At 31.2% G+C, this 70,847-nt stretch overlaps 8 protein-coding genes across 20 annotated transcripts; 6 read left to right on the top strand and 2 right to left on the bottom strand.

The window, feature by feature from the left end:
* Positions 1-7,780: 7,780 nt before the first annotated feature.
* On the top strand, positions 7,781-15,297 carry LOC112702414 (auxin transporter-like protein 1). 2 transcript variants are annotated; one of them, XM_072199963.1, is made up of 9 exons: positions 7,781-8,652; positions 8,776-8,982; positions 9,074-9,259; positions 10,179-10,291; positions 10,368-10,551; positions 11,277-11,374; positions 12,310-12,517; positions 12,698-12,955; positions 14,792-15,297. In XM_072199963.1, exons 2-9 carry the CDS (start codon positions 8,797-8,799, stop codon positions 15,014-15,016), a joined length of 1,458 nt encoding a protein of 485 aa, XP_072056064.1. In that variant the 5' UTR covers positions 7,781-8,652; positions 8,776-8,796; the 3' UTR covers positions 15,017-15,297. The 2 variants fall into 2 exon arrangements, with proteins under 2 accessions (XP_072056064.1, XP_025609215.1); XM_025753430.3 differs by having other exon boundaries at positions 7,927-8,224.
* Positions 15,298-24,300: 9,003 nt separating this feature from the next.
* On the top strand, positions 24,301-26,447 carry LOC112702413 (uncharacterized). Its single transcript, XM_025753427.3, has 5 exons — positions 24,301-24,460; positions 24,585-24,683; positions 24,808-24,891; positions 25,247-25,469; positions 25,891-26,447. Exons 1-5 carry the CDS (start codon positions 24,431-24,433, stop codon positions 26,262-26,264), a joined length of 810 nt encoding a protein of 269 aa, XP_025609212.1. The 5' UTR covers positions 24,301-24,430; the 3' UTR covers positions 26,265-26,447.
* A 757-nt stretch (positions 26,448-27,204) lies between these two features.
* Positions 27,205-32,393, top strand: LOC112702411 (probable zinc metalloprotease EGY2, chloroplastic). Of its 12 annotated transcripts, XM_072199957.1 has the most exons (15): positions 27,280-27,322; positions 27,415-27,615; positions 27,731-27,797; positions 28,038-28,107; positions 28,604-28,732; positions 29,012-29,140; positions 29,407-29,449; positions 29,553-29,663; positions 29,744-29,818; positions 29,932-30,037; positions 30,141-30,234; positions 30,745-30,898; positions 31,229-31,436; positions 31,628-31,788; positions 31,927-32,393. In XM_072199957.1, exons 6-15 carry the CDS (start codon positions 29,079-29,081, stop codon positions 32,173-32,175), a joined length of 1,263 nt encoding a protein of 420 aa, XP_072056058.1. In that variant the 5' UTR covers positions 27,280-27,322; positions 27,415-27,615; positions 27,731-27,797; positions 28,038-28,107; positions 28,604-28,732; positions 29,012-29,078; the 3' UTR covers positions 32,176-32,393. The 12 variants fall into 12 exon arrangements, with proteins under 12 accessions (XP_025609207.1, XP_072056057.1, XP_072056060.1 ...); XM_072199956.1 differs by lacking the exon at positions 28,038-28,107 and having other exon boundaries at positions 27,255-27,322; XM_072199959.1 differs by lacking the exon at positions 28,038-28,107 and having other exon boundaries at positions 27,255-27,322; positions 29,407-29,457.
* Positions 32,394-34,371: 1,978 nt separating this feature from the next.
* Positions 34,372-36,012, top strand: LOC112701120 (uncharacterized). The gene is made up of 2 exons (XM_025751915.1): positions 34,372-35,110; positions 35,189-36,012. The coding sequence occupies exons 1-2, from the start codon at positions 34,372-34,374 to the stop codon at positions 36,010-36,012; spliced, it is 1,563 nt and encodes a 520-aa protein (XP_025607700.1).
* A 102-nt stretch (positions 36,013-36,114) lies between these two features.
* Positions 36,115-38,452, bottom strand: LOC140174279 (serine/threonine-protein phosphatase 7 long form homolog). The gene is made up of 4 exons (XM_072198683.1): positions 38,378-38,452; positions 36,819-37,543; positions 36,627-36,714; positions 36,115-36,546 (listed from the first exon to the last, which is right to left on the bottom strand). The coding sequence occupies exons 1-4, from the start codon at positions 38,450-38,452 to the stop codon at positions 36,115-36,117; spliced, it is 1,320 nt and encodes a 439-aa protein (XP_072054784.1).
* Positions 38,453-43,133: 4,681 nt separating this feature from the next.
* Positions 43,134-45,684, bottom strand: LOC112702410 (photosystem I reaction center subunit IV A, chloroplastic). The gene is made up of 3 exons (XM_025753420.2): positions 44,445-45,684; positions 43,645-43,710; positions 43,134-43,397 (listed from the first exon to the last, which is right to left on the bottom strand). The coding sequence occupies exons 1-3, from the start codon at positions 44,727-44,729 to the stop codon at positions 43,293-43,295; spliced, it is 456 nt and encodes a 151-aa protein (XP_025609205.1). The 5' UTR covers positions 44,730-45,684; the 3' UTR covers positions 43,134-43,292.
* Positions 45,685-56,931: 11,247 nt separating this feature from the next.
* Positions 56,932-57,904, top strand: LOC112702409 (small ribosomal subunit protein bTHXc). Its single transcript, XM_025753419.3, has 3 exons — positions 56,932-57,270; positions 57,361-57,425; positions 57,549-57,904. The coding sequence occupies exons 1-3, from the start codon at positions 57,141-57,143 to the stop codon at positions 57,684-57,686; spliced, it is 333 nt and encodes a 110-aa protein (XP_025609204.1). The 5' UTR covers positions 56,932-57,140; the 3' UTR covers positions 57,687-57,904.
* A 1,582-nt stretch (positions 57,905-59,486) lies between these two features.
* Positions 59,487-63,168, top strand: LOC112702408 (uncharacterized). The gene is made up of 2 exons (XM_025753418.3): positions 59,487-62,339; positions 62,575-63,168. The coding sequence occupies exons 1-2, from the start codon at positions 59,636-59,638 to the stop codon at positions 62,928-62,930; spliced, it is 3,060 nt and encodes a 1,019-aa protein (XP_025609203.1). The 5' UTR covers positions 59,487-59,635; the 3' UTR covers positions 62,931-63,168.
* The last annotated feature ends 7,679 nt before the right edge of the window (positions 63,169-70,847 follow it).

Below are 70,847 nucleotides of genomic sequence, written 5' to 3'. Positions count from 1 at the left end.
TAGGCAATAATGGAAATAAAATAATTAAGTAGCAAAGATTATAATCTTTTAAAATATATAGAGAACAAAAGACTATAATCTTTATAGGAAAAGTATATGGAACCAACTAATAATCAGCCAAGAATAGAACAACATAATTAATTATAATTAGTTTTATTAATTTATAATTTAATTTGTTTTTTAAATTATTGTTGACTACGTTCAAAACATGAGAGAAGATACGCTAGTGATAGGAGAGAATCACGGAACAGATGCTTTTGATAATTCATTAGTAATTAATTATGTTTTATTAATGCGTAACACATGAAACATAGAAATCATATCCAAAACCATCCAATTTACAAGAAAAAGAAACATCCGTATGTCTATCAGTAACAACATCCGGTTAAAGTTACCGGTGCCTCTGGTTTACCAGTTGGCTAATTCTTGATTTATATAGAGTTGTTTTTCTAGCATTGTTGATCTTTATTTTATTCACTACTTTTATACAAAACTTAACAAACAATAATAAATACCTTAATCACTTGTGAATAATTGGACACATCTACTGTGTTCAAGTGAAAACTTAGAACTTTCAATGTTCCAAGTTGCTATTAGTTTAAATATTCATATAAATTTTTTAATATATTTTAAATCTATATAACTAATTAATATATTGAAGTTAATTGTGTGTGCATTGTTAGGTACCAGACAAATGACACAGCAAAATATAGAGATGAAAAATTAGAAATTTGTATAAAATATGGAAATAATTGAATAATTTTCTTTGAGAATTACAACTTCTCTCTATCACAAGGAGACTACAATAACACTCTCTCTTGACAAAAGGAGAACATACTTCTCTCTATCAAATATAGGAGAAAACTACTCAAAGAAATCTTATGTTATTCTATCTGGATGACTTGATTGAAATGAATTAAAGAAAAACTCAATTTATAGGTGAGTCTCTTCAATATGAACCATCCATCAATTAGAGGTATATAATTCTTTTCTTTTTCAACCATTAAAATCCTAAGGTTATAAACTAGGATTGTTTATTACCTTTCATTTTATTTAGTTATTATTTATTTATTTATTTATTTTCTAAAATTAGCTTTACTAATTTTCACAATCTCCCACTTAAAGCTAATTTTGATAAATTTTCAAAATTCATGTTGCTTATGTATTCCATAGGCCGTATGAGGACCTACACCATTCAAACTTTTCTGTGTTGATTGGTTTTGTCATGGCATCTGCTAGGTTGTCTTTAGTGTGAATCTTCTGCATATCAACACTTCCTTCTTCTACTACTTCCCGAACAAAGTGATATTGTACTCCAATGTGTTTTGTTCTTGAATGAAAGGCAGGATTCCTTGCAATGTGCAAGGCACTCTGACTGTCACAATACACAGAAATCTTCTGTTGTTTGTGCCCGAGTTCTTCTATCAACCTTTGGATCCAAATAGCTTCCTTGCATGCTTGTGTAGCTGCCATATATTCAGCTTCTGTAGTAGATAAAGCCACAACAGTCTGTAATTTAGATAGCCAGCTTACAGCTCCTCCTGCAAGTGTAAACACATAGCCTGTAGTAGATTTTCGTTTATCAAGATCACCTGCAAAGTCTGAATCGACATATCCATTGACAATGAATTCTGATCCTCCAAAACATAATGCAACATTCGAGGTTCCTTTGATGTATCTCAAGATCCTCTTAACAACATTCCAATGCTCTTTACCTGGATCTGCCATAAATCGACTTACTACCGCAACTGCTTGAGCAATATCTGGTCTTGTACAGATCATGGCATACATAAGGCTTCCCACCGCTGATGCATACGGTACTCGAGACATTTCCATCCTCTCTGCTTCACTACTAGGGCACATACTTGAGGATAATTTGAAATTCATAGGAAGTGGGGTTGAAATTGGCTTACATTCTTGCATATTGAAGCGTTGCAAGATCTTCTTCAAATAATTCTTTTGCGATAGCCAAATCTTCCTATCTTTTTTGTCTCGGTGAATTTGCATCCCTAAAATCTTGTTTGCTGGTCCCAAGTCTTTCATATCAAACTCCCTAGCCAACTGTGCCTTCAATTCTTGGATTTGATCTTTGTTGGGACCTACCACCAACATGTCATCCACATACAACAGCAGAATGATGAAATCATTATCACCAGACCTCTTGTAATAAGTACAATGATCTGAACTAAGTCTGTTGTATCCAAGGCTAATAATGAAAGAATCAAATCTCTTGTACCAACACCTTGGCGCCTGCTTTAGACCGTACAGAGATTTAGTTAACCTGCAAACCAAGTTTTCTTTTCCTTTTTCTTCAAAACCTTCTGGTTGGAGCATATATATCTCTTCTTCAAGTTCTCCATGAAGAAAAGCAGTCTTTACGTCTAATTGCTCTAGATGTAAATCAAATGCAGCACATATAGCCAAAACTACTCTAATAGTAGTTAGTCTCACCACTGGAGAAAATATTTCATTGAAGTCAATACCTTCTTTCTGAGCATATCCCTTGACAACCAATCTTGCACGATATCGTTCCACCTGATCATTACTATCTCGTTTGATCTTGTAAACCCATTTGTTACCAATGGCTTTCCGACCTGCTGGAAGTTCAACAAGTTTCCAGGTATGGTTCCTATGTAATGCCTTAATTTCTTCTTGCATTGCTGTCATCCACATAGAAGCATCTGGATTGCGCATAGCCTCCATAAAAGTTGTTGGTTCTCCATCTTCTGTCAAAAGACAATATGCATCATGGTTTGTCAAAACATAATTTGAGTGCCATGATGGTGTTCTTCTTTGTCGAGTGGATCGACGAACTTCTATGTCATTGGCCTCTGCTTCTTGTTCTTCGTGCTGTGGTTCTACTTCAGAAAGATCACCTTCTCTACATTTTTCATCTATTTGAACAGTGGTTATATCTTTAACAGTGCTGTCATTTTCTTGTTCCTTTTGCAATTCATCTTCTGCAAATATCACATCTCTACTGACAACTACCTTGCGAGCAGTGGGATCCCACAGGCGATACCCCTTAACTCCGTCAGTATAACCCAAGAATATACATTTTCTAGACTTTGGGTCCAGCTTTGTTCTTTCCTGGGAATTGTACATTACGTACACAGGACAACCAAATATATGTAAAGAAGAATAATTAGGTGGCTTACCTTGCCACATCTCCATTGGTGTCTTCAACCCAATTGCAGTTGATGGTGACCGATTTATCACATAACAGGCAGTTTTAACAGCTTTTGCCCAAAAAGACTTAGCTAAACCTGTAGTTTGCAACATAGCTCGTGCTCTTTCTAGGAGAGTCCGATTCATTCGCTCTGCTACACCATTTTGCTGAGGCGTATATGCAACTGTGAATTGCCGTTGAATACCTGCTTGCTTGCAAAATGTTAGAAAATCGCCATCGACATATTCTCCTCCATTATCTGTCCTTAAACACTTGATCTTCTTTCCAGATTCAAGTTCTAACTTTGCTTTAAACTCTTTGAATATCGCAAACACGTCTGACTTCTTCTTGATCGGGAACACCCATAGCCTCCTAGAGTAATCATCAATAAATGATACAAGATATTTTGCTCCTCCTAGGGACATCTCCGGCGATTCCCACACATCAGAATGAATCAACTCCAATATGTGCTTGCTCCGAGCAGTTGATCTACCAAACGTCAATCTATGTTGTTTGCTTGTAACGCAGTGCTTACAAAACGGTAAGTTTACCGATTTGAGCCCGGGAATGAGATTACGTTCTACAAGAATCTTCAAACCTCGTTCTGACATGTGGCCTAGTTTGCAATGCCATATCATCGTCATTTCTTCTTGGCTTGTTGAAGCAACTGATGCCTCTGCTTCTTGCAAAGTATCTCCCACAAGCATATATAGATTTGCTGCAATCTTTTCTGCTTTTATTACCACAAGAGCTCCTTTAACAACTTTCAAGATCCCACCTTCAATATGGGTCTTGCAGCCAAGTTCATCCAGTTGCCCAATCGACAACAAGTTCTTCTTCAAGCCCTTCACATGTCTTACCCCTTGAAGTGAACGAATAGAACCATCAAACATTTTTATTTTGACAGTACCTATTCCAACAATTTCTAAGGCATGATCATTTCCCATAAACACAGATCCTTCTAAGACAGGTTCATATGTACAAAACCAATCACGATGAGGAGTCATGTGCCATGTTGCTCCTGAATCAACAATCCAAACATCAGTGAGCTGTTTGCTGCCTTTAGAACCAATTGTTGCTTCGCCATACAGGATTTCTCCATCATCAGAGGTACTCGCAACACATCCTTGAGAACTTGATCCTTCTGTAACCTTCTCTATACTCTTCTTATTCCAACAATCTTTCTTGAAGTGCCCTCTCTTACCACAATTGTAGCATTTGATCTGCTTCTTACTTTGTGACTTTGGTCTACTTTGACTCCCACTGGAACCACGCTCCATTGATCTTCCTCTTGTCATCAACAAAGCCTCTGCTTGTTTTGAGCTCTCTAATCTATCTTCCTTATTCTTGCGCCTAGATTCTTCTTCAAGAACCGCAGCAGCCATGTCATCAAAAGAAAGATAATCAGTCAAAACATTATTAGTTAAGTTAATGATTAGCTGATCATATGAATCTGGTAGACTTTGAAGTAAGAGCTCTGCACGTTCATTTTTCGCTATGGTATATTCCAACGATGAGAGTTGGGAAAATAGCGTATTTAGATTGTTGATGTGATCCGTTGCCGATGTGGACTCACTCATTCGAAGAGTATAAAGTCTTCTCTTCAAGAATATCTTGTTGTGAAGTGACTTGACTTCATATAATTTTGTGAGAGCATCCCAAATTTCCTTTGCTATCTTTTTCTCTGCTACACTTGATAAAACTGAGTCAGCTAGTGCCAAGTGTAAGTTTGCAACAGCATTGTTGTCCATCTCCTTCCATTTTTCATCTGTAATTCCAGTGGGTCTACCTTCAATTGCTGTCACGCAATTGTCTTTTCTCATAATGGCTTTTATCTTCAATTTCCATATGGAAAAATTACTCCCACTGAATTTTGGAATTTCATACTTTGCTGCCATTTTTTTTAGACGGTAACTCGCAGCGGAAAAAAAAAATCTTAATCAGCAACCTTTGGCTCTGATACCACTGTTAGGTACCAGACAAATGACACAGCAAAATATAGAGATGAAAAATTAGAAATTTGTATAAAATATGGAAATAATTGAATAATTTTCTTTGAGAATTACAACTTCTCTCTATCACAAGGAGACTACAATAACACTCTCTCTTGACAAAAGGAGAACATACTTCTCTCTATCAAATATAGGAGAAAACTACTCAAAGAAATCTTATGTTATTCTATCTGGATGACTTGATTGAAATGAATTAAAGAAAAACTCAATTTATAGGTGAGTCTCTTCAATATGAACCATCCATCAATTAGAGGTATATAATTCTTTTCTTTTTCAACCATTAAAATCCTAAGGTTATAAACTAGGATTGTTTATTACCTTTCATTTTATTTAGTTATTATTTATTTATTTGTTTATTTTCTAAAATTAGCTTTACTAATTTTCACATGCATTATGTTAAAATTGATTACTTTTTATTATATACTTATTATATAACGGTTCGATATATAGTATTTAACATAAAAAATGTATTTTAATTAAAAATATATATTTTCGTAATTTTTAATGTGTTTCTCACATTATCTCAAACAATAAGTTTTCGGTCTTTTATATATCTCTATAATTTTATATTTTTTAAAAATATGATTACATACAACTTGAAGATTCATGGTGGTGATAAAATTTTTATTACTACATTAAAATGTTTCACTAAATTCTATCCTTTGGATTTATCAATAAAAAATATGTGTGGTTTGAATGTATCTGAAATATCGATATTTGTTTTTAGGTTTAATTATTTTATTGGTTTTTATACTTTTGTAAAATTTTTAATTAGGTCTTTGTACTTTTTTTTTAATTGAGTCTTTCCACCAAATTTTTTTAATTGGGTCCTTAATTTTTTTTATTTGGGTTTCTGTACCAATTTTTTTTAGTTAGGTCCTTATAAAATTAAACTAATTACTGTCAAGATGGGTCTAATTAAAAAAAAATTTGGTACAGAGACCCAATTAAAAGAAAAAAAATATAAAAAACTAATTAAAAATTTTACAAAACTATAAAAATCAATAGAATAATTAAACTTTGTTTTTAAACGGAAACATTTTAAACTTATCCTATATAGTGTCTAATTTACAAAAAAATTTAAAAATTAATATTTAATTTAAAATTAAAGATATAAAAACGAATAATTTTAACATATTTGATATTTATCTTAAAAGGTAAGCTCAGTAATTTTGGCATCAAAATAAAAGTCATAAAAAAATTGGCCTTTAACCTTATTTTTTTACTTGTTTTTAACATATGATTAGTTAATAATTTGTTATTTGCCTAAGTTAAAGGCATAGTTTCTCTATACTCATTTAAAAAATTGCGAGTTCGACTTCTCCTATCTTTAGTTAAAAAAAAAAGAAAGGTTAGTTGCAACTAAGCTAACGTTTTTAATTTTGTCCAAATAAAAAAATTACAACTTAGCTAACTTATTGAAATCACTGTCTTATCAACTTGTTTTTTCTAAGTTTATCAAGTTACATATGTTTGACAATTTTATTTTCTTATATTTATTATTATTTATAGACATAATTTTTTACTTCAAAATCAAAAGAAGAATTTTATTTCTTTTCACGTTAAAGAAGCTTCTAACTAATCAAAACTCAAAATTAAACCAAGGTCAATGTAAAAACAGGGAAAAGAAAAGCAAATATGAGAGAAAATAATGAAAAAAATAGCACATAATCTACGATTTTTTTTCTAATATTAGATTATTAGGAGTGAATTTTTTAAAAATATCTAAACTTTATATTATACACTGTTATAGGACTTTACAAAACGTCAATAATACTTTGTGTTTTTATAATTAAAAAATATTTTTTTACACAATATCAATAACTTTTTGTCTTTTTATAATTAAAAAATATTTTTTATAATTAATTTTTTTTTTACAAAATATCAGTAACGTTTTATGTTACTACTATAATCATATAAAATACTAAAATGAACAAATATTTTTATATTTTACATTAAAATTATTCATATATAAAAAAATTAGCCCATAATCTACATCTACATTTATATAGGTATGACCGTATGAGAATGAATTAATATTTCGTACTATATATAAGGTATGTTTCTATGAAAAATAATTAATTACTTTCTTGATATAATTGGTATTTTTAGACTAAATTGCCATTTAAGTTTTTAAAAGAATTAAAAATATTTTATTTGTGTTTTTATTTTCCGACTTTATTTTTAATATTTTTAATTTTTATGATTTTGTGAAAAAAAAGGAGATAAAAACTGTAAATACATTTTATTATTTTTCTTTTGTCTTCATAAAATGCTAAAAAAAAAACTTGAAAATAAAAGTACAACCAAACACATCCTTTAGTTTTTGAGAAAATGATCTCCAAGAAAAAGAGATGACATATTAGCTTTCCAAAGATTATTTAGCCATGACAAAGTGTATTATTATTTCATAAACGACAAACAAATTATATATTTGATTTAATTTTTTATGAATATTACAAAAAATGTATACAAAAGATCGAAATAAAATTTAGTTAATCTCTAAATATTTTTTTTGGACAATTTTACTATCATTGTTAAAAAAAATCATAGAAAGTATTCATTTGGTATAAATGCACCAAACTTAAAAAGTAAAAACATCTTATTTTTCTAAACAAAATAAAAAAAATTACATTAAAATTTGCTTTCTAAAACGATATCCATGAAGATTGAAGAGCAAGATATGATTTTTACTACTTCACTTGTGTGTAACATTATTTGTGATGAGGACCATCTCAGAGAACAGAACATAAGAGAGAAAGAAAAGAGAGACATCACAAAGTACACAACTATAAGAGAGAACCCCCCAAAGCAACATCACAACCAAACCAAACCCATTGGTTTCATTCATTAATTTTCATCTTCCAACTTCAATATATACCCAATAACAAACTGTTCTTATTCTCTCTCTCTCTCTCTCTCTCTCTCTCTCTCTGAGTTCAGGTGTACTACTACTTCCCCCCTTTTGTGTCAGATCTTGATCCTCCAAATCCAACAATCACCATCCATCAACACCCCCTTCATCAAAAACAGTAGTAACATAGTACTACTTTCTGTGCTTACTTAGCTTCCTTACAGGGTTTAATTTTCCACCACAAGATTACTTATTATTATTGTTATTGTTATTATTATTATTATCATTGATATCTTTTGCATTGAAACTACCAGCTCACTGCCAATTCCTTGTACAGAAAGAAAAAAAAAAGGGGGGGAAAATAAAAAACTGCATTTAAGAACCTTATTGACTCTTCTTACCTTAACAGCAACTCAGCTATATATCACCACAGATCACAAAAGAAGAAAAAGAACAAGTCTAATTTTTAGGATTTAAGGTCTTCACTCTATTTGGCAGTAGGATCAGAGTGGAAAAAAAGCCTATGATTTTCTCTGTCAATCAGCAGCAAGAGAGGAGAAAAAGAAAAGAAAAAACCTTTCCTTTCATCACAAAGCAACATTATTGACTAAGATTAGGTAGCTTTTACTGTTTATCATACACGGTTCGGTATCTCCTTTTTGTGTTTTGATCATGGGGTTTGGTACATGTCTTGATTTTAACACTGTTTAATGTGATCTCTTCTTCTTCTTCTTCTTCAGATCTTTATCACCATAAAAACAATGTCAAGACAGAAGCAAGGAGGTGAAGAAACCATGATGTCAAGCCTGAATGAAACAATTGAAAGAGAAGAAAGAGAAGAGTTGGAGAAAGAAGGTGGTGGTTCAGGTTCACATTCCTCCTTGAAAAGCCTTCTCTGGCATGGTGGTTCTGCTTATGATGCTTGGTTCAGCTGTGCCTCAAATCAGGTATATACACAAAACAGTTTCAATTCATTTCATAATTGTTGAAACTAACTAACTAACTGAGATTATTGTCTTTGTTTGTTATATATTGCAGGTAGCACAGGTTCTGTTAACACTGCCATACTCATTCTCACAGCTAGGGATGCTTTCAGGAATCATACTACAAATCTTCTATGGAATTCTTGGTAGTTGGACTGCTTATTTGATAAGCATTCTCTACATTGAGTACAGAACCCGCAAGGAGAAAGAGAATGTCAGCTTCAAAAACCATGTCATTCAGGTTTGAGTTTTTTCTTTCTCAGCTTTGAGTTTAGTTTACTGTACAAACAAGGAAAAACCACCATTAAATTGTTTTAAGGCTGTGATTACAAGTTTGCCTTTTTGAGTGAAAAAGGATTGGGTTTCAATTCTACTTTATTCACTAACTCTTTTTTTCCCCTCCCTTCTCCTTCAAGCTCTTCATTTACCAGACACATCTTTATATTGTTGTCTTTGCCTCTTTGATGAGTACAGTGTCTCATAATAGAAAGATAAAGAGATATTAAGGTTGTGCTTAGTAGAACCAAGGATATGACTGACACTAATACATAAATAATAAACAAAAAGACATTAATGCCCTTTTTATTGTACATTGAAAAAGTAAGCATACTAGCTGAAATTGGCTATAAAAATAGCTTCTTAATTGAACTTTTCTTTTATAACAATAATTAGGAATTTTAACTTATTTTTAATTATTTTTAATGTTTAAATGAATAAAAATATAAATATATATTCTTTTTTAAAATATAAAAATCTTTATTTTTATTTAATAATTAAAAAATATAGGACTTCTAATTAACCAAATTTATCCTAAAATAAACACAATTCAACAAAAAAAATTATGTATTTATTCTTGTTTACTGAAATTAATTTCAAGTAAATTAAAAACTAACAATTTTTATCCAAAATTAAAATATTTTTAACATATATTTTATAGAAAAAACTCAAGTACAGTTAATTTCATGTGAAGTTGATAGCTAAGAGCCATTAGAAGACAATTTAGTCAAATTATCAAATCATTTAACGATTTTCAGACATCAACTTCACATAAATTTTTAATATATTTTATTTTATTTTATTTTAAATTTTTGTCCCAAAACAATTATCAAGGCGTCAAAACTGCGAATATGATTGATAATTTGATATGATGGATGATGCAGTGGTTTGAGGTGTTGGATGGACTCCTGGGACCTTACTGGAAAGCCGTTGGATTGGCATTCAACTGCACTTTTCTACTCTTTGGATCTGTTATCCAGCTCATAGCCTGTGCAAGGTTTCATATAGTAATTTCCAATTTTATATTAGATTAGAAGATGCTTAGTGACTAACTAATGTTATGCATTATGCAGTAACATATACTACATAAACGATCACTTGGATAAGAGAACTTGGACATACATATTCGGAGCATGCTGTGCCACCACAGTCTTCATACCATCATTTCATAACTACAGGATTTGGTCCTTCCTTGGCCTTGCCATGACCACCTACACTGCTTGGTATTTAACCATTGCTGCCCTTCTTCATGGCCAGGTAATTGTCTAATTATTCTTCTCATTTTTAAATAAAAAATTATTTTTTTATATTTTTAAAAAGTAATATATATTTAAATGTTTACTCTTTTAAATACAAAAAAAAAATAATTAACAGAATGATTTTAAATCTTTAATTTTTCTTCTGTTTTTTTTTTTAAAACAAAAAGCCCAACATAACAAAGTGGAGTAGTTACTAAGTAACAAAACAAAAAAATTAAACTACAGTCATGTCTGACATTGTCATCAACAACTAGAATAATCAAAAACAACCTATTCTTTATAATTCTTAATCGACTTGTTGATAACTTTCGTAACACCTACTTCTTGATTATTGAATATCCTGTTATTTTTTTTCTGCCAAATACTCTAAATAATAGTACAAAATCCATCAATAGACAATAATCTGATAAACTTCTCTATTCACTTTAAGTCGGTCTCAGAAAATTCTTCTGGATCTTGTTATATTTACGTTAACATTTAAAGTTTAACTAAAAAATCAATTATTTTTTTTCTAAATTCTAAATTCTCTAAAAAATAATTTTAGGATAAAATTTAATCCATATTAACTAATTAAAAATTAAAATTTTTATATTTATTTTAATATTTAATACCAAGGACATGACATTTCTATTGCGGGGTCCATCTGCTTGTACGAAAAATTAAAAAAAAAATCAGCTATTAATTATTATTTTATTCCTTTTAGAATTGTATAAAATTTTGCAGGTTGAAAATGTAAGTCACACGGGCCCAAACAAGTTGGTTTTGTATTTCACAGGCGCCACCAACATACTCTACACTTTCGGCGGCCATGCCGTCACAGTGTAAGCACCTTTAATCATTTGCATTTATATATCATTTAATTTAATTAATCATATTTAATCATGTATTATCATATTAATAAAATAATATTTTTTAAATGAAATATAATTTTAATTAAATAATAATATAAAATATGTACATGGTCAATGTATTAAAAATTTAAAACAATTTTCCCCCCTCTAATCTTTTGCTTGTTAAGTAGACAGAACAATGATGATAGTTTTCTTTATTGTCTAGGACAATGAAACATTAAAGATAGTTATATAGTGGTAAGTTTATTGCATTTGCACGGCCACTTTTTTTTTTTTCCTCAATAGCAGCTTTTGCCCCCATTCTAAATTGAGACTTTGGAAATAAGACAAACAGTAAATCTTGCACTTTTTGAACAACCGTCACACACTAACTAGTGTCGTCTGTCTTGGATTACAATTATACTCTGCCATTAATCAATTAAAAAAATTAATGACCCATGTAGTTGAACTTTATTCTTTTAATTACTATTAGTATTATTATTTATGTAGAGCAGTAGATATATTTAATGTGAAACTCTGTTCAGATGTTGGCATTTTGCTTTTCCTCCAAGATACCATCAATGTATCATATTTTTATGACATTTTACCTCATGGTATGTGCTAGTTTACTTTTCTCACGACAAAAGGAATGGAATTAAATGAAGTGCAGTTGTAAACTACTGGAATGGGTAACTTCAGAGATCAGACATATAAATACAAAATATTTTGGATTGTGAAAAAGAAAATGAATGTAGACTTTTATGATAGTTTGTCTCTCAAGAATCTAAATTTAGGTAAAGTTAACGTTAATTATTGGAATAAAACCATTTTTTTTTTTACTAACAATAATGACAAAATTGAATTTGATTTTCAATTTGGAGCAACATTGGTTCTTTTTCTAATATGGAAGTATGTGGCTATGGCAGGGAAATCATGCATGCAATGTGGAAACCTCAAAAGTTCAAGTATATCTATCTTTTTGCCACTCTCTATGTGTTCACCCTCACTCTTCCATCTGCTATTGCTGTCTATTGGGCCTTTGGTGACCAACTCTTAGACCATTCCAATGCCTTCTCCCTTCTTCCCCGCTCCGGCTGGCGCGACGCCGGCGTAATCTTAATGCTCATTCATCAGGTCCGTATATATATTGGACTTAAGTAGTTTGTATACAATATATGTTAATTAAAATCAACGATTAAAATGACTGGAACACTAATATTCTAAACATTTTTTAAAATTTTTTAATAGTATATAAAACTCTTTAAACTGTGAGTGCATAATTGGTGTTGATGAGTTTGTATTTGAAATGGGCAGTTCATAACATTTGGATTTGCATGCACACCATTGTACTTTGTGTGGGAGAAAGTGATAGGAATGCATGACACAAAAAGCATATGTTTAAGGGCATTAGCAAGGTTACCAGTGGTGATACCAATATGGTTTTTGGCCATAATTTTCCCATTCTTTGGACCCATAAATTCAGCTGTTGGGGCACTTTTGGTTAGCTTCACAGTCTATATCATCCCTGCTTCTGCTCATATGCTTACTTACAAGTCTGCCTCTGCTAGACAGGTAAATGTTCCAAGCTATCTATATACATCATAAATGATATCAAAATTTTCAAATATTTTTAAAATACTAGTTCTTCAGTGATTTTAGTTATTATTGATTTTAATTATATATATATATATAATTAAAACTAATGAAATATATTCTTATAATACTTATAACGCTTCATAAATGATATAATGTCTTTAATTTGTTTCTAGTTATATCTTTCTACCTAATGCATAATCTATCTGGATTTCCTCTCTATTATTTTGATTTCTTCTTTTGTTTCATTCATATTTTGTCGTTTTAAATTTTATTATTAAAAATTCAGGTAATTCAATTTGAGAAATTATGACGGTATTTTCTATCACAATTTTTATCTTTTAAAAATAAATTGTGGCTATTAAAAAGAAATGAATTTACCTGTTATTCAACAACTTAATATTATAAAAAAATTAAAAATTTTAAAAATATTAATAATTTAATAATTTTAGTTATTGATATCTATCATGTATATATTTTATGATCAAAATTAATGACTAAAATTATTGAAACACGGTATTTATAAAATATTTGAAATGCATCTAATATTATATATTTATTTATAATATTTTTTACAGATATTCATTTATAACATTGCTAACAATTAACATCATTACTGAGAGGATTTTAATAAAAAGTCTAGACATAACTTTATGTATAGCTTGTAGGTTGTAGCTACCTATATAATAGTACAAGGAAATTTAATTGGCGATGTGCTTTCTGCCCTACACAAAAAGCAAATACCTTTTAAACATAAAGTTTTTGAGTAAAGATGGTGCATTAGGATTTTACAGAGGTCCAAGTTTAAGATTAGATCTTATCATAGAAATAACTTTTTGTATTTATCAATTTTTTTTGGGGGGTACATCAAGCAAACTCAATCTTTTAGATGGAATATAGAATCCATATTAATTGAGTTCCATACTTTATCTAACAGTGAGAGTGATGTATACGACTAAAATTATATGATAAGCCACCATAAAGAAATGAAACTAATTAAACCCTTACTAACAATTATTAAGTTTGAAGATAGTGATAAGAGCTTGATTTTAGAAAGCACCCACCTATGTAGATGATGGATTCTTGAAACTCTTTGTGAGGTGGTGAACATGTGTTTAGAGGATATGATTCCAGCTTAGCTTAATGATTTAACTTTGGAAGTGACTTCCTATGTCACTGGCAGTATAAGTCCTAGTCCCACTCACTAGTTGTATTTAATTATTCGAAATTGATATTATAATTTTAGGGTTGGTGTCATTTCTTTGTCACTCATGAGTTTATATGCTATAGTCATATTACCATTCATAACTATACAAAACCACATTTTAAGTTTTTAACAATGATATGGGCCATGCCCAACCTAATGTTGACCCTTCTACTCAACTCTCCCTCTTCCTATTCAGGTTCTTATAAAATATCTTGCACAAGGAACTAATGGTGCATGTAGATCCCATAACCACAGCATAGATGTCATAAAAAAACACTATATATTTTTAGAAGATCCTGTATCAAACTCAAAATTTTAAAATGTTAAATTGACGAGTTTCTGATCTTATAATTTTTTTTTTTATGTGAAACTAATTTCATACACAAATGTACTCTTCATACTTGTAATATTAATAGGATGCAAGAATTTTTCATTTACTCTAACAATCATACTAATAATTAGTTCAATAAAACAAGAAATTATTCGATGTACGATACGAAAATAAGAAATAATAACCCTAATTTGACGAAAAATTCAAAATCTCTTTTTTTTTTTAATTGATTGTTAATTAGTCATTTACTTTTTTTTTCCGTTGTTGTTTGGACCAGAATGCAGCAGAGAAATTGCCGGTGTTCATTCCAAATTGGACAGTAATGTTTGTTGTGAATGCATTTGTGGTGGTGTGGGTATTTGTGGTAGGGTTTGGATTTGGAGGGTGGGCAAGCATGACTAACTTCATCAAACAAGTTGACACATTTGGATTATTTGCTAAGTGCTACCAATGCCCACCAAAAATCTCTGCTTCCAATCACACAGCAACACTTCATCATTGAACATTTTATTTTATATATGTTTCTTTTTCCTTATTATTATTACTTTTTTTTTAATCATAGTCATTTAGCTAGTATTTCTCCCCCTTTTGTGTGTGGTGTGAGCTATATGAATTTTCTCTATAGTGTTCTTCCACTTTTTTCTTTTTTTAATCTCCAAGTAGAGACACATTATTATTGTTAATGGTGGTGTTCTCCTTGTTTAGTAGTAAAGGCAATATTGTTGATTTCATTCTGAATTAATCATTTTGTGGTTAATCAAAAACATGCCTTTGTTAACGTAAGGATGATGTTTTGCATTTGACTGGCAGTCTCAATTGAAGTCTGCATGTTTCTAATAATGCCTCCACTCAAATAAAGACTAAAATATTATATAATAAATATTAATAAAGAGCACCTACCTCCTAGTTTTTTTTTTTGCCAAAAATAAAATAAAAACTAAAAATATATTTTTTCATATATAATTCATTAAAAAATATAAGATAAAGCATTTTTTTTCTAAAACTTGACAAAAATTTAAAAAATATATCTAAATTTTATTTTATTTTAATTTTATTCTAAAAATTTTTTATTTGCATCAAATTTACTCGAACAGCTAAATTTTTAAAAAATTTAAAACAAATTCAACAATATATGATAATTATATTTAATTTGTTTGTATTAAAGGCTATTCTTATGTAATTATTATTAAATTTATTCTAAATTTTTTTAAAAAATTAATTATTAAGAGTATATTTTACGCGAATAAAATTATTTTGAAATAAAACTAAAATAAAATAAAATTTAAAAATATTTTAAAATTTTTACTAAATTTTAAAGATAAAAATATACTTAAACTTTTGCAATATCTAAGATTTGAATCCAAAATTTTTTAATTTAGGTCTAATATTTACCATTTTAACTAATATCACATTTAGTTAATAAAAAAAGTCGATAAATAGACCCTCATTGAAAAAGCAATGAAATGAGATGGGATGGGAGTGGATCCTCTCCAATAAACAAAAAAATTAGATAGTATTTAATGGAAGATCTCATCCTTTATTACATTCTTTTTCTCGTTTATTTTTTATTATACTTATAGAGTTAAAGGTGAGAGATTACACTTTATTCAACCTAATAACAGAAAAAAATGGAGAGATCAATTTCCGAGATGGGACATATATTTAATTACCTACCCACCCTGAATATCCACGTGTCGCGCCACTTTCTTCCTATTACCTACGAATATTTTAATTTTTATCTCATACTCATACCCAAATTCCAAGTATATATCTATCCAGTCTTGTTTGGTCTCGAACAAAAAATATGGTTAATTTCTAAATTTTTTTAAAAAAAATTATAATATGAAGATAAACAAATTGAATTGAGTAAATCAATAAAATTGTAGACGTGATTAAGTTCTTCACAAACATAATTAAACAAAAAAATAATCCTAAATTATTTATTCATCGCCACAACACACACCATACAAATAGTCTTAAAACATCAAAATAGTCATAAATTAAAGAAAAACTAAACTCATCACAACACAAAAAACCAAACAAATTTTATCTAAATTCGTTTTACATCCGGTCAACTGTTGAAAAATCTGCTATTTAAGACAATGTGAGATCGAGTCAATTTAGATCCGTCTAAATTGTCATTCCTATATATTAGTATAGTACATATATATAACAAATTCCTTCTTTGTTAGAGATCAAGATTAGGAATTTACTTGATTTATATTAAAGATATTATGATATATAGAAAACCTACTTTATATGTTGTTTCCCGTCTTTGAAACCTATTCATGTGAAACATGAATTCATGACGAAATTTGTCATGATTAGATGCTGAACTGAGACTCTTGGCTATAGCTACCACTTTTTTTATACTCTTAATTGATCATTCCCTTAGGTTGTTCACTTAAGGCCATGATCATTATGTCCTTGGTTATTAGGTTCAGTCCTATATTACATATAATATTTGGCTATTCAAAATATAAATATAGAATTTTAGTATTTTACCAAAGAATGAAGAGGCATCTTGGTGTGTATGACATGGAAAGTCTATAGAGTTTGGTATGCAATAATTGAGGGATTTTTGTAAGGCTCATTTGAGTTTGGTGTTTGTACCTTTCAACTTTAATATATCTCTATTCTCTGAATCTTAGCCTTTGCAATACATAACACGACTTGCTTAGTTGTTACCTTTTTCTCTAATATGAGTCTTGTATTGAAATATATATAGAATCCTACGGTGTACCTTATATTAAGGAGAAAATCATAAAGATGCTCCAATCCTATGGCAATGATAGATACATATACTATTTTGTTTTGTTCCCATCATTGATTGAAAATTCCATAAGTAAAATGAACTGTCCATATGTTTCTTATTCTGTTAGATATTATTTGGATGGAAAGCTCCCTTTCATGATAAATAGAAATATTGTATATTATATGTGAAACAATCCAAAAGAAAAGGAGTGTTGCACAGCCTAAGGAAGAAAATTATACAAAAAACAATATCTAACTAGGAATATCAGACATTTGCTTTAATAATAATAAATAGAATAATGATTTATTTAATAACTGTTAAGTATGATTTTGGTCTTTAAAGTATAGGTTGAATTTTTTTTCATCCCCAATTTTTTTTTTTTGTATACAAAATCGTTCATAAAGTTTAAAACCAAATTTTAAAATCATTCTTTTTACTTAAATATGAAAATTTTGGATCAAATTATCCATAGCAAAAAAAATTATAAAATAAAAAAAAAAGAGAAAGAGAGTGTTTCTACTCCTGGGAAGGGAGAAGAGAACAAGAAAAAACTGTTCATGATTCACATCTGCCGTTTTTGGCGCCACCTCCTTATGATTTTGGTCTTTAAAGTAAAGACAATTTTAGAACCAAGTTAAACGAGATGATTTTATATGCGAAAAAAGGTCGAGAATGAAAAAAAATTTCTAACCTATACCTTATAGACCAAAATCATACTTAATTCTTTTTTTATTGTTCTAGAAATTAATTTTTGCCCAATTTGCAAGGACCAGTATTGAGTTGGCTTTGGGAGTGTATGTAAAACTCGGCTAATTCCTTTTTTTGGGTCCTGAATTTAAGAGATCATCACAAAGTTGGAGCCAAATCAGTTGTTCCTTGATAATAAATTAGGATACTTGTGAAAATAATGTGTTTAACTTTCCAATTTGCTTTACTATTTTTTACAACTTCGGGTGAGTCACGGGAAAACTTCTTCTGTGGGTCAAATTTTGGTCAACATTTTGTTTATTGGGTGACATGCTCAAACAGCCCTTGAGATATCTGTGCCTACAAGGCTTCAAAATTGCTGATTTGGGCTTGAGGATTTTTCTGTAATATTGGAGGAAGAAAGCCCTAAGTAGGAATATATTCTATTATAATGAATATAAGCCCAATACAACAGAAAAGCCCAATATATGTAGACCCAATAAAACCCTATATGGCTATATTCAAACACTTACTCTCTTCTTAGTTCTTAGTTCTTACCAAAAATAATTAACCCTGTTTATCTTTTTGTGTTTAGTTAATATATGTCAAAACTCATAAGTACACATTTTTAAAAATGAAGTTTTATAGAAAACATATAAAATTTAAGTTTTTAATATATTTATTATATATTTTCTAAAATTAAAAATTTAAAAATATTTAGTAATGATAATCTGTTAGCTAATTCCTTATTTTTTAATTTAAAAGTGTTACGGAGGTGCCAATTTATATCATTAGCTAAGTCAGCTTTCAGGCCATAAAAGATGAACTTTAAATTGAAAAATGATCCAAGTAAATGATGGTGGGATACCTTAAAAGACTTCAATGATTAAATTGGTAGAAGTTCAAGAGTTGAAGATTAGGATTTGGATGCATATTTAGAACATATTTCTTGCTCCTTATTTATACTTTATAGTATATCATGGAAAATCAAAAGAGAATTTGGCTTGATTCATACTCGGGTTAGGCCAAATTTTATAGAAATTTGGTCCAGATTTTGTTTCATAGATGGACATGTCTCTAGAAGGTAGCGTTTGTTTTGTTTTGAGACGTTGAAATAGAGACTGAAATATTGAAACTCAATATTATGTTTGTTGATTTAGAAATTAATATTAAAATTTTTATTTTTATTTTTAAAAGTTCAGTATTTTAATACTTTCAAAAAGTGGAGACACAGAAGACTAAAATTTTTAGAGATAGAAACTGAAATTTTAATAATATTTTATACCTAAAATACTCTCATTTCAATTAATTAATTTTAATTTTATTTTTTGTGTAAATTAAATTAGAGTTTCATTTTGTTTCCCATTTTGCATCAAACAGAATACTAAGATTTATTTCAATCTTTGTCTCTTAGTCTCTGTCTTTCGGTCTCAATCTTTTTGTTTCTGTCTCTCCACCAAACGCTACCTTAAGAAATTTATGGGTCAAGGTCAATTGTTATTTTTTTTTGAGACATTTAAAAATTAAATCGTATAAAAAGCATTATCAATAAATAATAATATTATCTAATTTTAATAAAATAATTTGTGATAAGTTAAATTAGTTCTTAATAATTTTTTTATTTAGAGCTAGTGGTTAAATTAATTTTTAAAAAAATGATTTTTTTAAAATTCGTCTTTAAAATATTTTATCAATTAAATTAATTATTTAAATATTATAAATTAATGACGTTTCTTCTTCCGTGTTAATTACTTTTATATAATTAATATCTTGGCAAACAAACCCGAAAAAATATCTTGGCAAAGAGCAATATGTTTGTTATTGGTAGATTATTATTCTAAAGATTTACTAATAGAAAGAAGATGATTAAGCAAAAAATTCTACGCAAATGAGGAATTGCTGGGAAGGAGAGCAAAACATGTAGTGATGGAGAAAAATGTGACCGTACCATGGGGAATGGAAGCTCAAAAGTCTCTTTGATTTAGACATGGGGTCTTGAGTGTTGAAAAATGCAATACGGCAATAACTCGTTATTACAAAATTATGTAGCAATAACCACTGAATATGTCGATCAGGCGTCAACTCTATCTATACTATTTTCACCATTTTCAGAAACAAAAGCCATCCATCACCATCGGATATGTTTAAATGTTGGAAGAATCTCACCTCAATACTCTCATCTAGTATATTTATTTAGGCCAATTCTATGGTACTTATGAGTTTTTATTTAACTTATCTTTTATAATAAGTTTTGATTTTTTAAAAATTATTTATTTTTATATCTTTTAAATTAAATAATAATTTTTAACCTTTTTTAATAAATAAATACCACTTTTTAGACACCATAGTATTCACCATTTATTTATATCCATTGTGACTACTTTAAAAGTAGAGTTACTATATTATAGAGTTATAGTTTTCCTTAAAATACCAAGAGAGAATCAAATAGACTATACAACCAATTAAACAATGTCTTTGTCTTGGTTGATGATAGCAATATTACATAGTAAAAATTTTGAATCTGTCACGTACAACATGGTGTATTTTCTCTTTGATTTTGATTTCTACACCCACTATCTCAAATCTGGCATAAAAATTTTGATATGAAAATATTATTGGAGATGTATTCTAAAATGAGATTGAGTGACGTTATTCTCCATCTCAGGAATGGTAAATCCTTTTTGTACAGTCCGAGAAAATTTAATAATTTAAAAGAAAATATAAAAAGCTAATGAATTTAGTATTCAATGTATTCAATGAGAGTAAAATTGAAATTAACATCAAATGATAATTAAGTTAATTAATTTTTAATACTTTTCAATTTAAAATTCAAAATAAATAAAAATGTATAACAGTTTACACGCAAAATTGGCCTCCCTCTCCCCCAAGTGATGTGACTTCTTTCTCGCATAGTCTCCTCTTGTCTCACCGGTGCCACGCCGCCACCGACAGCAGCCGCCATTGTCCATAGCTCTGGCTGACGCTGCGGTGCGCACCGCGAACACTGAGCAGCACCGTTGTGTAGTTTGCATTCGTGCAGCTCTTCAACACGCCAGTCGTGCAGCCCTTCCCCCGCAGTTGATCCGACACCGCCCAGCCGACGCCGCTAATAAATGGTGCGGAGAATGAAGAGTTTTTCTTCAAAGTAGCAGCGCACAAACTCACGATGGTTGAGGCTAATGCTACATACATAAAACCATTCAATACAAATATCATTGTCATAGCACCCGATCAGACCACAAATGTTCTTCTAAAAGCCAACTTCAAGACCGGCAAATTCTAACTTGCAGCCTCTTCTTCTATGGACGCCCCCATCCCTGGTTGACAACAAAACCGCCATTGTCACGTTACATTTCTAAGGTATTTTAGTTTTTAACTTTGATTAATACTACGGAGCAGATTTGCAACCTCGTCTAGTCAAAGTTGTCGTTGCATGACTGCTCCGTCGCCGAATATCCTCTCCTATCTCCATGTGTCACCGTTGACTCTTTTCACCCTGCAAATGTGCTAGATGTTCAATTCATTAGGTATGTAGATGGTTATTTTAATTCTTAATTGAATAGTTATTTTGTTTGATTCAGTTTAAGTATATACAATTAACAAACGCTGGATGGTCATTTTTGGATGATTATTTTAATAACTACGTGGATGATTGTTTGATGACGATTCTGCAACGGTGATGGAAGAGGGGGCTACAGGGGTAGACACTGATGGCCAATGAAGAAGCTTCTAACATCGGAGAGGTGGGATGATTGATGAGGGTGGGGTGGCATACAATTTGGGGGAAATAGAGTGTTTGGATGAATTCTTTTGGTAAATTATGATTGGGATAGTTAATTTTTTGAAATAACTGTTTGTGTTTTTTTTCTTTATATTGGATCAAATTTAAAACCTATTGTACATATTGTCAAAATTTCTCATTATCTCCCTAACGGAGTTGAAAAAATTTTTATTTGTATCTCGCACAATGAAAAAAAGCATCTTAAAAATTTTTGAAAGAATGCATCTCGCTTAGTGCAAAAAAGCTTTCCTTTTTTTAAATAAAAAATTAAACCGCTGCGAAATGCATCAACGACATCAAATACGACATCGCTATAGTGAAATGTGGCCTCTCCTTCAACATCATCAAATCCACTATTGAGTGCACGTACTCCTTTGTCACATTTTTCTTTATCTTTTTCCCTAGCATTAGAATATATCCTCATATAAGACCTTCAAATGATGTAATCTATTTGCATGATAGGTATAATTTGTGATATTTTATCATCTAAATTTCTGTCATTGAATAAACAATGAATAGAAGACAAAAAAATACCAAAAACATAAAAAATGAGGATTATCATGTGATTTTTGCTTCTATGCAAAATTCAAAATCTCTTAGTTTCAGGGATTATTTTCACATGTTAATACACCAAAAAAAAAAAACATCCACAAAATTGTAAGTATTTAATATATTAAAAATTTAGAAAATATCTAATATGTCTTTTTTTTTTTAAGTAATTCAGATGGATAATAAAATATGACTAACTCTTAAATATTCATGACAATAAAATCATGTTTTTATTTTATAATTTTAATTTTATAGAAGTTGTTTTTAATATCTCATCAAATATTTAAATTCAATAGTTGGAACAATATCTTGCCCAATGTCCAATTCATTGTTAAAATGTTGATTTTTAGACTTTGACATCAGTGTATGTTTGAAGTTTTTTAAGTTTTTTTGATGTAAATTCCTTGCTGTATTGTCTACATATTAATACAATAGGCAATCTTCGTCTATATATCCAAAAGGATCTTTTGACATTGAAAAACAAACACATTGAAAAAATTGAAAACTCTTTATAAATTTAGTGAAAAACTTTTGCCTCTTCAAAATTTAAAAGAAAACTTGAAGGTGTGATGTGATTCTATTCATTTTTCATTCTTATTTCCAATAACACATGTTGCATCTGCAGTTTTTTGCGGTTTGCATGGTGTTAGCGTCATTACTTAAATAATTTGGGTAAACAGTTTAATTAAGCTCATTTTAAAAAAATAGTTTAAATAATAAATAACTATGTTAAAAATAGTTTATAAATAAGTTATTTTGTATTTGGATTTTTAGTTCTAAAATTATTTATTTTATAAAAATGTAATAAAAAATAGTAGTATTATGAGAGAAGTCATTTTTTAAACTTCTCTATAAATTTCTAAATAATTTTTTAAAAAATTAAAATTTAATTTTAAAAATTACACCAAACATTAATACTATTATTTTTCATAAGTTAAAAGTTTAAAAAATTACTTTTAAAACTTTCTAAACGACCCTTATTTTATGGGAAAAACTTTGACTTACTACCCACACGTTCATTATCATTTATCAACTAAGGCCGTGACCAAAATCAAGCCAATATAAAAAATAATTTCTGCTCAAGAACTTTTCACTTTTTTTTTGTTTTTGTTTTGTTTTCATTCTCTTATTTACCACAATAAACTTATTTTATTACAATTAAAAAATTTATTCATCTTCATCTTTATTTTATGCTTTTGAGCTGCTTGATAAAATGAAGTGGACTAAACACTCCGATTGATTTTAAAGAATTTTTGATAAGGTATTTTGATTTTTAACAAAGTTTTTTTTTTTATTGTTTGAAATGAAATATTGTTTTAAGAAAAAATAAGTTGTGATCTAATAATATTTTTTAATGATTTAATTATTTTATAATAAAATTCATTAAAATTTATTTATCCAACATATATATTAAAAATTTCACTTAAAAGCACTGAAAGAGTTAATCTATTTGACAGAAAAGTTATAGAACTTCTAAATTAACAAAATTTTATTGAAAAATAAATTATTTGAATTATTTTTGGATCAATTTAGCTACTTATTTAATAAAATATGAATTATATATTTATTTATTTGTTAGTAATTAATCATATAAAGCACATGTTTATATAAAAAAATTGAAGATGGTTAAAAAATTTATTTTATTTTATTAAATTTAGTCATATGTCATTTATTTTTGGATCAAAATTTTCTAAAATAAAAAAATTAATAAAATAATAAAATAAAAAATTAATTACTTTTAAATAAAGATAATAAAACTTATATTTAATAAAAACTATAAAATTATCTCAACTTTCATCCTTTCGTCCTTTCATGTTCATAGTATGAGCACAGAGCGTATAACTTCCACCGAGTTTCCTCATTTCCATTTCAAGACCATCATATTTATGCATTGCTGTCTTACTCATTCCTTAATCACAGTACTGTCACTGTCACACGGATCAAATGCACAGCATCATTGCATCACACAAATGGAAAACTTATTTGTGTCGCTTTGAATAATCCGCCACCTCCAAATATTCATTACTCACTCACTTCTTTTCCATTTCTCTCTTTCTCTCTTTCATTATTTTTCCAACACCACCAACTCAATCATACCAAGAAAACCAGGTTCAGTTGAAACAAGAAAGAAAGCTAGCTAGGGCATGGCGCCAAGAGGTAGACCACGCAAAAAGGTCCTTCATTTCACACACCCTTGATCGCTATTTCTTGGGATATCTATAAAGTTTCGATTTTTAATGCGTTTTTGATCATTTCGCATTTCCCTCTTTTCTTGATGGCATTTTTTTCTGTTTGCAGATGGTTGGAAGCTCAAGAATGGATGCTGCCCTTGATGCAATGAAGCAGTTTGGATTCGAGGAAAAACTTGTTCAAGAAACTGTTAACGAGCTTCTTGATGTTAGTCCAATATTATTATTATTTGTTAAATAAAAGATATCGATGTAAGAATGTGCTGATTTTGGTTTACGAGTAACATTTTTGTAGTCAGTCTTAATCTTCTTGTTTTACTCATAATCTACAGGTTTATCAAGGAGCATGGCCTTTTATTGAGGATGGCTCTTACAATCTCCTAATAGAAACCATACTTGCCAAACAAGAAGACAAGGTTATTTGGTTTTTAATTCTTATTTTGTTTCCATTTGCTGCTTCATTATATGTTATGAAGTGGAAATTGTTAAGGTTTAGATATGATCAAGTCTTTACCAATGAATTATGTCAATGAAGTTACATATTTTCATTTTATTTGCTTGCTAAATGCATTCCATGTCTTCTCTGGAAAATTCTGCTTTCTATAGTATTTGAACACCAACATTATACTAATCTCTTTTACTAATTAAGTAAATTGAATGAATAACATGAATAACTATGCTAGACATGAATTAAGCCTAGATTACTATACACACCACTTTTTTTTTGTGGATACAACAATTAAACTTCACATGAATCCTCCTCCAAACAAGAACAAGGAGGAAAATTTGCAGGAGAATACAAGAAGGGATGGAGTTGCTCTGACATCTTCAGCTGATGCTACTTTTGCAACTGGGATCACTGAAGTTGGATCCTCTAGCCTGGTGGTGAATCATGACCCTTCATTATTGCATGCTAGTGCTGATGGTTTGGACTCTGCATCTCGAACCAATGATCATGATCAAGATACAATTCCACCTTCTAATCAATCAACAGGTAATTGAATCCCATTCTTCATCACTTCCCTCTCATTGAAGTATATGTTTGCATTCGTATTCGATATTTGCATTCCCTGAAACAAGGTTATTATTCATTCTTTGCAACTTAGACATCATCCCTGATCCCTAAATGGTTAAATCTATATCTTTGTTCTTTGACAGTTGAAAAATCTTAGATCTATCTTAATTAAACATAAATACTGAATGAATAATGATTTATGATTGGCATTTACTCCTTCTCATCCTAAGTAGTATACTAAGCTGCAAAGAAATGATGAATAATGTAAGCTTCCAATAGAGTAAATTAAACTCAAATTGATATTCAGTTGCTTAAAAATGTTACGGTGTACACAAAAAGTCAGACACCACGTATTTGTGTATAAAGCTTTTGCTAATACCAAACATTGTGTTGTTTGCAGATGTTAAGGATTCAACTGTTCCAGCTGAAAGAAAAGAACAAAATGAGCCAAACCCTTCAGACAATGTAAATACCACTACACAAACACATATGAACAATGTTGGGACCAGTTTTGTGAAGACTAACATGACTACATCCTTGGAAGCACCTGAGAAGGTTCAGCAACGCAGGCGTAAGCCTTGCTATGGTTGGATTAGTGATGATGATAGTGATGATGGCAAAGTGGAACTCATTCACTTGCCTCTTCCTCCATTACCTGAACACATAGAGAAGTTACTTGGGCAGAGTAGTAGTGTTAGTGTAGCATCCCAAACGAAAAGTAGAATCAGAAGAGGAATGCGCAAGAGTAGATGGGATGAAAAGCCAGATGTGTGAACAATTGTACAAGCCAAATGGTGATAGTGATGATAGGGACTAACACACTTATGAATTAAATGAATACTCTTTAGTCTTTACCTTAGTATGATGTTGACCCAATTTGAGTAACTGATTTAGTTTATATCCCATTTAATATAGAAAGAAAAGGTGTGGGACGAGGTTCTGCTGTTGTTGATTAAATTGTGATTTTTACTTATGATTTTTTTGTTTACTTTTTTTTTACTGATATTATATACACATACAACCTTTTATTGATTATTTATCTTACAATTTTGTTTTGTATATACATTGAAAATTAATTATTAAATTAGTTACCTATATGACATACAGAATACATATTAAAATATTAAATATATTATGTGTGTATACAAAAAGACTATTAAATTAATTATTTTTATAAAATATATATTAAAATATAAAATATAAATATATGTAAAAAGCGTATAAATATAAAATAATATATATTTATATACAAATATATAATAATTAATTTTTTGAATACACAACAATTTTATATTTAAAATGAGTGATACGACTTTCTTCTTTGGTTTTCTATTGGAATGACGCATTCGGTCTCAATTTTATTACAAAACACTTCTTTCTTACTTACAAGCAATGGTGTTTAAACTTTAAAGTATTCAACGTTTAATAAGTGGAAAACTATAATATTGTATCGAACTTGGTGAAATTAAAATACAAGATAGTGATTGATACTGATGTAATTAGAGATCATATTTTACTTTTTTAATTGTTAAAAAAATTGAGGGAACCATGAAAGTGCAGACATAACACAAGCTAAAAGCAAGCAGCGTTAAATATTCGCACACCTTGCAAGTTACATGCCGCAATAAATAAATAAATACAATTAAAACAGAAATATGAAAAAAAAATGAAATCTCAATCCATAATCTTCTTACGTGTCAACTCCTGATTGGTTACCCAAAACTTCTCCCGCTTACCTATGTCCTCGAAGCACGAGAAAAAAAAGATCTTTTCGCGGTAACTACAAAAAAAGGGGGATAGCTTGTCTTCTCTTCTCTTCTCTGCTATTCATAGTACTAAATTCACCTATCTAATTCTAATACTTAAATTCAATCTTTCTTTTCAATTTCTCATTCTAATGAAGCTAGGTTTTCATCTTAATTAGGTAACTTCCACCTATCTCTCTGAACGAAAAAACCATGAACTTCTCGGCGGCACCTTCAGCCACTTTTCGCGGGAATCTCGTTCCCTCCTCGCGCTGCGCCACTTGCTTTGAATTCAATCTTCGTTGTCAACTTCCTTCCTCCATTGGTTTTCGCCGCTCTCTACGGCGTTGGAGTTCCTTCAAGCTGAGCTCGAGCTTCAGGTAGCGGCTTTGCTTTCCATTCTCAGTGGAATTTGCGTTTTATTTGTTTATTTGTTTATTTTTTCCGAATTGTTACTGATTCTGCTTTGCGTGGCGATGTTATTTTGGAATAAAGAGGGAAGAGAGGAATTGCTTGTAGTGTTACTGAGCCACATTCAGATCCTGAGGGTGACAATGAGGAGGTACTTCCAGTTTGCTTTGGTACTATATCTGTTGGAGAATTTGTGAGTTGGTTAATTTGTTGTAACTGTCAGGTTAGTTAGAAATCAGAAGTTAGTTATAGTTAGTTAGTTTGTTTCAAATTTTGACAATTTGCTGCACTATATCTATTAGACTAGCATCTGTTATAACAGTTATTTTAGTTTCAGAAGTTAGTGTCAATTAGTTTCAAGTTCTGATCATTGGTATCTGCTTTTTTTTAGTTTAAAGATTCTTAGTAATATTCTTTTCAACTTCCTCTACTTCACGGTTGACTTTATCTTCAGGAATCAGGTTGGTTCTCTTTAGGCTCTTCAAAATGAAGTTTGTCTTGCTATGGATTCTTTCTAGTTATGTTAGGACTTGGCTTATTTGGAATTTCGCAAAATTGCATGGATGCCTTTATGAACCAAGCCAATTGAATTTGGATAAAGTTGAAATTTTGATAATGAAATATAGGTTTTCACTTTAGTACGATATGATAATAGTAATTTTCTGTGCTAAGGTCTGAATTCTCAAATGATTTTCTGAATGATATAAAACTATAAATTAAATTTTATGCTTATCATAGCAGCGGCCAAACATGCAAAACATTTCATTTGGAATGTGAATATTTCAACAAATTAGATGTCAATCTTATTGGGTCGTTTATGTTTTTTATTTTTTATTGTTTTTTTAGTTGACCATTCACACAAAAACATTGTAGGAAGAATGGTCGTCGCTTCTTAGCTTTGCGTGCTGCCATTTACTTTTTCCTTAATAACATTTCATTTTTTTCAATTTTTCTTAGGAGAAAAAAACACATAAAACTGGAGAAACACAACCTTTGCAAGATTCCTTTGAGCAAAGTAGTCCTCAGTCTGAAGATGTAGAACAGCTAAATAGTTTTAGTGAAAATAAGGATCAAAGTGATGTGCAGGTAATTTTTGACTTATTTATTTTTTGTTGCTTTAAATTTGGCAATTTGGTCCTAAATGGTTACATTTCCATAGTTTGTGTATATTCTATTTTCTTTAGTCATTATTTTCTGTCTTTTTAAAAACTGCTCAAAGGACTGTTAGTCATGTATATAGTGTACTCAATAATCCATTTGAAAAATTGAGTTTATTATCTAGTCCACTCATGATGTATGCAACTGGCTAATTTTGTTTTAGGCACTATTAAATATAATTCTGTTCCCTCTCTGTTTCTCCAACAGTAACTGTTGAAGGAGCAGGAAAATTAATTGATCATGAAGGATTCTGGTCGCCACCTGAATGTAGAAAATGTGTATAGCTATTGTCTATGTTATCTGGTATAATTTGTGGAAACCAAAGCATTTATGGAGGTACTTACTTTTGTTAGTCTCATTATACGACTAGTTGCTTGCCGTTTAGCATTTTAAGCATCTGGCTGACAGTCTAATAATAGTTCAGGAATATAACAGTCTCCCATTCCCCAAAAATTTGAACTTCCATCATCAGATTTGGTGTTAGATGTAAAGAAAGAAATAGAAAGAGGAAAACTCTATCATTTTCATTTGGAGTGACAGGCATTGTATCCTCCAGCCCTGCTTTTGCTTATCTCTTATACTTTGGATTTGTGATGTAACAGAGTGTGGATACCATTGAAGTTGCCAGTGGATCACCACTGCCAGGTGTGAAGGTGATTACATAATATGTTTAATACTTCCTGCATTAAAAGAGGCATACTTGTTTTTTCAACCCATTTTCTGCATTTCCGTTCTTTGTTCTAAACAGCCTCAGCAACTGGATGATGCAATAAAAATTCCCAAGGAAACTATTGAAATTCTTAAGAACCAAGTATTTGGATTTGATACCTTTTTTGTGACAAGCCAAGATCCTTATGAGGTGTGCATCGATCTTTCCTCCTTTACTGTTTGCGCACGAAAATGTTCTTGTTGTTTTACGATCTTTTGTTTGTCTGCTAGGGTGGGGTGTTGTTTAAAGGAAATCTACGAGGGCAAGCTTCTAAAAGTTATGATAAGATATCAAAAAGGATGCAAGTATGTTACTTCTATATATATATATATATATATATATATATATATATATTGTTTTCTGTAATTTGGTTAAGTACCAGTTCCGTAACTACAATTCTGCATATTTTTTGTTTTAGGAAAAATTCGGAGATGAATACAAACTTTTCCTGCTGGTCAATCCTGAGGATGATAAGCCAGTTGCTGTAGTGGTTCCAAGAACAACCTTACAACCTGAGACAACTGGTACACTTATCTTGTGGCTGCAGAAAAAGTGGATTTTTTTTTTTTTGGAGAAAATGAAGTTAGAGATAATTATTTGAACTTCTGGTGTTAACTGTCTTTGCAGCGGTACCTGAATGGTTTGCTGCTGGAGCTTTTGGACTTGTTACTGTGTTTACGTTATTGCTTCGCAATGTTCCTGCTTTGCAATCTAATTTATTGTGAGCAATTTTCTTTCGCCTAAATTTGCCACATTATATTCTTTAAACTCTTTAAGTTTAAATTTAGTATACGAAAACTGTTCTCTTTGTTTCCTTTACTGACCTAGCATACTTTACTCCATCCTCAGAACAGATTTTACTAGTAAAAATGTTGGGTACAAAATTATTTATCTTTTTTGTTAGTTGTTATTTTCTTAATAGGTTGTTCTTAATAAATACCTTAGCTTTTGACGAATTCTTATTCATTTCTGATGTAATATTTCATAAACTTTTTTCAGAAATTCTCTAGTTGACTGACATCAGTTTATCACATAGATGCTTCAGTTTTTCTTGCACTTTTAATCCTATAGTGTAAATTTTGTTTTATGCATATTTTTGAGGTATTAAAACTGCCAATTGCTGCATAAATCTGGATTGGTTCATAGCCTCCAATTGCTGCATAAAGGTTTTTGTTAATTAGCTAGTTTTGCATTGCGATTTTTCACCCAAATGATGTTATTAATATTCCAGATCAACTTTTGACAATCTGAACTTGTTAAAGGATGGCTTGCCTGGGGCCGCTGTTACTGCTCTCATTCTGGGTATACATGAACTTGGTCACTTTTTAGTTGCCCACAACATTGGTGTTAAGCTTGGGGTTCCATTCTTTGTTCCTAGCTGGCAGGTTGTATGATACAAATCTGTATCTGTTAAATCTTCTTTTAAATACGTTTCTCCTTAGTTTCTTTATTTAGCTGACATTGATTTAGTCCACCATATTCTCTGCCTACTCCCTGTAATATGTATTCCTTAAATCATTCAGAGTATGCATACTTGTGTAGAGAATTGATTTACGTATTGTTAATTAAGTATCCATTTGATCATGCATCTCAACTTGAAACAATTTATCTGTGTTTATCTTGGCAAATGTTAAGTAAATGTACTGTTTATACGTACACTTTCTATGCTCTTCTATAGTATTGTACAAAAATTCTTATGAGTAATTTGGTGGCAGATAGGCTCTTTTGGTGCTATTACAAGGATAAGAAACATCGTATCCAATCGTAAAGATCTGCTAAAGCTTGCTGCTGCTGGACCAATAGCTGGCTTTTCCTTGGGTTTTCTGCTTCTGCTTTTAGGTTTTGTCTTACCTCCAAGTGATGGTCTTGGCGTTGTTGTTGATGCCTCTGTATTTCACGAGTCATTTCTTGCTGGCGGCATTGGTAAGACCATGAACTTTAGATAGGCAAGCAGAAAAAGATTTGATGAATTGTGCGTGCATTCATTTGTAGGTTGTAGCAATAATCAGATGAGCCTTTCTTTTTCTCCCTAGCCATGTCAACAAATTAAAGTTATTAGTCCCATAACTAAATAATATATCATTGACAATACTGACAATTTTTTCCCCCTTTAGCAAAGCTGCTTCTTGGTGACGTGCTCAAGGACGGCACGCCAATCTCTGTCAATCCTCTTGTGATTTGGGCATGGGCAGGGCTTCTTATTAATGCCATCAATAGCATTCCTGCCGGAGAGCTTGATGGAGGGAGAATATCTTTTGCCATATGGGGAAGAAAGGTATCAAATCACTTTTAGTAATTTCCTTTGAACTAGAAAATATTTGAGCGAAACTTGGTTTGCAAGTATCATAAAGAGTTACACGATCAATTAGATATAATTGCTCTTCAATGTTGCTAATGTAAGTGTATTTGGCAGGCGTCAGTTCGCTTGACAGGATTTTCGATTGTGCTGCTTGGACTCTCATCTCTGATTGATGATGTAGCATTCTACTGGGTAGTTCTCATATTTTTCTTGCAACGAGGTCCAATTTCTCCTCTCTCTGAAGAAATAAGTGATCCTGATCAGAAGTATGTTGCGTTTGGAATAACAGTTTTGCTCTTAGGCTTGCTGGTGTGCTTGCCTTATCCTTTTCCATTTACAGATGAAACACTAGCAAGTTTCTAGTGCAATAATGGCCACGTAACTCTAGCAGCACTGCTAGAGAGTGTTCGTGCATGAAAGTTTTGAAAAATTGAGTGTACACAATAGGATTGTCAGTGAATCGTAACCGTTAACGTCCGTTCAAACATATACTTCTCAAGATATCAAACATCATTGTTCCACACGCCCCCTTTGTAATTCATTGAATTCGTTTATACAAGGACGTTTTCTTTTTTTGTTTTTTTTTCCCTTCAATGTTTTCGACTTTTCTCCTCTGTTGACCCCTTAAGTAATTCCTGTTTTGATTTTTCAATGGTTTAAAGGTTGGCGGATTCTTCGTGTAGAAGCCACTGTCTTGCTATATGTGTAAAAATACGGTGTCTGCTTTCTTATTGTGACAAGTGTGTACGTTAGCTAGGGAACCAGAGGTAACATTTTGCAGTGGATGTTCAAATGCAACAGCTCACGTGATCGATTAGCAACATTTCCAAATTTAATTGAAGGTTTAGATGGCTTAATTAAGGTGAGATGGTAGTGTGACTGTTTTTGTTTTTTTTTTTTTGGTTAGATTTTTAACAGGAAAAAACAAGTAAACTTGGTTATAGTGGCTTCGCGACAATATGGTATAACATATTGACATGCAATCGTGGAAAATAAAAAAAGACGTTTAATTTAATTAATTTACTCAACTGAGGCTGATTAATTTTGATATGGAAAAGGGTTTAGTGATATGCATTGAAATGGGTGTTTTACCAATTTTTCCACTAGTATGGACCAGACAACAAACGCAAGTTGCGTTTTTAATTTTTTACAATTAGTTTTTTTTTTATTTTGAAGCTAAGGAATTTTTTTATTTTGAAGCTAAGGAAAAAACGCAAGTTGCGTTTTTTGCATGGAGGCACAACAAACGTATGTTGCGTTTGTCAAATTGGCATTAAAATTTTTTTTTTTAACTTAAAAGGCATGATGCGTTTGTCAAACTGATGGGCTCAGAATTTTTTTTGGGCAGAGTAAATCGCATGTTGCGTTTTATTTGGGCCGAAAATTTTTTTTGAAGTCCGTAAAACGCAGGTTGCGTTTTATATGTAAAATAATATTTTAATGAAGAGCCGTGCATATAAATTGCTAACTCAGCTATCTCTAACTCGTACCTGACTCCTAAATCCCTCACTTGTGCTCCTTTCCACCTTTCATTCATTCATGCATCCCATAATTGTGAGATTTTTTGGGTATTAGAAGGGTACAAAAAGTGAGATTATGGAAGGTATTGCAAATATACGAGTGTATTATAACGGTGAGGTTATACCGAACACACACGAAGGAGTGACTTTTGTTTGTGAATGTCCGTTTTCATTTGCTATTCCATATACCACGAGTTTTGTAGAGTTGCAAAATGGTCTTTGTGTCAACATACCAAGTCATATTTCGAAAAGGGTGAGCCATATTTTGTACAGGAGTCCTGTACAAGTATTTGGTGGGCTGATACAGTTTCAAATAATGGCCATCACTGACGATGCAAGCATGCAGCAGATGTTCTGTATTTATCAACAAACCCGATTTCAGGTGCCGCTAATAGAGCTGTACGTTGAGTTTGAACAGCATATGGGGGTGGACGAGTTTGACGAGGAGGTCAACATTAACGAGTTCGGGGATATAGGCTGGGAAGAAGATAACGACGATAGTGAAGAGGAGTTCGAAGCCAACTATGAAGTCGATGACGAAAACGATGACGGAGATCTGGCAGGCAATCCGGCGGTGCCAAATGAAGCGCATGCTGTTATAAGCCAGCAGCCGTTTGGTGTTCCGTCTTTTATGCGGACTCTTGATCTCGAAGCCATGCATGTGCCAGAATTCCTGAGTATGCGAATATGGGTATGTTATATTATGGTTATTAATTCACGTTACCACTAGTGTCCATTTTATTTGCCTTGTCTGACTGATGGTGGTGCACTTATCGTAGGTGAAGGCAATGCTGCAGCCGAAGATGGTGAATTCAGTGTCGGAATGGAATTTGGCTCTAGAGAGTCGGTGATATCTGCAATCAAAAGCTACACTATCTCTAGAGGAGTTGATTACACTGTGTATGAGTCTGAGCCGCAGACATTCTATGCGAAATGCAAGGGTTATGGTGCCGGGTGCGATTGGCTTATCCGAGCTAGCTTGATTCGAAAGAAAGCTTGTTGGGAGATCAGGAGATACAATAGCAAACACACGTGCACCATGGGAACAATCTCGCAAGATCATGCCAAGTTGGACTCAGACACAATTGCAGATGCCATTAGGCCGTTGGTCGAAGCAGATCCGTCCATAAAGGTGAAGTCTATTATTGCAGAAGTTCAGTCAAAGTTCAACTACACTATCAGTTACCGCAAGGCTTGGTTGGCAAAGCAGAAATCTGTTGCAAAAGTTTTTGGTGGTTGGGAGGTTTCTTACCAGACTCTGCCATTTTGGTTGAAAGCAATGACTGCAAAGATGCCAAGGTCTCGTGTTCAAATAAAGACGCTCCCTGTTTACCGTGAGAGTGAGGAGGTTCAAGGTGTAAGAGTTCTTCATCGCGTTTTTTGGAGCTTCTATCCGTGTATAGTAGCATTCCGACACTGCAAGCCACTGGTGCAGGTTGATGGCACACACCTGTACAGAAAATATAAAGGTGCGCTTCTAGTTGCCGTTGCACAGGATGGGAACCAGAACATTGTGCCTATTGCGTTTGCAATAGTCGAGGGTGAGACGGCAGACGCGTGGGAGTTTTTCCTAAGCAACCTGCGGAGATATGTTGTTACCATCGATGGCGTCGGCATTATTTCTGACCGCCATAACTCCATCGACGCAGCAATAGCTCGCAGCAACGGTGCATGGTCACCGCCAAGAGCGTGGCACATGTACTGCATCAGGCACATCGGTTCCAACTTCTTAAGGAGGTTCAAGGCTCCGTATTTGCATAAACTTGTGGTTAACACAGGTATTTGATTTTGTTGTTATGGTTCTGTTCCTATTAATTTCGTGCAAGCTGCTTATGATTAAATGGTTTTTCCAACAGGATATTCTACGACGAAGCAAGAGTACAACAAAAACTACCAAAGACTGAGAGAGCGGGATGAGGCGTATGCGCAATGGTGTGATGAGATCGGTGTTCAGAGATGGGTGTTGGCATTCGACGGGGGTCATCGTTGGGGACATATGACGACAAACTTGGTAGAGTGCATAAATTCTGTCCTGAAGGGTGCACGCAACCTTCCTGTGACTGCCATTGTTAGGTCTACTTTCTATCGGTTGAACGAATTGTTCACTCGGAAGAGCGCCGAGGCTCATGAGCGTGTCCGCAATGGATTCACATATTCAGAATTTGCCACCAAAAGAGTCGAAGAAAGTTTTCGACGTGCAGGCAACATTGTGGTCAATAGGTTCGACAGGCGCAACGAGATGTTTGAGGTTCACGAAATGCAAGATGGTTCCATTCACACCGTTAATCTCGCGCAACGACACTGCGATTGTGGCCATTTCCAGGTCGAGCGACTCCCATGTCGCCACGTCCTTGCATGTTGCGCCAACCAGCGTCTTGATTGGCAAATATATGTGCATGACGTGTACAAAATGTCCAAAATTTGCAAGGTCTACAGAGGTGAGTTTGTCCCGATGAGTGACCCATCTACGTGGGCTCCGTATGAAGGAGCGAAGGTGATCGCGAATTGGACATTGAGGCGCGCGACGAAAGGAAGACCTAAGTCAACCCGCTACTTGAATGAGATGGATTCGCGGGACATGCGTCGTCCTCGCCGATGTACTATATGTGGACGGGAGGGACATAGCCAGAGTCGATGTCTGCAGCGCGCAGAATCAAGCTCTGCCAGGAATCAATCGTGATTAAGACTTTTTATGTAACTTTTTATGGACCTTTATATGTAACTTTTTTTGTAAGCTTTTTTATGTCTTTGTGCGTTTTATTTATGTATGCAGTAATAATGATTACAAATAGAAACATCTAAACATACTATTCGCGTCGGCCTCTTCACCTGCAACTCTATCTGACAGTCGTAGGTGACCCCCGTATTGCTGTGTGTACCAGTCATAGTACAATGGGAGGGGATGGAAGTCGACAATCTCCTCCCCTACCTGCAGTCTATCATAGCGGCCAGAACGCCACATGTCAAGCCATTCCTTGGTCCGGTCTCTCCAGTCATGATGCTGGGCACCGCTCAAACGCCTGCAATGAGCACTACCGATCTGAAATGTCGGGTCTGGTGGAAGCTGCTGCAACCCGAATTGTCGACGAACCCGATCTGTTGGGTGCCATTCTATACATTCGAACGACACTAATGGCGACTTCGTGGAGCACATAAACAAATTTGCGCCGAGTTCGATCGGAACATCCACGTCGATATACGGCCGCCATGTAAACTGCACACCAGTAAGCACGAGACCTATTAGTAACATTATTTTTCTTAACAAAGACGCTAACCTAAATGGTTAAAACTTACATCGTTGACTCCCATGTCATCAAGTCCTCGTCTAAACTGCGCCGTAGACCTCCGTGTATATCTTGTATGCCGGCGCCAATGACTCCACCTATGCACAAGTAGGATGACCTCAACAACAACAACAACAACAATAATGATGATGATGATGATGATGATGATGATGATGATGATAATAACAGTAAAGTACAATACCGTCGCGCAAGTGGAACACCAATATCGAGAAGCTGATTGCGCGGTATAGGGGCCATGAACGGCATACGCTCCCACGCCCAAACAAAAAGCAAAATCAGTGCCTCATCCATCTCTTTACAGTTGTACCGCGATGCACGACACAACGATCTGTATAGATGTGCCAGACTAGCTGCCCTCCAACTGTATTGTGAGATCTGATGAAAATTCCGAAGTAGAGGCAAAAACTTCGAGTTCAAAGACGTGGTGGACTTATCTGGAAACACCATTGTACCAAGCACGCAGAAAATGTGAGCCCTGACATACCGCTCAATAGACTCCTGCGTGTCACACGGTTCACTGTCTCGACACCGCTGGACCCAATGGAGATTTACCTTGCCCAACACGTGATCGTCCGGATCCGGTTGCCGACCAAAACAAGCAAGGCAGTTATGCACCAAAAACTGGTAACTACTATCCGATCTACCCGTGACGGGTTCTCCGTTAACCTGGAGACCAAGTATATGTATCACGTCTTCCAGCGTCACCGTCACTTCACCAACTGGAAGGTGGAACGTATGGGTTTCTGGCCTCCATCGTTCCACCAAGGCACTTAAGAGTGCAGAATGACCTCTCATTTCACCAATTCGCAAAACGTGTTGAAACCCAGTTAATGCTAGTGCCTCTGCAGCTCTCTCATTAAAGGTATCCGACGGATCAAGTTTTCTAGACAACAAATTTCGGATCGCCTGCGAAAAAAAGATAATATTCATTGAAATTAACAACAACTAACACAATAATATTAATCCTAATTAACAACAACAACAACAACAACAACAACAACAACAACAACAACAACAACAACAACAACAACAACAATAATAATAATAATAATAATAATCCGGTTATTACTACTACTACTATATTGATAACAATAATAATCATAATAATAATAATAATAATAATAATAATAATAATAACTACTACTATTATTATAATTATTACTACTACTACTGCTAATAATAATAATAATAATAATAATAATAATAATAATAATAATAATAATAATAATAATACTTCTACTTCTACACTACGGTTATAATAATAATAATAATAATAATAATAATAATAATAATAATAATAATAATAATAATAATAATGCAACTACCAGTAATAATACTAATAATAATCATAATAATAATAATAATGCAACTAAGTAACAGTAATAATAATAATAATACCAATAATAATAATAATAATAATAATAAGAATAATGTTGTTACTAACTAATAGTAATAATAACAATAACACTGTTCAAATAAAAAAATAAATTAAAAATAAATATATTTATTTATCATAAAATTAAAAGAAAAAATATTACTCATTGAGGATGATCCAAATACTCAATAATGTGTTCTTCAGGTAACGTAAAATTACGAACTATTTTTTTTTATTCATAAACTTAAACCCAGCCTATTATTTCTTCTTCTTCCTCCCAGAAGCAACACTGCCATGCTCCTCCACCGCAACTTCAACTCTCTTTGTTACACTCTCCCTCTCTCCATCTGCGTTTGTAAATTTGCCTTTTTAAAGCCCTCTCCAAATCCATTCATCGGACTTGCGATTGTGGAGTGCAGCTTGACCAAATCCTTTTCCATGTATTGGTTTCATTTCTGTCCTAGAATAAAACGCAACTTGCGTTTTTCAGTGTGCAGCAGACACGTCCCATCCATGCATTGGCTTTATCTTTGTTCATCAATAAAACGCAACTTGCGTTTTTCAGTGTGCAGCAGACACGTCTCATCCATGCATTGGTTTCATCTTTGTTCATCAACAAAACGCAACTTACATTTTTCAGAGGCTGTTTTTGGCAGATTCACATTCCAGGATAACACACCATGTTACAATAACCTTGCATAACACCATTTTTGGTTCCATTCATAAATTATTTTCCGCTCAACTGACCTTCGAATAATATTTTTGGTAGAATGAGGCGAAGCGAAACAAAACAAATTTATATCATGGGAATCATATCCCACTTCCACAAGAGACTATGAGATTTTTTGCATTATGAAAATAATTAAAATATAAGATTTAGCTAATTTGAGTTTTAAGAACACAAGTTAAAATTATTAGGAATAAAATTTTTTAAATAATTTATTTTAATAAATACATAATAAATACATTAAAAATTTAAATTTTGCATCCTTTTTTATAAAGACTTAATTAGTAACTTTATCAACTAAACCCTAAAATATATTAGAGTTATAAAAATTAAAAATACATTTAAAAAGTTATCCAAGAGTAGCATAATATATGATACTAATAATTTTCTTCTAATTACTTTATTTATTTATTCTCCCTCATCACTTATTCCAAAGATGATTAGAGTAGTGTTAATATATATATATATATATATATATATATATATATATATATATATATATATATATATATATATATATAAAAGAATGAAAGAAAAAGTAATATATCACACTAATTTACTAAATGAAACTTATTTGCGAAAAAATAGTGTTAATAATTGATAATACTTATTTAAAAATAGAGAAAATATATTTATCGGATTTGAAATTTATTTTAATTTTTGAAAATACAAACCCTAAACAATTGTTTATTATCACAGAAAATATTAGAAATCAACATATTTAATAAAAATAAATAGAAGATTAATTAATAATAATATTAGCTCAAATACAAAATAAATATAAAGAATATCAATAATCTAAACAATATTTTTTTATTATCACAAAACAAGAATCAAATTGAGGTTCAATTCGCTTCTCACACTTGTCCGTTGTCAAGCTGCTTCACCATTTGAGTTTGCATGGAATTTCTATTACCACCGAGAAAGTACTAGGAATAAATACCCTTTCATTTTTTCACAAGAAAAAATGCCCTCACTAGCGGTATTCTTAACCAATAACAATTTAAGGAAGAGCTAAGAAGCTGAAACATTATTTTTTATATTTCATATTTGCTAAAATTTTAAACAGTTATTTCCAAGACTTAGCTATTCAAAGTATTAAATTTTCATAATTTAATAAAATTTGATTCCCATTATAAAAGCTGGAAACACCTTATATACAAAATTTCTAATATGTCATTCAATTATTGTATTTATTGTGTTCTGGAAATATCTTGCATTATTATATGAATTAATATTTTTTTTATTAAACCCAAAAGAAGATTATATCACAGAAATAACACGAAGTAAAGCAACCTTCTACAGTCATCATCTAAGATTAGTTTGAGAATATGAGATAATGATTGATCTATGAAATGGTACCCAGGCTTTGAATTCAAATTCTCCTTTGTTAGAAGATCAACTCTTCTATTCCCTTTCTTATAGGTGTGCTTTATGCTAATGTTCCAATCTCTTCTCATCAACCAAGAAATTTTCCTGACAATAGATTTGTAATTGGCTGATTTTTTTTTTTTAATTTTTGTGGAATTATAAACTGATCAAAAGAGAATTGACAAACAAATCCCAGTTTAATTATGGCAAAAGCAAAATAGTTTATTTTATTTAAAAACATTAACGACCTATATGATAAACCCATCTTTTTGTCTTAAAAAAGAGAGCCAAACTTAGAAGCCCATAATTATGTTAAATAATTACCACTAATACCCCATATTAACATATCCGTATAATACTCTCATCATGTGAAGTATACTGTAGCAAGCCTGCAGCAAACATTGAATTTGTCTCTAGTGAGACACTCATTACCCAATAAGATCATACGTACACTACATTTCTACATACGTAGAAAGATAATAATTTAGTTATCTAAGCAATTAATAATTTTTTTTAAATAATATAAATAATAAATTTTAAAATTAATTCAACTTAAATAAAATATATTATATTTTTAAAATATTTATCTAAATTTTAATATTAAAATAACTATTCGTACATTTAATAAATTAAACTTCCAATATATCTATTATTTATATTATTTAATATTTAATTTTTATTATTTGCCTATACTTTTTCTAATAATTTTTATACCTAACAAGAATTCATGTGAAATATAAGCGCTAACCCCATCATCAAATTCTTATTTTATTTGTTGATAGCAAGTTCAATAGGATATCTTGTTAGGTGACTCCTAAAGATAATTATAATAGATAATTTTTTTTATTAGATAATTTGGACAATTTTCAATCTTAGAGGTTGATATATTAAGATATTATATATTACTACTTGTTACGCTGGGTAACCGATTGATAGACTAGACTCGCGAGATTGACCCAATCGTCTTGAAAAAAAGGCCTTTAGGCTTTGTCTCGCGTCTGAGACCTTCGTCCGACTTGTGTGTATGGAAGAATGGGGGTGGTATCTGCAAAGACACTCCAATGCCTAAGTCAACAAGGGGTCTAAATAGGTTGAGAGAGTATGAGAACTTAGAGATACCTAAGAGTTGTTAGTGTACTTATAGGAGTGAACCCATAACCACCGTGGAGTGGTTCTACCTTTTAAGGAGGATAACCGTCCCTTTATCTTAGGGAGGTTGGAATTTGACTCCTGGAAGTGGGTTGAGAGATTTTAGGAGCAGTTACTTATTTGAATAAGTGTTATCTGCCAGCTAATTTGACTCCCGAGTTTAGTGGGTTTTCGTAGAATCCGACTTCTTAGAAGGAGGTCAATTGCGCGGAGAGGCTAATCTATAGATCGGGCCTCTTGTTCTTATCTGGTTTTGGGCCTTAATGTTGGGTTAGGGTATGAACACTACTCAATCAAAATTGTAACTTTAAACTTTGATCTTTTTGTGTAGGTCATGCCTGTCAAACCTATACCATGTCTAAAAAAAACATTTTTAGAATTTATAATAAATTTACTGTTAAAAAAAATTATAATGGACTTTGTTAATAAATATCCTACCAAGTATTTTAAAGATATAAAAATAGAAAGTTTTGTATATACTCCATCTTTTTCTTTTCCAAAAATAAAAATGAGAACTTCAACTAAAATTTTAATAAAGTAAATGAAAAAAATATATTAAATGATAATTTTTATTATCTATTTAAAATTTAGATAGCAATAGTTTTTAATTTATAAACGAATTATTTCAAAAATAAAAATTACACTACTAGCTATTCAAAATTAATGGAAGATATATATTACATTTATTATTTAATAGTCTTTACTTAACACAAAAGTATTATTAGTAGGTTTTTTAGTGTTTTTAGATAATAAATATAGATCAAGTACATCAATTTAGGTCACCTCAAAATCTTCTTAAATTATTTGGACCAATCTTTTGTAGGTGGAAAAAGTTCATAACTATTAAAAGTTTTCGTAATTATTAATAAAATTATTGAAAATCACAGAGAGTACGTAGTATTATTTTTATGGAGTTATTCTCTGTCAAAAATTCTTAATGTTTTAAATATGTACTCTCATGTCTCAACACATTTTATATTTCATCAAGACAAATGAAAAGATGTGTGTCATCATCATCCCACTTATTAAATCATCTATTTTATATATTTATATAAAAATTGATACATAAGACCTTTTAGCAATAGAGATCACTAGAAATTGATATTTTATCTATTACTCTATTATTACATAACCATTTTTTCTAAGTTGTAATTTTCATAGAATTTTTATTTTTTTTTAAATTATCTCTCTTTGTTTAATAATTTTAACTAACATTTTTTTAATTAATAATGAATTTAATCAATAACCTTCATTAGCATTATTTTTTAATTAATGACTTTAATACTATTATTAAGTTATTTCATAAGAAAAAACTATCTTATTAGTTTTTGTTATTAACTCTGTTTATTAAAATATTATTTTATTTTTATATGTTTTATGTTATAGGTCAAATGTTCATATATTATATATTTTTTAAGATTTTTTAATTAGAAATGAAATTAAAAGTTGTAAAATCAATTGACATTTAAAAATATTAAAAAAAAATCTTACAAAAAATTTTTGGATTTATTTTAATTTTATTCAGTCATACAAAGTATTTAGTAAAGTAAAATCTATCCAAGTCAAATTAAACTTTGTTTGAGTGTCAATAAATATATTAGTTTTGTAATTATACATTAATTTTTTTTGTGTAAATATATCTCATTTATCAAAATCAAATAAAAAATTATTCTCTTTTTTTATATTTTATCGAAAATCTACTCAAACAAATACTTTCATATATAATAGATTATTAGAATTTAATTTTCATTATACTATATTATTGTATTATACTACATAATTTATTAAAAATTGTATACTATCAGCATTGTGCGCACTACACAGATCTAAATCTAGTATGTACTAATTTAAAAATAAATTCAAATCACGAGTAATTGCACACACAATGTAATTTATAAGGATTAGAGGGTGATGGATATAAAAGAAAATATGATACAGATTTTTTTTGTTTTTTCTTTTAAGATGAAAAATTCTTAAGCTAATGGCTCCAATAGCATGATGACGATCGTCAAAATTACAAACTTAAAATGGAATCATGCAACTTCCTCGACCTCATCCAGTGCATAATTGTTTGTTGATACATTTGCATAATTAACTTTGTTGAATCGAACCACAACAGGGTAGCGAGTCTTGGGGTCCTACACAACAAACAGAAAAACAAATCAAATTAACAAACATTATTACATGACTTAGTTAAGCAATTTGCACAGATCGTTCTAAAGTAATATCCAAATCAGTCTGTAAAACATTTTAGCCAGAAACTTTAGTGGTCAACAAATTTTAATCATCATATTAGTCACTAAATTTTTATTTCGTTAGAAATACAAATCGAGCATGTGGTTAATTGTTAATTTGAGTGTAATTTGGAGTAGGAATAGTAATAACCTGATCAACAGCAACAACTGAACCATAGCCTTTGTACCAGTACGATTCTTTCCTAAGAATCTTCACCTGTTTTAATGATGAGTGCAAACAAAATTTAGACGCATGTTATTAGTCTACATTATGATCTATATATGAAAAATGAAGTCTCATATCAAATAAAGCTACAAAAATCAATAAACATCTAAGTGGATTCATAATAGATTAAATGTCTTAACTCTTAAGATTAAGTACTAAAATTGTTACATCAATCCCACCATGCTAAATATCTTATTATGTGAAGAGTTTCAAGATTTTAAAAAGATAAAAAGTTTTAACTACAGATCACTCAAGTTTCAAAAAAAAAGTTATCAAGCCAGATTATCAACTCAATTAAACTAATTATCGAATAAAATATCAACGATTTCAACACTGGCATTAATTTTCATTCACTAAAATTCTAAATTGGATTAGAATTACTAGTTAAGAGTATGTTGTCCAATAAAAACTTCACTCCGAAAAAAAAAAGTGTTCCATTTGATGAATCTATCTAATAAGTGATACATAATATTATTACCCTACGTGTATGCCAAGAATCATCCACCAAAGTATATTCCTTGAAATACAAAATATATGTTGAAAATAATAGATAATGATTGATTTGTCTACTGAATTTGGGCATAGCATATTTTATAATATATAATAGATAATGATTTGTCTACTAAATTTTATTACAATATTAACTAAGAAGTAAGAGTAACCGAAAAAAGGAAATTGAACGTTAAATTATGTGACTAACTATATCTAATTAATTAAAACCTAACCTTAGTTCCTCTCTTGGGGCCAATTGGAGGTGGCTTTGGTTTCGGAGCAGCAGCAGTTTCACCTTCAGCTGGTGGTGTTGCAGTTGCAGGTGCAGCAGAAGCAGCAGTAGCTTCGTCTTCAGCCCTCACAACAAGCCTGTTAAAAGAACCACCATTGTTGTTGTTGTTGAACCTTGAAGGGAACATCACCGTAGAAGTGACTCTCGAAGAGGAAGATGAAGAGATTACGTTGCCAGCTGACAGCACAAATCCAGATGCAACTGATGCCATGTTGCAACTAGCCATCACTATTTGAGTTCAATTGAATTGCTCTCTTTCTTTCTCTTCTTTCTATCTCTCTGATGATAATGGTTGATAAGTGTAATGACAAAGGAAGCAAAAATAATATTGAGAGACTTGGAAAGAAGGTAGATTTTCGTTGGAATCTGATCCACACAGAAGCGGAGTCAAAATCGTTTCCTCCACTAGGGTCATGCCACTTGTGTAACCATATCCAATTCCTTTGGATAACGTTTCTACAACTCATCTATTTCATCATGGTCGTCTACCCACTGAGTCAACTCACCGAGGGTATATCTAGTGCCTACTTCTACTTTGTTGGAGCGGCAATAACAAAACAATAACCAAATATTTAAGGTAGATTTTGCATTCTTAGTTCATTAATGAAGTCACAGAGTCCAAGAGTACATTGTTTTTGTGTGTTACATTCAAAATTCTTATGCAAATTCTATATTATTTATATTTTTATCTTTGTTACTTATTTTGTTTACACTGCTAAGAAACAAAAATTATGTTATTTATATAGTTAATATTAAGTTCCACCAACTTTCTATTTTTATTATTGGATATCTTTATCATGGGATGTATCTCAAAATAGGATAAATTACATTATAAAATCAATTGTTTCTCTAAATTATACCGTTACAATACTAGTATTATTTTATTTCTATCTAAACAATCGAGTCGTAAGCAGTAAGTATTGTTATTGTGCAGCTCTGTATTAGTGTATAGGTAGCTTCGATTGTTTAACTATTTCTCATTTACACAAGATTTTGCAATATGGTTGGTGGTTCAAGTGATATCGAACAACGAAGATGTGTTGGAATTCGGTAAGGAAGTTACTCTCAGCCATAAGAAGCGGTCACTTCCGATTGGCTTTTCCAAAGAGGATAAAGAAAGGAGGGACAAAGGATTCCATTTAAAATCCCCTGTTAAGGATTTTTCAAAATTCAATAGTTGCAGCGATTTATGTGTTTAGATAATTGATATAAAATGTATGAAATCAAAGAATTAATAATAGAGATCAACTTCATTCATATGAGAGGATGTGAATAAGATATGATAAACTATAGAATACTATCAAAATTCTGAAATAATTTTAGATAATAAAATTTATCAAATTAGAGTACTTTTTCAATATATAATATTTTATATACATTTTTTATTACTTATTATTTATTCAAAGATTTTTTAGTTTTTATTTACTATTTTTGTTACTGAAAATAAAAAAAATAGATATGTACTCATTAAATAAAATAATAATAATAATAATAATAATAATAATAATAATAATAATAATAATAATAATAATAATAATAATAATAATAATGATGGTGTTAACTAAAGAAGGTACGTATTATATATGATACATATTTAAGTTTACAGAAATTCATATAATTCAGCTCTTTTCGCAATACCCTGCACTATTTTAGTATTTTATCTTTAAGAGTAACTTGGCAATAATGACGGAGCTTGAAATAAAATTTTGGGGGGTCAGATAGAAGATAGTTGTCAAAATATTTTTGATATGAACCTATTTAAAATAAGTTCGTCTAACTTCATCTCTTTTATTTGGATGATATTGCCAAATTTAAAGCCGTTTTCAGTGTTTCGTTCTAAAGAATTAAGGTCAAACTCATAAGATGTAACTCTTTAAACTTTTAAAAGTTGTATCTCACTTTCTTCATGATTTATTCAAGTAGAAGAATTATCTACAGGAGTTGATATTGTAAAAATGATAGGTTCTCCTTCTTGAATATTAGCCTTCCTCTTAAAATGCATCAGTTCTTTGATTTTTCATGATTATTTTATACAAAAATTTGAATATATCTTGTAAAATATGTAAAAAAGAAATTAGAAGGATAAATACTAAAATTTATAATATTTATTGAATTTTTTATCAATTTATACAAATATAATAATATCAATACTTATTGAATATTCTAATATTTTTTAGCATATAAAAAATTAAATTAAATAAACAGTAAAATATAAAATAATATTAAATTACATAAATAAAAAATACCTAATTTTTTATATTTGAACTCAAAGATAGAGAGAGTGTTACTTATTGAACAGAGAGCTGCGAAATGCGAATACACTCGGTTGAGTCCAAATCTAACAAGGTTTGAATGTTTAAAACTAAAAACTATTGTGTAATAAAAACAAGAGATGAAAATTGAACTTTGATATTTTAAGTCATAGTAAAGTATTTGAGCCAACTGAACTATTTTTTATTTTCTGAAAAAATACTACTAATTTTTTTAACAAAAGTTTGGGGGATCGTGACCTCCATTATCTTAACTAAGCTCTGCCCCTGCTTGGCAAGCTGCAAAAAATCATTCATGTTGATCTTTCTTTACATATAAGTTGGTCCTTGAGATCTTGACTCCTTGATGGTTCTTTTGTGATTGATTCTTTTTCTTAACAGAACTTGAAAGAAAAACAAAGAAAGAGTTTTAATACCAATAACAATAATAATTAACTCAGATAAAAAAATATTAATTAGTTAAAATATAAATTTAATTTTAATTGATATAATTATTTTTTAAAAAAATTGTGGCATATATGCTTTTTAATTGATGAAGAAAATTGATAACTAATTTTATATATTATATATCAAAAAAAGTTTTTTTTGTATAATTCAAAAATTAAAAAAGAGTTATGTGATTTTCTTTAATTTATTTGTAAATTAATATTTTAATTCAACTTACTATTTTTCTATCCATGATTCTGTATCGTTTTTAATTATTTGTATATTCATTTATCCATATATATATATATATATATATATATATATATATATATATATATATATATATAAAAGAGTAAGTTACCGAAATATATAAATTGTTTAAAAATCAGTATTATCATAATACACTTTTTATACATTAAAGACGCAAATACAACTTTTATTATTCTATAGAAATCACGATAAGGATATAATGGATTAGGATTTGCACTTAAACTGCTACAGAGTCCCGCAATTTATATTGGGCTACGTGCAGAAATCGCTACAACCTGTAGCGGTTTGTGAAAGAATTGAGCTTAGAAGAAATCGCGGCACTCCTATAGCAGTTTCTTTACGATTATCACATTAAGGAAACTGCGGCACTCCTTTAGCAGTTTATGTTCGGTTAAAATTGCCTATAAATACCAAGCAGGAGGGAGTGGTGTAGTTGTAGATTGTCATTTTTACGAATTTACAAATGGATAGTGAGAAGAGTTTTGATTCTAGTCTATTGCTCTAAAAAAAATTCAAAAAAGCAAAAGGCACAGCGTTAAGTTCACTGATAGAGAATCAATGAGTATTTTTATCCGGTCAATAAATACGTTGTCAGAATTAAAAACGAGTATATTGCAGAAGGCGGGGTTGTGTGGGACTAAGTGGGTGAAAAAATTGTTCTATAAAATTCTGATTGCGATTGTGTCAATTGGGGTGAAGTATGAAACATTTGTAATAGGGTCGAAGATATGCGAGTTTTGTTTCATTGTCGGCGTAGTTTTCCGGAAGTGAGAACACAAGCTGTATGCCAAGTTGAAAGATGGCGTCGACAGTTTTGGAATATCAGCACTGAATCCTTAGTCAACTATGGTAGGGGTGCTTCGAAACTTCTAATTTTAAAATTTAAAATTTAAAATTTTAATTCTTAGTTTTCAAATACCATATTTAAAAATTAACCCTGCAAACCTTAAACACTATATTTAAAATTTGAACCCTAAATCTTAATTACTGAAAGATAAACATTCTACTTAAACTGCGACATCCCTCCAACGATTTCCTCACGAATTCCTAAATTGCATAAACCGTGGCAAATCTTAAATTCCTAGATTCCTAAATTTTAAATCTTAAATTTCAAATACTAAGCAAATCTTAAATTCTGTATTCTAATTACTACACCCTAAATACTACGTATTATGTTATAAAATTTAATAAGGGATAAGTACTATTTTGGTCCCTAAAGTTTATGATCAAAATCAAATTCGTCCCCAACGTTATTTTGGATTTAGAATCGTCCCCAATGCTTTATTTGGTATTAAAATCGTCCTATTGACTTTTTAAGGACAAAAATACCCTCCACCACCACCACCATCTTTACCACCACCACCACCTCCCTTACTCCCACCAAATACCAATAATCAGATTCAAGAACACCAACAATCACACATTATTCAAATTCAGAAATAATAACATCAAATTCAACAACAAAATCAACACACAACAACAATAAAATAAAAATAACAAATCAAAACCAGAATTAGAAGCAGAAACAGAAGTAGAAGCAGACAAAAAAGTGTAGAAGCAGAAGTTGAAGCAGAAGGCAAAGCAAGAAGTAGAAGCCGAAGTAAGAAGCAAAAGCCAAAGCAAGAATCTGAAGTAGAAGCAGAATCGGCGAGACGCAACAGAGGGTGCAGCGGCAAGAACGCGAAGTGGCGACAGTAGTGGAGCGCAACGGTAAGCTCTTTCCCTGGCTCGCGTCTCTTCTTTCCCTTGGGAGCTCTCTCTCCCTCTGGTTCTGACTCTCAACGGCAACGGCGGTGGCGGCTCCAAGCTTCTTCTTCCCCTCCCCCCTTTCCCTTCGCTTCCTCATCTTCCTTTTCCCTCTTCCTTTCTTCCCCCTCCCTCGCATTCTTTCCTTTATTTTTTTAAAAAATTATAATTTTTTATTAGAGATAATTCAATAATAAAATTAAAAATTTTATTAAAAAAGACAATTTTAATATGAAATAAAATATTGGAACGATTTTAAATTCAAAATAACGTCGGGGACGAATTTGATTTTGACCCTAAACCTTAGGGACCAAAACAATACTTATCCATTTAATAACTAAAAGAAAATAAACTTACCTCTTCATTGATGCCACTGGCAACGTGCGCAATGCTGTTGAGTCAGTACAGGCTGCCTTTGTCTGACATGGTCCAACACCTTAGAAATTTCAAGTGTCTAAATTCTCTCCAAGTCTTTTCCTCCTTCTCTCTCAATCCACAACTCTCTCTCTAAAATATTTGGTTTTCAATCGAAATGAAGAATCCGTTATTGGGTCCGACGGATTTGTAGGCAAGCATAAACCACTATACAGATACCACAGTTTATGCAATTTAAGAATTCGTAAAAAAACTGTTACAGGAATGTCGCGATTTCTTCTTTGTGTGTTTTAACGTAAATTGTTATAGGGTATAGTAGTTTACGTACAAACCCTAATTCACTATACCTGTATTGTGGTTTCTATAGAATAGTAAAAATTATATTTGTGTCTTCAAGGTATAAAAGTTGTATTTTAACAATATTAGTTTTCAAACAATTTATTTGGGTGACTTACTGTAAATATAATGCTTAAAATGGTTAATAATAATAACATTTTATTTATTTAATTATTAAGTATATTTAAAAATTGAAATACTTCTAAATTCTAATAGTATTTAATTAAATTACTAGTACATGTATTAAAATGTATAAAAAACACGAATAAAGAGAAATTTTATAAGAAGAGTCTAATTATGCAAGGTTTAGATGTAAATGGATCTTGGGTTTGACCATGGTGAAATGGAGTTGAAATTTTTTATATGTAAATAGAGAAATATTACTCTGTTACTTGTTAATCATCCTAACATATAGCGTTTTTTTTTTTTTTTTATATAAAGAGTAAAATGTTATGTTGTGGAAGGTTAGGCCGCCATAGAGTACGTATAATTAATTAATTATAGTAGAATGTTGAATTTGATTTTAGAAGCATGATTAGAAAGTTGTTATATGTAACCATGCAAAAGGGAAGGAGTGTGTGTATGATGTAATTTGGCTAAGAAAAAAAAATACTGACTAAGATTGAGGATCAAAGATTATTATTGTTATCCATAATTACAATATGATAATTACTAAAAATAAATGTAATTTGTCATTGAAAAAAGTCAGTTCGACTTAATGAATCCTAATTCAAATGTGGTGACCTACTTATTAATTAAAATTTCAATTTAGTAAAAAATTAATATTAGAAAAAAGAAGATTAATTAATATCTGTTCACTATCAATGAACATGTACATTATGATTGAAGATTGAAGATAATTTATGTTCTTAATCCAAGCCAATAATAAAAATCTAACTTATAACTAGGTCAAATATTTTATCAAATAGTTAAAATGTATACATATAAAACTTTATAAAAAATAAAAAATTATAAAATCAAAAATAATATACATTTTAAATATATAATTCTCCAATTTTGTATTTTAAATTTTTTTACTCATGTAATTATTTCACTTAATTACGAGTTAAAAAATTTTTAACTCAATCTCACCACACTTAAATCCAAGATTCATTTACATATAAACATTGCATAATTAGACCTTTTATAAATTTTCTCTTTGTTCGTGTTTTTTAACTGTTTTAATATATATACCAGTGTATAAATTAAATACTATTCGAATTTAGAAGTATTTAATAGATTAATAGAAAAATAGTTAAATAAGTATGTAAATAATTAAAAACATGCCAATTTTTAAATATACTTAATAATTGAATAAATAAAATGTTATCATTATTATTAATAATTTTAAGTATTATATATATATTTGAATAATATATATGATATAATATAAATATATGGATAAATAAATTTGCAAGTAACTAAAAGGGATATAGAATCATGGATAGAGTAATGATAAGTTGAATTAGAATATGAACATTGCTACAAAATTAACAAAAATATTATTATTTTTTATTAGTATTTGACGAACAATAATTTGCATTCATATTTATACACATTTTGTACATAAGAAACGTATAATTTATACCTATATTTATTAAAATTTTGCACACATAAATTGATATAGTTTACACTCATATTTTTTAGAATTTGCACATATAAATTAATAAAATTTATTTATTAAAAAATATTTATTATTTGTGTTGGCCAAATAATGGTCAAAACTACTAAAAATTGCTAGTTCCAAAAATTTCTCTTAAAAATATTAATTTACAAATGAATTAAAGAAAGTCACATAACTCTTTTTTCATTTTTAAATTATACAAAAAAAGCTCTCTTTAGTTACCAATTTTTTCATAAAAAGCATCAAATCCTAGCAGAGAGAGAGAGAGAGAAATTAAGAGAAGGTTTTGGATATAAAAGTATATATATTATGTTGATTAACTAATTACAGTTATAGACTTAATGTATTTATATACACACTTTACTAACTATAACTGATTATTAGCTATATCGGTTATTAGTAGCTAATTACAAGCTATATATACTTTACTCCTTTCATCCCTCAAATTTAGGGTGCTGAAATTCTACCATCTAAGTTTGTTACGAAACTCAAAAAATTTGGTGGAGGAGAAAGCTTTGGTCATAACCTGAGTATCACCAAGAATGTGAGTGACTTACAGTCTTCTTTTTGCAACATTATCTCTGAGAAAATGAAGATCAAACTCAAAGTGTTTAGATCGTGAGTGCTGCACCAGATTAGCTGCTATAAACACTGCTCCTTGATTATCATAGTATATCATAGGGACAGATAGTGTAATATGAATTTTAAATAAAAGCTTCTTGATAATAAGTAGTTCAGTGACTAAGGTGCACACCCTCTGTACTCAACCTCTGTGCTGCTGCAAGAGGCTGAGGCTTGCTTCTGGGAGGAACAAGAAATTAAGTTCGGTCCGAAGTAGACACAAAAATCAGAGGTAGACTTTCGATCTTCAATTTTCAAGGCCCGATCTGAGTCAGTGTAGCCGGCAAGCTTGAAAAAAGGTGCTGATTATTGAAGATGCAAGCCTAAAGTAATTAACCTTTGAAGGTATCGAAAAATACGCTTTACGGCTTTCTAGTGTAGCTCTCAAGGCTGCTGCATGAACAAACAGACCTTATTAACTGGATAAGCTAATTTAGGCCTGGTCACAGTAAGATACTGGAGGCTTCTCACAATATATAGAACGGTAGAGACTTGGGTTCTCAAAGAATTCACCATTAGTGGATGTTAACTTCAAATTAAATATCATAGGTGTGGGAAATGACTTGCAATTTTTTAAACCAGTCTTCTTTAGAACATCCAAAATATATTTGGATTGGGTAAGTAAAAGACTATTCCTAACTGGTCTAACTTCAACTCCTAGAAAGAAATACAAATTACCCATGTCTTTAAGAGAAAAACTAGCATTAACCTGCTGAATAAGAATAGAAATAATAGTGGCTGATGTCTCTGTGACAATAATATCATCCACATAGAGTAAAATGAAGATGGTGTCTAAGATGCAGCCCTGTAAAAAAGAGAGACATCGGATTTTGTTGTTGTAAAATCAAGCTTTTGTAATTCACCTGTCATCCTTTCAAACCAGACCCGCGACGCTTGCTTTAAACTGTAGAGAGAGCGGGTCAGCTTGCACACTAATTTAAAATCACCAACTTCATAACCATAGGGCTGCTGCATATAAACTTCTTCACAAAACTCTCCATTAAAGAAAGCATTATTAACGTCTAATTGTTTGATAGGCTAGCCATGAGTAAGTGTAATAGTGAGCAGAATCCTTATAGTGGTTGGGAGAACAACAAGGCTAAAGGTCTCTTTAAAATCAATCCCTGGTCTTTGGTGAAAAGCTTGAGCTACAAGTCGTGCCTTGTATTTGTTTATAGAGTCATTCGGGTGATACTTTGCTCGAAACATCCACTTATTACCAATGGATTTTTGATTTATAGGAAACTCAATAACATCACAAGTATGATTCCTCATTAAAGCAGCATATTCTTCATCAATCGCTTTCTTCCAATGAGGTATGAAAAAGGGCTTCTTTTGTTGTTTTTGGTGCAAGCTTCTTGAGTTCAACTAAAAATACTCTAGACATGAGTTTACCACTTTTAACTCTCGTGATCATAGAATGAGTGTTTAGGGTATGACAAGGTCAAGGTGGAGACGAGGGAGGGTTGGGTTGAGTTGAATGTGGTTCAAGTTGAGGGGGTAATAGAGGTGGGGATTGTGGAGTGATATTTGTGGGAGTGGGATAATTGAAACTGTTGGTACATTTTGAGATATGGGGACAGGTTCGGTGGTGGTGGTAAATAAGCCATAGCTGGGATCTTTGAATGGGAACACTTTCTCTTCAAATATCACATTCTGGATAATGAGTATTTTGCCAGATTTTGTGAGGCACTTGAGCCCTTTGTATTGAGGTGCCAGACTTGAATAAATACATGCCTCTGACCGAATCTACAGCTTGATTTTGTTATAGGGCCTAATGGTCAGAAAACACCAACACTCGAAGACTTTTAGCATATCTATGGACTGATTTTTGCCAAAACAATTTTGGTTTGGGGAGCTAAAATTCAAATCAGCCGTGGGTAATAAATTGATGAGGTAGATTGCAGTAGCAAAAGCTTCTTCCCTGAATTTCATTGGCAAGCCTACTTCAGCAAGAAGAGTGAGTCCCATTGTAGTGATGTGCTGATATTTTCACTCTGCACTACCATTCTGTTGGTGGACATAAGGACAAGAGAACCTGTGTTGTATATCTTCATCACTAAGAAATTTCGTTAAAGTAACAAATTCTTTAGCATTATCAAATTGAATTTGTTTAATCTTCACACTTAGTTGAACTCTACCATTTTCTTAAACTGCATACAGACATCATATATTTGAGATTTACAATGCAATAAATATATCCAAGTGAATTTAGAATAAGTATCAAGAAAATGTAGGTAATACCGAGAACCATTTATTGAAGGAATGGGGGAAGGTCCCCAAATATCAGTGTAAACAAGTTCTAATGGACTAGTAAATTTTGTACTTGAAATATTAAAAGGAAGCTGCTGGAATTTTCCAAGACAGCAAGAACTATAAATCAAATAAGGGACTTTGAAGGGAATATTGCACGACTTCAAAACTCTTACTAAAACATTAGTGGAAGGGTGACCTAATCTCAAGTGCCAAAGACGAAAATTTTCATTTTCTTGATCAGTGGTGACATTTGCAGCTGATGAAACTGAATTTTTATTGTTCGGTTCAAAGGAATAAAGGCCATGATCAACTATTTTTTAGAGAAGCATCTCCTTAGTATCCTGACGTTTCACGTAACAAGCATCAATATGAAATTTAATCCAGACTTTATTATCACAAACAAACTTGTGGACATTGAGAAAATTCTTTGTTAAATCAGATACATGTATTAATCTTTGCAATTTAGAAATTCTTAAAGCTGAAAATGGTTTAAGTAAAGAGCTTAAACCCTGAAAACACTTAACACACATATTACGGCATCGAATGGTAATAAAGGAGAATTAAAATTAGCTAATTTAAAGTCAAAGAAGCATGTTTTCAATCATAGCACAAAATTAGGAAGGAAAATGTAAAACATGCGAATTATTTGAATAAGTATGAGAATAATGGATAAAATTCACTAAATTAAGCACAAGATAAACCCTAAGAATTACTAAAATTAATAAGAGACAATAAAATCTAAGATACCCAGTTGCAAGACAACAATAACTAATGATTAAAGAAAGAAGAATAACTTAAAAATATGAATTGCATTAATCTAAATCAAAGGGGCAAGTGTGCATCAATAATGAAGTAAACAAACGGAAGCAATAACAAATAAACTAAAAGAAGTAAGATGGTAAAACAAACAAGAGTAAAGGAAAACTAAATTAAAGGAACATTGAACCTGAATTTGAGAAGAAATAAAAAAGAGAAAATCTTAAAATCTAGAGAGAGGAGCCTCTCTCTCTAGAAAACTATATCTAAAACCTAAAATTATGTGAATGAATGTGTCTCTCCTGATTTCCCAACTCTGTAGCCTTTAATATGTGTTTCTGGGTTTGGAACTGGGCCAAAAAGAGCCCAGAAATTGCCCCCAGCGTTTTCTGATATCTGCAGCACGTGACGCTTTGTCATGCGTACGCGTTGCCCACGCGTACGCGTTGCCACGCAAATTCCTGGTCACGCGTACGCGTCATCCACGTGTACGCGTCGCTTGTCTGCCGCACCTATCACGCGTACGCGTCATACCACGCGTGTGCGTCACCTAAATGCAAGGCAACTATAGCAAATTGCATATCATTTTGAAGCCCTGGATGTTAATTTTTTAACGCAATTGAAACCGCCTCATTTAGACCTCTGTAGCTCAAGTTATTGATCGATTTAATACGAAGAGGTCATGATTGACAGGTTAGCAATTCCTTCAATTTCTTGTATTCCTTCCACTTTTGCATGCTTTCTTTCCATCCTCTAAGCCATTTCTGCCCGATAAACCCTGAAAACACTTAACACACATATCACGACATTGAATGGTAATAAAAGAGAATTAAAATTAGCTAATTTAAAGTCAAAGAAGCATGTTTTCAATCATAGCACAAAATTAGAAAGGAAAATGTAAAACATGTGAATTATATGAATAAGTGTGAGAATAATGGATAAAATCCACTAAATTAAGCACAAGATAAACCCCATAATCAGAACTACCAATATTAAAAGTGTGTAAAGAGTTACTATTCCCCACTTATACTTGCTAACTGCCTCTATATGAATGATATCTTGTGAATTGCGAAGAATCTGGTGTCAAATGATGAGTCGCTCCTAAGTCTAGGTATTAGTTCGGATTAAATATAGTGGATAATGAATTTTGTGTGTCCGTGGTGGTGAAATTGTCTTATGCTTTAAACTGTTTACCATAAAAATTTTTATTGAATCTGTGCCAGCAATCCATGGCTGAGTAACCATATTTCTGATATAGTTGACATGAAAAATGGATCCTCTCAATTTTTTTTTACGGGAGAGAATAAAGTGTGATCTCTCACTTTTAATTCTATAAGTGAGACTAGAAATAAATAAGAGAAAGAGAATAATGAATGGTAAGATTAAACACTGGACACTATCCAATTTTTTTTCATTGAAGAAGATCCACTCCTATTGACATGTAAGCCTCTTTTAAAAGGATCTGTCTCTCTTTCTCTAAAATTATAGTTACTTCTACCTTAAAAATATATTTATGTATTTTTTTTTTAAAAAAATATTCACTTTAAAATTAATTGGAGAGTAATTTAGATAATTATTCAATTTTAATTTTCGGCTAGGGGTAGGTTTTTGTGTTTTTTTTTTTTTTTTTGGTCATACAAAGTCACATACACTAAAGAGTAAAGATTTCATCACTAATAGTTAAAATTCGAACTTGGGTTGTGGTTTCTACGAGTCCAACATATTGGCCATTGGTGTAATCAAGCAGCGGGAAAACCCAAAAATTTTAATGAAATGGCAAAGTCCAATAACAAAAATTAAAAAAATAAGGAAAAAAAGAAAAAAAAAATAGATAAAAAGTTAAAAACGAGAATTAATCAAAGAATGGCGAAAAAAGTGTTACGGACCTACGACTACGAGTCTACCATTCCCCTCTCCAGCTTCATTCGACGGTGAACTATGAAGAAGAAGAAGAACGATGTCAATGGCGACGAAGCTATTACCAACACTTAGGGTTTCTCCACAACCAAACAAAAGTCTCTCCCCTTCCATGCCAAGCTCTTCCAATTCGCTCTCCTTCTCTATCATTTCTCCAACACTACCTACGAGTTCGTCAATCCCTAAAACATGCTTATCGATTTTGTTTTTATTATCATTATTTTTTAACTAATTGCTATGCGGTTCTACTGTTATCTCAGCTTACTGCGCCAGAGGTGATCGAAAAACAGCCAAAGGAAAACGCTTTGCTCACTCTTTTGGAAATGTCAGTTCTCATTTAATCTCTTAGTTACACTCATTGTGTTATGTTGAATTGTTGATGTTGGTCAATTTGGAAGAGATTTTTCCTCTTGTGATTTTCTGGTTCGAATTTTTGTGGTTTGAGCAGGTAAGACCAAGGGATAAGAAGAAGGGGAGAGGACCACCGAAGCCCCCTGTGCCACCGACTCCACCGAAGAACGATCGCTTCACTGATGAAGATAGATCACTGCCACCACTGAATTTATATGAGTACTTTCTCAACTAGGTCTTTGTTATTTGAATTTTGAATCCAAGTTGCAATTTTGATAAATTCAATAGGTCGATAATGCTTCTAGCAACTTGTGAAGCATGAATGAAAGAAATCATGTGCAACGTTGATTTTGGCTCCATTAGAGTGTGAACTTACATAATGTGTGTGAATTGGGTTGTTGAGTGGATTAACAATTCTATTCTCTTTTAGTATGCTTTATTTGACTTGCAGAATATATTTTTTGATCCCATTTTAATGCACAAGAGAGAAGAGACTAGTGATGCTAAACTGGCCACACTGAATTTTTAAGCTATGAAGATTTTTCTTCTCTTTAGTAGACTTGACTCAACTTTATCGATCTTAAAAGTGTTTTAAATTATTAATTACTAGTAATACTCATATAGTAAAAATGTTTCTCTTAAGATACATGTTGGTATAAAATTTTATTAACCCTAGCAGAAGACACTAAAAAATTTTATCAAAACAACATTGATGGCCGATTCTTACCATCAGAGCATCCATGGACATACAGAATTCTTTTATAACCTGTCTCTGTCCTAAAAAGGAATGATAATGTACTTTTTATAATTGAAGACTAAACTACTATATTTTGGAAAAGATTAATATAAAATTCAGTGAACAAAGGTCGTGGTTTACTTGGAATTATTGGTCATCGCAAGCCAGACAAGATAGCCTCCGGTTTTGGACTTTGATTGTAGCATTTGGAAGTTCATTTTCCCATTGCGTTCTTGGCGACTTCTCGGAACTTCTCGAAATACCATGCGCAATAATGATAGTGATAATAATGACGATGATAATGATAATGATAATGATAATGATGATGATGATGATGATGATGATGATGATGATGATAATGACGATGCTCATGATAGTGACAATGATAATGATGGTGATAATAATACAGCATTTAGTCCACATTGGAATGAAACATGTCTCCACCAAAGATTGGCATAATAAGGGGATTTTTTTTATTATTATTCTTGATCTTAGCACCATAATTAGCTAACCAGTTTGCTGCAGTGTTTGCTTGATGAAGAGTCCATATAAATTGAATTTTCTATTGCCGAATGATGATCTCTTGAATATTAGAGACAAGATCATAATCTTCACATTTGTTGGGACAATACAGATTCTAAAGAAGGATGAAAACATCAAAACAATCAGTTTTATAGATAACTTTCTTTACGCCACTCTCTCAAGTCAAAGCAAATCCTAGGATAATTTTAGTAAGAGTGAAGACTGGGATAATTTTAATGATCTAGACGTGAAGAGTAAAAATAAAATTTTAACGAATTGAATGCATAAACAAAAACTCTCTATCTTTAGATTCAACATTTTTAGATTGATTTGTGTGATTTATAAGCTGAATTTGTCACTTGGCTGAAGCGTAAATTAGAGAACATTCAAAAGGAAGATTTATTAGTTGTTTACTTGAACCAAATATGTAATTTCTTCACCTTCGTTTCTCCCTTACCAAATAGATTTAATTTTTGATGTTCCTGTTCAGCTTAGCTTGATGCCGATTTTCGCTAATATATTAAATTAAAGTACACAGAAGAAAGATCGTGGAGTCCTCCCAACTCCCAAGTCAACTTGCAAGTCGTGATCTTCCGATATCATTTTATCCGTTCTTGGTCCTCCCAAGTCAGTTTTCCATTCACAAGCACAAAATATCAAAATTTGTGTTTAATTTATTAATATCCGTTTCATTTCTTAAGTATTATTGTAGTGTTGTACAGTAACACTTTCAGATTGATTTTTTATTAATCCTACAATAAAGCAAATCAGAAATCTATATAACAGAGTATTCAAGCAACTACTACAGTATACTTTTCTTCACCGTTGCTCTCTTCTATATAACAGTTAGAGCTATTGAAGCAACAACACTAGTACTACATTTTTCTTCACCATCGTCCTTTTCTATATACTAACACTGTAGCACAATGCTCATATTGTCACGGTCACACTACAACAAAATAATGATGGTGTTTCTCATCATGTTTCTCCTATCTATCCCTTCACAAACCTTGGCTGTGAATGTGGCCTTGAGTTCAGAGACCGATAAGATTGCTTTGCTTGCTTTGAAGGACAAGCTTACCAATGGCGATCCTCATGCTCTGCCATCATGGAATGAGTCTCTACATTTCTGTGAATGGCAGGGCGTTACATGCAGTCGCCGCCACATGAGAGTCTCATCCCTACAACTGCAAAATCAATACTGGGGTGGTACTTTTGCGCCATCCTTAGGAAATCTAACGTTCCTCAAGGAGATCAATTTTACTAACATCAACTTGCATGGTGAAATTCTAGGAGAAGTCGGTCGTTTAAAGAGGCTGAAGATTCTTGACTTGAGGAACAATAATCTTGGTGGTCATATTCCTGTGGAGATGATAAATTGTTCAAGCCTTGAGGTGATTATATTGATGTACAATAATTTAACTGGCAAAGTCCCTTCATGGTTTGGTTCTATGGTGCAACTCACTCAATTGGGGCTTGCAGCCAACGGTTTTGTTGGCAAGATCCCGCCTTCTTTGGGGAATCTTTCATCGCTTGAGAAGTTGTCATTTTTACAAAATCATATGGAAGGAAGCATAACTCCGGCTTTGGGTAGATTGTCGAATTTGAAATTTTTGTCTTTGAGTGGAAATAATTTTTCTGGCCTATTTCCTCCTTCAGTTTACAACCTTTCAAATATTCAAACTTTTTATTTAGCGGGCAACCAATTAGCGGGTAATCTTCTCTCAAATATACCTCTGGCTTTTCCCAATCTTCAAACTTTTGCGTGTGGAAGGAACCAATTCACTGGTATTTTTCCATCTTCAATATCCAATCTTTCCGAATTGCAATTTTTTGATATTGCAGAAAATGATTTTCATGGACCAATTTCTCCTAATTTGGGAAGTTTACACAAACTCTGGAGATTCAATGTTGGTCTTAATAGATTCGGGAGCGGAAGCACTCACGATTTGGATTTTCTTTCTTCATTAAAGAATTGTACTCAATTGCAAAAGCTAGGCTTTTATCACAATTCTTTAGGCGGTGTATTGACCGATCTCATAGGCAACTTATCAAGCAATCTCGTTTGGCTTGCTATGGGGTCCAATCAAATATCCGGAAGGATACCTGAAGGAATTGGAAAACTAGTCAACCTAGCATCACTTGATATGGAGTTGAATTTTCTTCAGGGAACAATTCCAGATTCAATAGGAAAGCTAAAAAATCTTGGAGTGTTGTGGTTGGATGGAAATAAGTTCTATGGCAACATCCCTCTTGTCATTGGTAACCTTACTATGCTGTTTGATGTTGATCTGAGTTCAAATAAATTTGAAGGACTCATTCCCTTTACACTTGGATACTGCACCAACATGCAAAAATTTGCTGCATGGGGAAACAACATAAGTGGTAATATACCCAATCAAACATTTGGCTACCAGCAAGGCTTAATAGAATTGTTTCTATACTCCAACTCTTTTACTGGCCCCATTCCTTCTGATTTTGGAAACTTGAACCATCTTTCCATCTTGGATTTACAAGATAACAAGCTCATTGGTGAGATTCCCATGAGACTTAGTGCTTGCACTGCTTTAACAGTGCTCGTACTAGAAGGAAACTCATTCCATGGAAGTATACCTTCATTCTTGGGATCTCTACTATCCCTTGAGGTCTTAGACCTTTCTAATAACAACTTCTCAAGCTCAATCCCGCATCAACTTGTGAACCTCACCTTGCTGAAGACTTTGAACTTATCTTTCAACCATCTCTCTGGTGAAGTCCCGGTAGGAGGAGTATTTAATAACATCACAGCAATATCACTCACTGGAAACAAAAATCTTTGCGGCGGGATACCTCAATTGAATCTTCCTGCATGCCCTGTGTTTCCCTTACAGAAGAAACACAAGAGATCACTTAAAAGGAGAGTCATCCTCTTCATTGTATTTGGAGGGATACTAATCTCTTGTGTAGCTTTTATAAGTATATATCTTCTCAAGAAAAAGGCAAAAAAGTTACCCACTACTTCTCTAGCTTTGCAATATCGCTATGTGAAGGTTTCTTATGGAGAGTTACATCAAGCAACCAATGGATTTTCTTCATCCAATTTAGTTGGCACAGGAAGCTTTGGTTCTGTGTATAGAGGAACCCTTGTTCATTTTGAGAGACCTGTTGCTGTGAAGGTGTTGAAGCTTCAAACAAGCGGGGCATCCAAAAGTTTCATGGTTGAATGCAATGCTCTAGGAAAAATCAAGCACAGAAACCTTGTCAACATATTGACTTGTTGTTCAAGTGTTGATTACAAAGGGAATGATTTCAAAGCCATAGTGTTTGAGTTCATGCCTAATGGGAATCTAGAAGCCTTGTTGCACAACACTATTGAAGATAGCGTGTCCACAAATCTGAGTTTCAACCTAATGCAAAGAGTAAATATTGCTCTTGATGTAGCTTTTGCATTGGATTATCTTCACAATGATTCAGAGAAAGTTGTAGTTCATTGTGATATAAAGCCAAGTAATGTTCTACTTGATGATGAAGTTGTTGCTCATTTGGGAGACTTTGGATTAGCTAGACTCATTCATGGTGCCGCAAGTAGTTCTAGCAGTGGTCAAGCTACTTCCTCTACAATTAAGGGAACCATCGGATATCTTCCACCAGGTATGTGTGCTTTGGATCGCTTTTGGTAATTTAATGACCTGGTATTGTGTTCTATATTATGTTAGATTCACGTTAATTTACTTACAACTAACTTCACCAAGTCCTTAGCACATTAAGAATTAGGTTTTTAACCTTACTATGGCTATCAACCCCTTAGAATAATTAGTTAAAATCATGATATTGTTGTATTATATCCATTGTACTCCTTTCCTTCATTTTTTAGCTTTTCAAACAGAGTATGGAGCAGGTGGCTCAGTGTCACCGCAAGGAGACATGTATAGCTATGGAATTCTCCTTTTGGAGATGCTCACTGGAAAGAAGCCAACTGATACCATATTTGGTGAAGGTCTGAGCTTGCACAAGTTCTGTAAAATGGCAATTCCTGAAGGAATCACAGAGATTGTTGATTCTCGATTGCTGGTCCCATTTGATGAAGGAGAAAGAAAGATCACACCTCAAAATATCAAGGAGTGTTTAGTGTCGTTTGCTAGGATTGGAGTTGCATGTTCTGAAGAATTTCCCTCTCAACGGATGAACATTAAAGATGTTATAATGGAATTGCAAGCGATTAAACAGAAATTGCTTCATTAAGGGGTCAGTTTTATTAAATAAATTTAGTTGCTTTTGAATATCTCAGTTGGATTACTCTCGTATCCATTTGTTGTTTTATGTGAAATTGTTAATTGTGAATTATTATTTGTTGTAATGTACAACGCTTCAATTTCTTTGTTTGCTGTAATGTACAACGCTTGTTTGTGTCTTCTGTACCCTTTACTAGGATCAAACAATATTTGCTTCAATTAATCCATGCATCAAATAATTGCAAAAACGGTAACTTGTTCCATGCATCAAATAATTTATGTTTTTTATTATCCTTTTTTGTTGTGCCTTTGTATTATGTTGATGTTTATCAATTTTGGAAGAGATTTTTACTTTGAATAATTCAAAGTGCTTATAGGCTTATAGCAACTTGTTAAATGATATTGGAATTTGGATAATAAGATAAATATGAAAAATGACTGAATCGAATCACTTTCAAAGTTGTGAACTTACAGAGTGTGTGGAGTGCATGTTAAATCGTTCATGTTGGATATCATGCATAACAATGCAACTAAAATTTGTAAACGAGAGAGATACAATTGAACTAAATAATTTAGACAATGATAAAAATAACTATGCCAATGAGTTATAGTTCAAACTCAAATGACATAATCTCTCCATACTTAATTAAGAGGATGTGGATTTGAGTCTCTTATCTTTAGTAAAAAAAAAAAATAAATAATAAAAATAACTATGACTAAATAGTAAAAATGATAATTTTTAAAATATATAAAAAATTATAATACCTTCTTATATATTACATAAATTATATAAAAAATCATATATAAAAATTTTTACTATTTTTTTCTTTAATTTTTACTCACTAATTTTTATTCAAAACTTCTCATACAATAGTAAATGTTTTACCGGTCTATATATAGTTTAACAAGGGATGAATATCAACTTGAACCTTAACATCTTGTTCAACTTGTGCTTTATTATCTTATTTATTTTGCTAACAAATTGTTTTAAATTGCTTTATCCAATTTGACTAGGATTTCAACCCAGCATCATACAACTTCCTTCCTTAGTCATCTACATGATTCTATAATATATTTATTTTATTTGACTAAAAAAATAATAAAAATATTATTTTCATATCAAAATTAATTATTAGTGTATTTGTATATATATATATATATATATATATATATATATATATATATATAATTTAATTTATTTTTAATATATATTTTTTATTTTAATATATATTTTATATTTGTAACTTATTTTAGTATACAACCAGCATAATTGAAAAAATAATTTTGACTCCTCACGGTCAACTGAATTGTTGAGTTGATTAACAATGCTGTTTTAATTTTTTTTTAGCATGCTTTCTTTGACTTTCAAAAAATATATTTTGAACACACTATTTTTAGTTGGATGTTACATGGTAGATATACTCCAATAAAGTTATGAAAAATGAGTTTCGCTGAAATTTAAAACTGGACCACGAATGTATTTTGATATTAAAGATCTTATAGATATGTGTCTTTTTTTTATTGACCCGAAATCAAGAATTGGTCCGGCATCATTTTTCTCTTCTAATTTAATTAGTGTTAAATGAACTTGCACCAACGTATAAATATACCAATTTGTGACGAAAATTATACTTAATTTTGATTATTTTTATTAATTCTGAGCTCTTTCAAAAATTCCCAATCCCGCTCTCCCTCCTCTAAGCTATCAATTTCGAAAATTCTCAATCCTGCTTTTTCTTCTCCAAACTGGTGGTATGTCAAAGCTGGTTTTACAAAAAAAAGACTTGGATAATCACTTTGATAGGAGTCGACGGTTGTGCATTTCAGGTGGTAATGCCAATGCCACCATAAATTACATGTTTGAAAAAGTCGACGTTGATCCGATGACTATGACGCGATATAGTTCAACAGTAAAAGATCGGTTGGATAGCTTATTTTGAGTTGATGAAATATGTGAACTGATTATCAATATTTTGGTGATGTCCCTGCGTTTAATGTTACGTATGAAAAAAATAAATACAAAAAATTTTTGGTAAATTTTTTTTGGGAATAACCACAAATGTGTATATTCGGGATTGTCATACTTAATAATGAAATGGCATCTATATACAATTGGCTATTAGCTAAATTTTTGGAGGTCATGATGAATAAGCATCCTAAAATTGTTGTAACTGATACATACGAGGTTATGGAAGAGGCAATTAATGAGATTTTTCCAAATGCAACCCATAAATTATTCAGATGGCATCTTTAGAAAAATCCTACTGTAGGAATTAAGGACTCAAACTTCTGTGAAATATTTAAGAAGTTCATTTATGCCAAGTGGAATGTTGTTGAATTTGAGGAGGAATAGTCAAAATTGGTTGAAGAGTTTGGTAGTAACATACGACATGGATTGACAAACAATATAAAAAAAGAAAGCTGGGTTAGGGCATTTCTTCCGGATAAATTTGTGCTAGTTTTAGAACCACTTCATGATGTGAAGATATTAACAACCTCATAAAGAGATTTGTTCTGCGTTTGTTTTGTGTATTTTTTAATACATAGATACAGAGATATAGACACTGAAGACACAAACACAATAAGACACAAATTTTTTAAACTTGTTTGGTATACAAATACAAAACAGAAGACACAAATTACAATTATGTTAAATTTTAATATTACCCTTATTGCAAATTCTCAGTACCACCACAACGCAACTACTATTTAAACCAAACTACCATCATTAACAATCAGCCACCATCTCAACAAAAAAATAACTACTAATAACAATCTAAAACTAAATAACAAATTTAATCCGACAAATATCAACAAAAAATTCAATCTAACAAAATTAATACAAAATTATTTTAACAAAAATTCAAACAAATAAAAAATTAAATTATTCAAAAACAAAGTGTGCGGATCTAGAAACACAGAGTGTGCAGAAGAACAGAGAACGGATCTGAAAAGATGGTGACAGAATGGTGATTGTTGACGAGAAGTGAAGCAGAAGTAACAACTGCAAAAGGTGATGACAGCAGAGAACAACCGTGAATAGACAAAAAAAAGTGAGAGAGGAGAAAAAGGAGGAAGGGATGGGGTGGTTGGTGGTCTGGGTGGAAGAAAGGGAGGCGAGGCGGTGGTCTGGGTGCAAGAAAGGCGGAAGGAAAGGAAGAAGAGAGGCGGCAGTGATTTGGGTGGAAGGAAAGGAGGAAGAGAGGCGGCGGCAGACTAGTGGTACCACGGGAGGAGAGGCGGTGGTGGTCAGAGTGAGTGGAAGGAAAATTGGATGAAAGGAAACCGAGGAAGGAGAAGAATTTCAAGGGTAATTAATGTTCAAATTCGTCCCTGAAAGATCACGCGATCTTTATTTTCGTCCCTGAAAGATTTTTTAATCAAATTAGTCCCTGAAAGATAAACTGTTAGTCAAATTAGTCATTCTGTCAATTGGATGATGACGTGTCACGTTAAGTGCCACATAGCATGATGACGTGACACGCCACGTGGCAGGTATCACTTGACATATAAAAAAGTTTTTTGTTAGTCAAAATAGTCCTTGAAAGTCCAGATGTAAGTCATTTTCATCCCTCAAATTTTAAAAATTAGTCAAATTAGTCCTTATATAATTTTTTTATAATATTAAATTTATAATATTTTTTATACTACTAATTTAATATTATTTTCTAAATCTTAATAAACAAAATTCTCTTTATATAAAATAATAAAAATAATTAAATTTTTATAAAGTTATTTGTCATTTATATTTTAAAATTTTACATTTTCAAATTGTAATTTTTTATGTGAATTTTTTTTATTTAAATGAGTTTATCAAATTATTGTTGATTATATATTTAAAAATTTAATATTTTAAATTTTACTAAATAATATAGTAATTATTTTAAATTTTAAATCTTTTAAATTTTTCAAAATTATAATTTTTATTATTATTTAATTTATATAGTAAAACTCAGTAATTAAAAAACAGGTTTATGGAATCACTTTTTGAATCTTAATATTCTAATATAATTTTTAAAATATTTCATTTAAAACAAAAGGAATTTTATTTTAATATGAAGCATATCTATTTATATAATGTACTAGTGCGGAGTAGCCTGTGTTATGCATAGGTATAATGTTTTCTATTTCATTTTATCTCATTGATTTGTGAAATTAAAAGAAAAATTATATAATCTATCTCAAACATATGAAACACACAAAAATTTATTATGATGTTTGCACGTATTACGCTTAAGAAGCAATTCATTTATAATAATAATAATAAAAAAAATAATAATAATTAACCAACAAATTTTTAATATTTTGTAAAGTTTGGAATTGAAGCAAAATTTGTGAATCTTTTTGAATTTTAACTCTGAGTATCACTACCATTACCTCCTATATATAAGTAATACCGTAATGAAAAAAAAGATGTAGTAGAAAAAAATAGTGGTATAACTTTGTTTAGGTTAACATACATAAATTTTTTATTTTGAGCATATAACTTTGTTTAGGTTAATAAATACATGCATTTCAATTTTGAGTATATATATATTCCAGTAAAATGTAGTAATGTAACAAAAAAGATTTTAGAATAGAAAAGAATAAGAGAGATTTTGAGAAGAATTAAAGAAGAGAGATAATTTTATGAAGAAAAAATAAAAAAATTATATAAGGACTAGTTTGACTAATTTTTAAAATTTGAGGGATGAAAATAACTTATGTCTGGACTTTCAAGGACTATTTTGACTAATTGAAAACTTTTTTATATGTCAAGTGACACCACGTGTCACGTGGCCTGCCACGTGTTACTGACCTGCCACGTGGCGTGTCACGTCATCATGCCACGTGGCACTTAACGTGACACGTCATCATTCAATTGACGGAAGGACTAATTTGATTAACAGTTTATCTTTCAGGGACTAATTTGATTAAAAAAATCATTCGGGGACGAAAATGAAGTTCGCGTAATTTTTCAGGGATGAATTTGAACATTAACCCCAAGTTTAGTGTTCCATCCCTCCCTGCTATACACAAATTTTATGTCTTTGTGTGCCTTTGTGTCTTCTCGTGTCTATCAGAATTTTGTGTCTTATTAACCAAACGAAGAACGTGTGCTTCCGTGTCTATGTCTTGGGTAGACATACCCATTAACCAAACGCACGCTCAAGGCACAGTATTTTAGAGTTGGTTGAGAATCTTGAGTGAACTTTACTTTACGAAATTATCGCAACAATGAGATGATTGCTCAATTCAAAACAATCAATGTTGATCCTGTTTTGACGACTGACTTACAATCTTTTGAGCTCTGTGCTGCAAACATCTACACTAAAAAAATATTCAGACGAATGAAGAAGCAAATTGAAGAAGTGATTTCTTTAGACATTATACATAATGAGTTTCTTTTCACAATTATGGTATATAAAATTTGTGCTTTTTAAAAGAGGGACAAAATATTTACGGTTGCATATAATCGCAACAAGAAGAAATTGGAGTGTAAATGCTGTCATTGGGATCACGAAGGATAAGAGATCACGAAGAGTATCCTTGTAGTCATATGTTATGTGTGTTGAGACGAGAGGATGTAGATAAATTGCCACAAAGTCTAATTCTAAAAAGATGAATCCGAGATGCAAAGAAGTATATTAATAGTAAAAAAAATCAAAAGTACTACAATTGACGCTGAAATTTTTTTTTAGTGAGATATAGTGCAATGTCAGTTGCTACAATGTGGATGTCATTTCTTGCTGCTCAAGAAGTTTCACTTTTTTACAATACAATGAATAAAGTGATTAGATGTACTAAAGATCTAGAAAAAAGGTGCAGCATTAAAATGCAAAATGAGGTTACTCATATACTATATTTTGTTGCTGAATTTGTTGGTGATCCATGTGTCGCTAAGACTAAAGGTGCACCCAAACTCAAAAAAAATGAAACAAAGAAAATGCCATGTTCAAATTGCCTCGTGAAGGGTCATACAAAGAGGCATTGTCAAAAGTTATTTAATGAAGGTGACCATAGCCACGACCATCTCCCTTTTCAATTTATGCACACAGATATTGCATTCTGAGATATTAAATTGAGACCTGCTACACATACAAGTCTTACAAGTTGCTACACATATGGGCCTTTTAATGCGTTATTCAACCGTTTCCTGTTTTCAAAGCGCTACACTCACCATGTATTATGAACGACTATTCTTCTTTCTTCTTCCTCTTCCTCTTCCTCTTCTTCTTCCTCTTCCTCTTCTTCTTCTTCTTCTTCTTCTTCTTTGTTTTTTTTGGATTTTCATAGTTTCTGAAATAAAGCTTTGAAATCGTTTTGAAAATACTGAAACTTCAGAAATACACCCAAACGATTACAGAAATACACCCAAACAATTACAGAAATACACAAAAAGATTACAGAAATACACCCAAAGGATTACAAAACTACACCCAAAGGATTTAAGAAATACACCCAAAATTCGTTGAAGTACACATGCATAGTTCAGAACTCTTTCTCTTTCTCCTCTTCATCTTCTGCTGCTTCTTCTTCTTCAAAAATGATTTCAGAGCTTGATGTCAAAAAACAATGGAAATCGAGAATAACGAAGAAAGAAAACAGAGAGAAAAGCATGTAAATGAAGAAGAAGAGGAAGACGAGGAAGAAGAACGTACAGCAAGAAGAAGAAGAAGGAGAAAGAGAAGGCAAAAAACAAAAGAAAAGGAGAAGAAGAAGAGTAAGAGGAAGAATAACGTGCAGCAAAAAGAAGAAAAAGAAGGAGAAAGAGAATGCAAGAAACGAAAGAAAAAGAAAAAGAAGAAGACGAAGAGGAAGAAGAACGGTTCGAAGCGCATTTTGAGCGTTAGTTTTAATTAGACTTGTAAGGCTTACAAGCCTTAATCGCTTGTATGCGAAGAATTTCTCTATTAAATTAGTGTATTTTGTAGCATTTCTAATAAGAAGGATATAGATACATTAAATAAAGACACGCTTTATTTTTTATTCTTTCTTTTATTATCACTATTAAATTTTCATAATTATATTTTTTATCATTTTTTTATTTTAAATTTTGTGTAAAATAAATAAGGTAAATTATACTTTTTTTATTATTTATTTTATCCTATATTAAGTTTGTCACTAAATAAAATATAAAAAATACTAATTTTTATGTTTTTGACATTTATATCTTATTCTTAATGTCTTGTCTTATCCCATTCTTAAAACTAAATATAACCTAAATGATTACATCAAATCATACTTTGAAATTGATATTAAGAATTAATTAACGCTTTGTTTTGTTGTTATGATTATGACCTTTAAATTAAATTATACTTAAATTTTTATTTGATCAAATCACTAATTATCATTTACTTACATGTATAAATAAAAATTTCAAATCAAATCATACTCTAAATTTAATTTAAATCATTACTTTATAATTAATTATAAGTTAAATAATATGTTTCCTATCCGTTCATGTTTTAAATTTAGTTCAGATTACTAATATACAGTTAATTATAATTAAAATAGTCTACTTTAAATGAAATAATATTTTATCTTAAATAACAAAATTATACTTAACACTTAATTAAAATCAAAATAGCATCATTAACTTTAAATTAGACTTCTAATTTTTATTAAAACAAAAATATTTCAATAACCAATGAAATTGTAATTATTAACACTTAGTAAGTATTTATTTAATTATAAATATAAATAATTGTCTTACTTTTTATATTTAAATTAACCATTTAATTAATTAATATTTTCTTTTTAATATGATTTATTTTAGTATAATTTATTTTTATTTAGATATATAAACTATAACTCATTCTTTAGTTTCTCTATTTCTATTATTTAGGAGAAAAAAGATCAAGTAAATTTATTAGCATAAATATTAATCTAAAGGTATATTGATATTTTTAAATTTAGATCCACTCCCGTTTAGAAGCAAATCCTC

This window comes from Arachis hypogaea, chromosome 7 (genome assembly GCF_003086295.3).
Source record: "Arachis hypogaea cultivar Tifrunner chromosome 7, arahy.Tifrunner.gnm2.J5K5, whole genome shotgun sequence".
Lineage (NCBI taxonomy): Eukaryota > Viridiplantae > Streptophyta > Magnoliopsida > Fabales > Fabaceae > Arachis > Arachis hypogaea.
Note: the sequence above shows the minus strand (reverse complement) of the source record. Positions and strands in the feature narration are given on the sequence as shown.

What these genes read in the sequence shown, in the direction of transcription:
- LOC112702413 (XM_025753427.3), top strand. Translation starts at nt 24,431, where the DNA reads ATGGCGCCAAGAGGTAGACCACGCAAAAAG. An exon ending in GAGGTAGACCACGCAAAAAG is followed by an intron (nt 24,461 to 24,584) that starts GTCCTTCATTTC and finishes TTCTGTTTGCAG; the next exon opens with ATGGTTGGAAGCTCAAGAAT. An exon ending in ACCTTCTAATCAATCAACAG is followed by an intron (nt 25,470 to 25,890) that starts GTAATTGAATCC and finishes TGTTGTTTGCAG; the next exon opens with ATGTTAAGGATTCAACTGTT.
- LOC112702409 (XM_025753419.3), top strand. Translation starts at nt 57,141, where the DNA reads ATGTCAATGGCGACGAAGCTATTACCAACACTTAGGGTTTCTCCACAA. An exon ending in TTCTCCAACACTACCTACGA is followed by an intron (nt 57,271 to 57,360) that starts GTTCGTCAATCC and finishes CTGTTATCTCAG; the next exon opens with CTTACTGCGCCAGAGGTGAT. An exon ending in TTGCTCACTCTTTTGGAAAT is followed by an intron (nt 57,426 to 57,548) that starts GTCAGTTCTCAT and finishes TGGTTTGAGCAG; the next exon opens with GTAAGACCAAGGGATAAGAA.
- LOC112702411 (XM_025753422.3), top strand. Translation starts at nt 27,449, where the DNA reads ATGAACTTCTCGGCGGCACCTTCAGCCACTTTTCGCGGGAATCTCGTT. An exon ending in TCTTTGTTCCTAGCTGGCAG is followed by an intron (nt 30,899 to 31,228) that starts GTTGTATGATAC and finishes ATTTGGTGGCAG; the next exon opens with ATAGGCTCTTTTGGTGCTAT. An exon ending in TTGCCATATGGGGAAGAAAG is followed by an intron (nt 31,789 to 31,926) that starts GTATCAAATCAC and finishes TGTATTTGGCAG; the next exon opens with GCGTCAGTTCGCTTGACAGG.
- LOC112701120 (XM_025751915.1), top strand. Translation starts at nt 34,372, where the DNA reads ATGGGAACAATCTCGCAAGATCATGCCAAGTTGGACTCAGACACAATT. An exon ending in TAAACTTGTGGTTAACACAG is followed by an intron (nt 35,111 to 35,188) that starts GTATTTGATTTT and finishes TTTTTCCAACAG; the next exon opens with GATATTCTACGACGAAGCAA.
- LOC112702408 (XM_025753418.3), top strand. Translation starts at nt 59,636, where the DNA reads ATGCTCATATTGTCACGGTCACACTACAACAAAATAATGATGGTGTTT. An exon ending in CATCGGATATCTTCCACCAG is followed by an intron (nt 62,340 to 62,574) that starts GTATGTGTGCTT and finishes CTTTTCAAACAG; the next exon opens with AGTATGGAGCAGGTGGCTCA.
- LOC140174279 (XM_072198683.1), bottom strand. Translation starts at nt 38,452, where the DNA reads ATGGAAAAGGATTTGGTCAAGCTGCACTCCACAATCGCAAGTCCGATG. An exon ending in TTGGAGAGGGCTTTAAAAAG is followed by an intron (nt 37,544 to 38,377) that starts GCAAATTTACAA and finishes TTTTTTTCGCAG; the next exon opens with GCGATCCGAAATTTGTTGTC. An exon ending in ATGACATGGGAGTCAACGAT is followed by an intron (nt 36,547 to 36,626) that starts GTAAGTTTTAAC and finishes ACTGGTGTGCAG; the next exon opens with TTTACATGGCGGCCGTATAT.
- LOC112702410 (XM_025753420.2), bottom strand. Translation starts at nt 44,729, where the DNA reads ATGGCTAGTTGCAACATGGCATCAGTTGCATCTGGATTTGTGCTGTCA. An exon ending in GCCCCAAGAGAGGAACTAAG is followed by an intron (nt 43,711 to 44,444) that starts GTTAGGTTTTAA and finishes TCATTAAAACAG; the next exon opens with GTGAAGATTCTTAGGAAAGA. An exon ending in CAGTTGTTGCTGTTGATCAG is followed by an intron (nt 43,398 to 43,644) that starts GTTATTACTATT and finishes TTTGTTGTGTAG; the next exon opens with GACCCCAAGACTCGCTACCC.
- LOC112702414 (XM_072199963.1), top strand. Translation starts at nt 8,797, where the DNA reads ATGTCAAGACAGAAGCAAGGAGGTGAAGAAACCATGATGTCAAGCCTG. An exon ending in TCAGCTGTGCCTCAAATCAG is followed by an intron (nt 8,983 to 9,073) that starts GTATATACACAA and finishes TATATATTGCAG; the next exon opens with GTAGCACAGGTTCTGTTAAC. An exon ending in TCAAAAACCATGTCATTCAG is followed by an intron (nt 9,260 to 10,178) that starts GTTTGAGTTTTT and finishes TGGATGATGCAG; the next exon opens with TGGTTTGAGGTGTTGGATGG.